General features: G+C 38.1%; 3 protein-coding genes and 1 long non-coding RNA gene across 5 annotated transcripts in view; 2 read left to right on the plus strand and 2 right to left on the minus strand.

The window, feature by feature from the left end:
* The window catches only part of LOC115973128, a 2028-nt gene extending 1389 nt beyond the window's left edge, over window positions 1-639 (minus strand). Inside the window, exons 1-2 of one of the 2 annotated variants that reach the window (XR_004087614.1) lie at window positions 458-639; window positions 1-4 (exon numbers count right to left, since the gene is read on the minus strand). The exon at window positions 1-4 is cut by the window's left edge and continues 235 nt beyond it. This is a non-coding gene — a long non-coding RNA (uncharacterized LOC115973128). The remainder of the gene's footprint in view (window positions 5-457) is intronic. The other variant, XR_004087615.1, reaches the window with a different exon arrangement.
* Window positions 640-9314: 8675 nt separating this feature from the next.
* On the plus strand, window positions 9315-10034 carry LOC115973132. Its single transcript, XM_031093377.1, has one exon. The coding sequence runs from the start codon at window positions 9315-9317 to the stop codon at window positions 10032-10034; it is 720 nt and encodes a 239-aa protein (XP_030949237.1).
* Window positions 10035-38542: 28508 nt separating this feature from the next.
* On the plus strand, window positions 38543-42019 carry LOC115973124 (leucine-rich repeat receptor-like protein kinase PXL1). The gene is made up of 2 exons (XM_031093361.1): window positions 38543-41189; window positions 41488-42019. The coding sequence occupies exons 1-2, from the start codon at window positions 38543-38545 to the stop codon at window positions 41895-41897; spliced, it is 3057 nt and encodes a 1018-aa protein (XP_030949221.1). The 3' UTR covers window positions 41898-42019.
* A 673-nt stretch (window positions 42020-42692) lies between these two features.
* LOC115973130 (probable inactive ATP-dependent zinc metalloprotease FTSHI 5, chloroplastic) lies at window positions 42693-59233 on the minus strand. The gene is made up of 8 exons (XM_031093376.1): window positions 59039-59233; window positions 50938-51057; window positions 48092-48277; window positions 47880-47954; window positions 46365-46424; window positions 45844-45951; window positions 44700-44780; window positions 42693-43059 (listed from the first exon to the last, which is right to left on the minus strand). The coding sequence occupies exons 1-8, from the start codon at window positions 59093-59095 to the stop codon at window positions 42985-42987; spliced, it is 762 nt and encodes a 253-aa protein (XP_030949236.1). The 5' UTR covers window positions 59096-59233; the 3' UTR covers window positions 42693-42984.
* Window positions 59234-72089: the final 12856 nt, after the last annotated feature.

The following is a 72089-nucleotide window of genomic DNA, read 5'->3' on the forward strand; positions in this document are numbered from 1 at the left end:
TTTTCTTAATAATTACACAATCTGTGAGAACTTAAAAATCTATGCAAACTTAAAAAGCTTTGAATGAAGGTGTAAAATATATGCCTTTTGATTTCTAATGAATAATGCCATTAGAAACTGTAAATTCATCCAACCCATATACCAATAATCACTTTCTCATATGCTTTGGCACCAAAATCGGTATTAATTATAACTAATTTTCACATCACTAATCCAATGCAGTTCACCAAAGACCACAAAATATATATATTACATTAAGAGACAAAAACAGAAGCAACAACTCAATAAGCCCAGCAAATAACAACAATAAATTTATTGATTATATTGACAACAATTTATATCTGGGTTTTCCCAAATACTATCTACCTGGACTCTACTTGATGAAACTTTGACATCTCAGTTTTCAATTTTTCTCACTATTTTTTAAACATAAATTCATAGAGAAAAGCAGAACTACCTTAAACAACAGACCCCACTGGTAAACAAAGAAGACCGGCAAAGGTGGAAGCTTTGTTGACAGAGACTGGATGGAGAGAGAAGAAAAGCAATTGATGCGTTGGCTATGGGTTCAATAGGGTTTTTAAGTTTGGGTTTTTCTTTTACGCTAAAGAGTGTTTTTTCAAGAGTGTTAATTTTTGGGGTTTCACGTTTTTGAGAGATGAGTTTTTGGGGAAGGAGAGTTTTTTTATTTATTTATTTATTATCCGGTTCTAGTTTTAGTTAATATAAGAAGTTTCAGGTGGATAAATAGTGAAAAATATTTTCTTCTTTTTTTTCTTTTTTTCTTTTTTCTGAGAGAAATGTTAACAAGCACTTTATTAAGGACAGATTAATGTTGGTCTTATTTAATAAAAAAATTGAATAAATGAAAGAAAAAGACAAAAAACTGGTCTTAGAGTTTATTTTAATATTTATTTTCTCTCTATGAGATTGATCCAATAGTTTATAAAGCTGAAAAATATTGACATAAAGCTGAAAAAAAAAAAAAAGACAAAAAACGGTTAAAAGAAAGTCAAAAAACTATTGTTAACACAATAAACTGCTACTAACGGTGTCTGCTAATGCAACCTTTTTATTTTGTTTTTTTTTTAAATAGTGTTGACATAGAAAAATGTGAGAGTTTCAAACCCTACGTGGTAAGCTCTAAAGAAGTTCCAAGAAAAGTCAGAAACAAAAAAGTCAGAAACTTTGATTTTATAGTATAAATAGATATATAGATTATTAGGTTCTAGTTTTACATTTTAGAAGAAGTATTAGGTGGATAAATAATGGAAAATAGGTTTTTTTTTTTTTAATAGTGATGATGTGGAAAAATGTGAGAGTTTCAAACCTACGTGGTAAGCTCTAAATAAGTCAAAAAAAAATCCAACACCAATAATAATTTGTTATACCTAAAATTTATGTTAAAGATGACATTAATTCATAATTATTCCCAATACCTAAAAATCATAGGCAGTATGAACAATATTTTTTTAAAAGATTAAAGAAATTGTTAACAAACTTGGAGTAGCAGTAATTAAGTTTGTAGCTCTTTATCTAAAGTTGAAAGTAGGGTCCAGAAAATAAGAATTATAAGTTATAACTCAGCCTATTTTATAATTAAAAAAAAAAAAATCAATCAATAAGTACCGTTGAAGAGAAAGTGACGGTGGTAAATTGCATGGTAGAAAGAAGTTTTAAATTCCTAAGATTATCCATATTGATAGTGTAAAATTACTAAAATGCTATATTTAACATCGCAATATTAAAAAAGTATGCTATATTGGTGGTGCTATAAGTAAAAAATTTAACTCATTAGCTACCGTGCACAACCATCTATAATTGTGCATTGTAGCTCAAATGTTAAAGCAACGTAATATATTTTACATGTGGTTATAGTTGTGACTATTGTTTATTGTGGTAGATATATTATTTTATTTATATTATTTTAAGTGATTAAATACTAAAATAAAACCATTGATGTTGGATGTTTTATAAAATAAGGTGGTAAAATAGGTAAAATAGCTTTAAATATTACCAAAAGCTAAAAAATTTTAGCGCACATCCAATCCTTTTTTCCCTTTCTCCACAGTTTTTTTTTTTTTTTTGAAATTATCCCGGCTTTATCTCTTTGTAATTTTTTTTTTTACCTCCTATCTTGAATTGTTCTCATCTACTCATTTAAATTATTTTTACTTTTCCAATCCTACTTAGCTACCTACACGTTCAGATCTCTTCTTCATTTTCATCCTCACAAATCTCTTCCTCTCCCTTCTTCTCAGCCTCTTCATTCTCTTCCTCACAATTTTTTTTTTAAGATAGTTTCAACATATAACATCCGTTCATGATAATAACTCTTTATCATCAAACCAAAATACTAATTAATTTTTGGTATAGGCAAGGATTGAATCTCAAATATTTTATTTAACCATTAGAGACTTTACTAGTTAAGCTAACTGGAACCCATGTCTTACTCACAAATCAGTCTCAGTCACAGAAACAATAAAAATGCAAAAATATTTTATTGTATATCATTTTTTGATTTATCGTAGACTTCATGCACATTAAACACATTATACGAATTAATTGACTAATTTTGTCTCGTGCAAAATATTAAAAAAAATTTTTTTGATAAGCATGCAAAATCAATTAAATTCATAAAATTCCCTTTAGAAAATTAATTCTTATATTTTTATTACTAAATCTGCCGACTAAAAGGATCATTCATATGTGTTTTAGTTGAATTATAATATAAGATTGTTATCCTAGTTTCTCTGTTTATCTGATTAAACCGAATAGAAATGAAAAGTATTCATTTGAGTTGTAATGGGCCGTAGCACCATAAAGTAGTAATCACAAGAGTACTAGGCATGAAGCCCTTTTTTTTATAGCGACAACAATCCAAATTTAGACCATATAAAGAAAATAAAGGGCCCAAATCGTCAAGAGCCTTGCACAATATTGGCCCTACGTTTGGGGTAATTCTGCCGTATGTTTCTTCTTTTCCAAATCTTAATAAGAAGAAAATATTATTTTGGTGCCAACAGGATGGTTCAGTTGGTATGACTCTGATACTTCGTTTAACTCATCTAAATTCGAGTCTCACTACTAGCAATCTTTTGTTGGTGGACATCTTTAAGGGTTGGCCCGCGGGTCTAAACTTGAGCACACTGCCCGAGAGTTGGTGTAGCCTACCTAACTCCCATTTTTGGGTAGCAAAAAAAAAAATATATATATATATATATATTTTTTTTTTTGGTCCCCACATTTGGGATTAGTGTTAATTTGATCTATGCATTTTGGTAGTAATCAATCTGACACAACTGTTATTTTCAAATTATAATCAATTTGGTTCATATTATTTTTAATTTGCAGTCATTCTAGGTCCAAATTTGGGTTTCTTTTAATTGCTAAGTTAATTTGTGTTTACTAGAGTTAGAAATTGGTAAATTTGATTTGTATTTTTTTGTTTATTTACTAAGAAAGTGTAAGAAAATGTGAGAAAATTTGTGATTTGACAGTAGCGACCAAATTAGCTGTAAATTAAAAATAATAGAAATCAAATTGACAACTATTAAAATTCAAAATATATATATATATATATATATATATATATTTTTTTTGCCCTTCTTAAGAAGACCAAAATCCAAAAAGGAAAAAAAAAAATCCATTTATTCTCCACTAATAATTTAAAAAAAAAAAAAAAAGATTTCTAACTTTCTAAGGTATCCGGTTGAGTCCGGTCCTAATTTTTAAAAATTCAATTTTTGGTCCCAGACTGAACAATAATTATATATAATTTTTAATATCTTTTATAAATAAATAAATAAATAAAAAGAAGTTAAAACTCTCTTATTTTGTCTTGGCCAGGCGGTTTAAGAACTCTTGTTTCTTTTTTACTATTTGTGTGTGTTCTGTTTGTGTAGTTTGTGTGTATTCAAGTGTGCAAGTGAGTGTAAACATGAGTGTGTAGGGAATAATGCTCATCAATCATATTTCAAATGTTTTATCTTATATTTCATCAATTATAATTTGTTACGTATTTTTTTTCTTTTTTAATAAAATAATTGAAGTTTCTTTTAACATATTACATTGAATAGGGATTAATAAAGTGAAATACTTAAAGTGAGATAGAAGATTTATATTCATGTATAGTAATGTGAAATACAACATTTATCACACAAATGAAGGACATTATTTCTGAGGGTGATTTCTGCTCAAGAAGCATTATTAGGCATAGTAGATGGGTTTAGGCCCAAAATTGAGAATTAGGCTTTGTACGCTTATATTGTTATCACATTTTTCCTCACTGTAGTTATACTTTATTCCTTTCCTGAATTGAAAAGCAGAATGAAAGAACCTATATAATTAGGCTTCAATTCGCTTCAACGGTTCAAACTTTTATTTAGTCCTTAAATAATTATAATTAATGGAATATAGTTTTTATTTAGTCCTTAAAAACTTAGCTTCAATAATTTTATCTTAAGATATGTGACAAAAATACTAAGTTTTTATTGAAGCTAAAAATTATTGAAATAATTTAAAACAAACAATAGAACTTGTAGGGGAGATTTCCCCCGCAAGCCGTTTGTCCTCTTTGGGGAGCCAGGCCCGCAAGGATTTGTTCTCGTCCCCGAGTGTAGGGCTAGGGGGCAGCCAAGGACTTTGTCCTCGCGTACCAACCGCAGAGTCCCACATCGGTTAGAGATGCGCCTCACTCATGGTTTATAAGCTTCTGGAGCGACCATGAGTGTACCACTACTACACATGGCCCTACACTCGGGGACGAGAACAAATCCTTGCGGGCCTGGCTCCCCAAAGAGGACAAACGGCTTGCGGGGGAAATCTCCCCTCCAGAACTTATTTAATTTTATTTTATATTAAATATTGTGGTAATAAAATTTTTAATTAAAGTTTTTTTTTTTTTTTTTTTTTTTTTTTTTTTTTTTCTGAGAATCAATTTTTAATTAAAGTTAAATCTTGAACATATTGAGTATTTTATGACATGTAACACTTACTTTGAGTCATGATATAACATGGCCAAATAAAAAGTCATGTTAGACTATTAAAATAATTTAAAATAAATAATAATAATTCTTTTGGAATGTTTTGACAACAAAATTTTAATTAGAGTAGTATTTTAAACTTTGTGAAAGTTTAATAATAAAATTTTAGCTAGAGCAAAACTATTTTGAAAATTTTAACATACTATGGTGAGTCACATATCAAAAACAAGATTTTTTTTTTCTTTTTTTAATAATTTGATATTATTTATAATGAAAGAGGGGAGATTTGAACCATAAACGTTATTAATACACTAGAAGGTGTCAACCAATTAAAGTACAAGGCTTTTGACACTAAAGCATGATGTACAATTATCTTAAGTGAATAAAGTAAAATGATACAAGAATTGTCCATGTGACATATGGAGACAACATTTACTTGTCCCAATCAAAGTGGACACTATATTTATTATTATTATAGGCTAAATACTTTTTTTTTGTTTAAGATTTTTCGGATAGGGCTAAATACTTCTGTGTATAAATCGTATAAGAGCAAGCCTTTATATAGGCACAATATGTGTGTCGTACAAATAATATAAGTGTTGGGCAAGTACAACAAGAAATGGGCCTAAGCCCAATGTGCTGATAAACTAACTTATATACTAAGAGTGACTTTGTGTGTTGTGTGCATACTTATTTTGAAATAAACAAACATAAAAGAGACAACTCGTAACATACAAGAAAATAAACAAACAAAAGGAGCTTAGAAACTCATATAAGGAAGAGGACAAATATTATGACAAGATTGTTCCCTCTTTTCTTAGTAGTTGTGTGATCAATTGATAAGCCCCTTGTTCGATTGCTACTGCAATTTGATATGTAAACTAGAGATGGTGTATGATGATCTAGCATGAATCAAGATGAAATGGTTAATGATTTCAAGAAAGATAATATGGAATATAAATGATGTGCATTGTGTGAGAGAGAGACTATTTTTTTCCCTAACGATGGAATGTAAAGAATCTCCCCCTCACAAGGCCTTTCTTAATTATTATCTTAGGAAGAATGAACTCAAAACAAGCAAAACAATAAGTGTGTATGTATTTGGGTGGATGTATGGAATTTCTAGCTAAGCTGAATTCATAGGCACATTTTTTTAGGGGGGGAGAGGGGGGGGGTAAGTGGGAGATGGAGTGATATTAGGGTTCTTGTCCCTAAGTGGCCTCTTCACTTTGTTCGAGCAATTAGGGAGTGGGCTTGAGTCTTTGTAAATACATTGTTGCACTTGACATTGAGGTAAAGTAATTTAAGTAAATAAAATAACTCTCTGTCATTGGAATCAAGGACTTTTGATACAGGTTGGTACAAGATAAGGTGTCTTCACACCAAGCAAAAAAAAAAAAAAAGTTTATAATCCCCATTTTGGATATCCAATTTTAAAAAAATAAAAACAAAAAAGAGGTTGATTATGTAAATTTAGTAAAATGGTGGGAAACAAGAAATAAGAAACAATGTTGTCAGTGTTATTGTTTTTATGTTTACCTTTCATTAGTGATGATTATGTCTTGTTATTATTATTTTTATTATGTTTATGTTTATACTTTTCTTACATATATTATTTGAAGAAAGGGTTGAAAATTTACCATTTGGAATGTGCCAAGCAACTAATGATGTATACATTATCATTAATAATTTTGTAAGGATTGAAAAGGATTAAGAGTTTACCATTTGATATGTTCAAAGGTCATTGACAATTTTCACATAAAATCCATAATTTGGCACCAAACATTAGTTTGGAAAAAATGTGGGTCAATAATTAATTCATATTTAACTTGTCATTGACTTGAAATTTGCTATTTATTAGATAGTTAAATAATTTACAAGTTTGTTTTTAATGTGTATAATAATACTTCTATGAACTACAAAACAATGTGATTTATACACCTTTCAAAATAATGTTATTTTATTCACAGTAAAAATATTTAATTTGTTAACCTTTATGTCCATATGTTAATGGAAAAGTCTTCACTACACGTACGAATAATGTAATTGAAGCTTTGTTATAATTAAGTACATAACGAACCTTGTATCATGATAGTTATCAAGAATCTTGTGACAAAATAGTTATTGAAATTCAAATAAGAAATTTTTTATTATTATTTTAGTGTCATTTAAGGTGTATGATTAAGATGCTTTCATAAATTTATAAAATACTTGACATGAATTTCTTGTTCATATTAGTTTGTATCATAATTTCAGAATCTTTACACTTATGTTTGATGCTATGTAAAATATTTTTGTAATATTATAAATAAAATAGTTCATTATCCTAATTTTGGATATCAATTAAGGAAAAACATGGTAAGATTTATGTGAGTTCAGTAAAATAATGTGAGTTAAGAGCCTTACATTTTAATTGGCATAGTTCAATTGACACCTCTTAATATTTAATAGAGACATCTAAGGTTTAATTCTCCCCTTACCCATTATAACTATGGAAGTATTAAAAAAAAAAGTAAAAAGTAAAATGGCGTGGAACAAAGTAAGAAGAAACAATGTTTCAACTATCATTATTGTGGGGGTAAAGTTTACCAGTCAACAGTAGGCCTTGGCATCCATGCAGGGCCCAATCATGACAAGAAGTGAGGACATAGCTAGAGGGCTTCCAGCCCAACCCTGTTGGGCCGGGCCAAGCCTGTTTAAGAGGCGTCCGAGGAGGAACGTCTCCTCGGACGCATCAAATGGGACTCCAACACAAACCCTTCACATAGTGGGAAATCGTCCCAAATCGAAGGAAGTTGCTGGACGCATAGGGGGGCAACCACAACTGCCGCATTAAATGCAAGGAAGCTACTTTTTCAGCCGCATTAATGTGGAGAGGACAGGAGAACAGTACTATCTTGGCCAGTGCAACTCACAGAAAAGGAGGATGATGTCTTATGGGACAGGCACTCAAGTAGAGGCCCAGATGATCAACAAGTGTAGGGCCATTATCATTCGAAGGATGCTATATAAGAGAAGAAAACCCCCATGACCAGAGGATCGGAAGCCAGAGAACAAAAAGTAAGGAAAAGAGAGAGGAAATGAGAGAAGTTCTATAAGAAAAGTTCAAGTTGTTGTTTCATGAACTGCTATCCCAAGAAGCTTAACAAAACGTTCCCACGTTTATATGGTTGCATGGCTTACTGACAATTACGTGCACTCTGTCTTGACCTAGTTCTTCGACCCACTCTCTACAAATTCATTGTTGAGGGTCTTTTGGGCCAGAGTAGCCTGCTCATTGGGCCTGGGCCCCAAAATCCGCCCTTACAATTGGCGCCGTCTGTGGGAAGAATTTGTGTCTCGACAAGTCAACGGCAAGAAATGGAAGGATCAGGCCCGCGCCAAACCGGACATGCAGATTCTCAACGGCAGGACAATTTTTTAAATGTCGAATGAGGGAACAACCAAGATAACCGACGAGAGGGAAGCGTGAACACCTCTTATACGAGTAAAAGCCGTTCAAAGGGGAAGGGTCATGCATCCCCTGAAAAAGACGATCGAAAGGCTTTGTGAAAAGAGATTGACGACTTGAAGAAAAAGCTGCGCCGAGCACAGCGGAAATGTCCTTTACCTTCCTCGGGCTCTAGCAGTGACGAGGATAATGAATATCGGCGAAGATCAAGAACCCCCCCGAGCGAGACCTTTTCCTACGAGGAAGAGAGACCCCGTAAACGCAGCCATAAGAGCCCATCTTACCAAGGCCTGGCCAACGATGCCATGAGTAAGGCCCTGGATCGCATCTCCCAGTCGCCGTTTACCCGCAGGATAGAGAGGACAGCGCTACCTCGGCGGTTCCATCAACCAACGTTCGCTATATACAATGGTCGGTCCGACCCAGTGGAGCATGTGAGCCAATTTAATCAGAGAATGGCCGTCCACACCAGGGATGAGGCGTTAATGTGTAGGATATTCCCATCTAGCTTGGGACCTATGGCGATGAGATGGTTCGATTCCCTCCAGCCGAATTCCATATATTCCTTTAAATAGCTAACGCAGGCTTTCGGTTCCCGTTTCATCACCAATACTAGAGTCCCTCGGCCCCTGGATTCCCTCCTATCCTTGTCCATGCGGGAAGGAGAGACGTTGAAGGCCTACTCGGATAGATACTGGGAAATGTATAACGAGGTTGAAACCGAAGGGAAGTATGATGATGTCGCTATTAGTACGTTCAAAAGGGGTTTGCCAATCGAGCACGGCTTAAGAAAGTCCCTCACTGGAAAGCCAGTCACCAACGTGCGCCAACTCATGGATCGAATTGATAAGTATAAAAGGGTCGAGGAGGACCAGAATATGGAGAAGGGTAAAGCGAAGGTCGTCCCTCAGGACAAGAGGGACTTCAGGTTGGAACGGTTTAACAACAGTAACAGGCCGAGAAGGGACTATGTAGAGCAATCCGGATCTACTGGGGCTCAGGCAGTCCAGGCCGTGTTCCGAGAACCTCCTCACAAAATCCTGGAGAAAGTGAAGTATGAGCCTTTCTTTCAGTGGCCGAACAAGATGTCTGGCGACCCTTCGAAGCGTAATCAGAACCTGTATTGCGCATACCATCAGGAGCCCGGTCACACTACTGATGATTGCAGGAACCTGAAGAATTATTTAGACCGGCTCGTTCGAGAAGGGAAGCTGAAACATCTGCTGCATCGCTCTGAAGGATGGCAAGAACCATCAAACAATGAAACCAGACAAAGTGCGTTGAGGCCACCCATTGGCACAATTAACGTCATTCTCGCCGCACCTGGAAGGACAGGCCCTGTCCCCTTCAGGGTAATGTCAGTGAGCAATCTCCCGACTAAGCCAGATGACAGGGAACCCAAGAGGGTTAGAGTGAGCGGCACGCCATTGATTGGGTTCACGGAGGAAGACAAACAGGGGACTATCCAACCCCATGATGATGCCTTGGTCGTGACGCTCAGGATAGGAGGTTATGACGTCAAAAGGGTATTAGTTGATCAGGGCAGCGCGGTAGAGATAATGTACCCTGATTTGTATAAAGGAATGAACTTGAAGTAGGAAGACCTGTTACCATACGATTCCCCCCTTCTCAGCTTTGAAGGAAAGGTAGTCATCCCGAAAGGCATGATTAGGTTGCCTGTGCAAACAGACTCGGAGGTGGTAGAAGTAAACTTCATTGTCGTGGATGCATATTCCCCTTACACAACCATTGTGGCCCGACCATGGCTTCATACTCTAGGGGCTGTGTCGTCGACCTTGCACCAAAAGGTGAAATATCCGTCAGGAGGTCAGATCAAAGAGATAATAGGGAACCAGGGAGTTGCTAGGCAATGTATGGTGTCGGCAATCTTGCGGCAGCAGAATCGCATAACTTCCCCGCCGGCCGAGAGCGGCTTATAGCAATTAATGGCTACGGTCCCAACTGCGGGCAGTGGAGGACCAGCCATGGAGGTGAACTGCGAGGAGTTGGAGAAAGTACTTGTCGGATCTGACCCTGAGAGGTTTTTTCAAATTGGCTCGGAATTGTCGCCCCAAGAGAAATCAGCACTGACTGCCTTCCTCCGATAGAATTTAGACGTGTTTGCTTGGGACCCCTATGAGGCCCCCGGGGTAGACCCAGATTTCATCTGCCACCGCCTAAATGTGAACCCGACCATAACCCCTAAGAGGCAAGCCCCTAGACGACCATCGAAAGAGCATACTGACGCCGTGATAGAAGAGGTCACAAGATTGAAGAAAGCAGGGGCTATCAAAGAGGTCTTCTATCCCGAGTGGTTAGCCAACACGGTGGTGGTGAGGAAGAAGAGCGGGAAATGACGACGAGTCTACATAGACTTCACCGACCTAAACAAAGCATGCCCGAAGGATCCCTTCCCTATGCCCCGGATAGACCGGTTGGTAGATTCGACTGTCGGACATCCCAGAATGAGTTTCCTAGACGCTTTTCAGGGTTACCACCAGATACCCTTGGCCGCCGAAGACCAGGAGAAGACTGCTTTTGTCACCCCAGTTGGGAATTATCATTATAAAGTAATGTCCTTCGGCCTAAAAAATGCCGGGTCAACCTATCAGAGGATGATGACCAAGATGTTTGAACATCAGATGGGTAAAAACATTGAAGTGTACATAGACGACATGGTGGTTAAAAGTAAGCTGGCTCCCAACCATATTGATGATCTCGGGGACGTTTTTCAAACACTAAGAAAGTATAAACTACGGCTGAACGCGACCAAATGCTCATTTGGAGTGGGATCTGGGAAGTTCTTGGGCTATATGGTGACTCACAGAGGCATCGAGGCTAACCCTGACCAAATAAGAGCCATCCATAACTTGCAGCCTCCTCGGAACCCAAAGGAAGTCCAGAAGCTTACTGGTATGATAGCAGCTTTAAACCGTTTCATCTCGCGCTCAGCAGATAGATGCAGGCCATTTTTTCTCCTATTGCACAAGTGGAAAGGGTTTGAGTGGGATGAGGAATGCGCTACTGCTTTCCAACAACTAAAGGAGTACCTCACCCAACCACCGATTATGTCCAGTCCCGAGGCCGACGAGGTTTTGTTTGCCTACATAGCAGTGGCTCCACATGCAGTAAGTTTGGTGCTGATCCGAGAAGACAACGGCACACAGCGACCAGTCTATTACGTTAGCAAGTCGCTGCAGGAGGCAGAAACCCGTTACCTCCCCCTCGAAAAGGCTATCCTGGCCATCGTGCAGGCCACGAGAAAACTGCCCCACTATTTTCAAGCACACACGGTTGTGGTGTTAACTCAACTCCCCTTAAAATCCATCCTACGCAGCGCCGATTACACAAGTAGAATTGCAAAATGGGGAACTATTTTGGGCGCTTTTGACATTAAATACATGCCTCGCACCGCTATAAAGGGCCAGGTCCTCGCGGACCTGGTGGCAGAGTTTGCGGAGCCTGCATCAGAGGGAAAGGAAGTGTCGGACTTACTGGGGGCTGATGAGAAGATGATCAACATGGTCTCCCAGCATGAAAACACCTAGTGGAAAGCGCACGTCGATGGCGCAGCGAACCAAAGGGGCTCAGGGTTAGGACTTGTCCTGCTCTCACCTGAAGGGATAACCATAGAGAAGTCATTGAGACTCGATTTTTCAGCCACGAATAACGAAGCCGAATACGAAGCACTACTGGAAGGAATGGGAATGATCCGGAAGTTGGGGGGAAAATCTGTACACATGTTCTCGGATTCAAGACTTATTGTGGGGTAGATAAATGGGGACATGGAGGCAAAGGACGAAAGAATGCAGGAATATCTAGTTCGGGTTAAGCACCTACAGTCCCAATTCCATCCCTTCCGCCTGACGCACATACCCAGAAGTGGGAATACTCATGCTGATTCTCTTGCGACGTTGGCTACCTCCTCGGCTCAACCCCTACCCCGAGTCATTTTGGTAGAAGAGGTCCTCCGTCCATTAACAGAAAGGGCCAATGGGATTGGAATACATAACGTCAGGGCAGGACCGAGCTGGATGGACCCTATCGTTCTATACTTGAAGCACGACACCTTGCCAGACGATAAGGTTGAGGCTGGCAAAATCAGGAGAAAGGCTACCCGATTCTGGTTATCGGAGGACTCCAAGCTTTACAGACGCTCGTTTTCAGGGCCGTACTTGCTATGCGTGCACCCAGAGGCTGCGGAACTCATCCTGGAGGAGTTACATGAAGGAATTTGTGGAAGTCACACGGGGGGTAGGTCTTTGTCTCACAGAGCCTTAACGCAGGGTTATTGGTGGCCGAGCATGAAAAAGGAAGCCATGGATTACGTGAAGAAGTGTGACCAATGCCAGAGATTCGCTCCGAGCATACACCAGCCTGGTGGAGAGCTAAACCCGATGTCCAGTCCCTGGCCGTTTGCACAATGGGGCCTAGATATACTCGGTCCATTCCCCAAGGCAACAGGGAACAGGAGATTTCTTCTCGTCGGCACCGACTACTTCACCAAATGGGTAGAGGCGGAGGCGCTGGCAAATATTAGGGACGTCGATGTCAAGAAGTTTCTCTGGAAGAATATAGTCACCAGGTTTGGCACCCCGCACACCCTGGTGTCGGACAACGGGCTCCAGTTTGATAGCAAAGCCTTCAGAAGGTACTGCAGCGAGCTGGGAATTGTTAACCGGTATTCCACGCCAGCTTACCCCCAGAGTAATGGCCAAGCAAAAGCCGTCAACAAGACCATATTGAACGGACTGAAAAAGAGACTAGATGACTTAAAAGGAAGATGGGTAGAAGAGCTAGCCCATGTCTTATGGACATATCGCACCACGCCTCGTAGGTCCACAGGGGAGACCCCTTTTTCACTGACCTACGGGGCCGAGGCCGTCATTCCGCTGGAGGTGAACTTCCCAACCCAGAGGACCACCACCTTTTGTCCCGCTACCAATGACAAACTTCTAGAAAAGAGCTTGGACCTCATCGACGAAAGAAGGGAAGGCGCGATGGTCCACCTAGCTAACTATCAGCAGAAGCTCAAGCAAGGCTACGACGCCAAGGTGAAGCCCAGGCCCTTGGTGCCCGGAGATTTGGTACTAAGAAAGTCTTGGGCAATGCGAGGAACCCCACATGGGGGAAGCTCGGACCAAATTGGGAGGGATCGTACCGCATCACTTCCGTAGCGGGCGTAGGAGCCTACTATTTAGAAGACTTGGACGAACGTGTAGTCCCACGCCCTTGGAATGTAAACAACCTGAAAAGGTACTGTTATTAATGAAAGATGTAAAATTTGATGCCGTATTGCTGTGCAGTTACTTGATCTAAGTGTTAAACAGAACCCAAGTCCTGCTTGGCTTTTCGAACCACAGACTTGGGGGAAATTAACCACGAGCAGTCCTCACTAAATGTTAAACAGAACCCAAGTCCTGCCTGGCTCCTCGGACCACAGGCTTGGGGGAAATTAACTACAAAATGATTCTCAAGAAGAGTTAAACAGAACCCAAGTCCTGCCTGGCTCCTCGGACCACAGGCTTGGGGGAAATTAACTGCAAAATGATTCTCAAGAAGAGTTAAACAGAACCCAAGTCCTGCCTGGCTCCTCGGACCACAGGCTTGGGGGAAATTAACTACAAAATGATTCTCAAGAAGAGTTAAACAGAACCCAAGTCCTGCCTGGCTCCTCGGACCACAGGCTTGGGGGAAATTAACTGCAAATGATTCTCAAGAAAAGTTAAACAGAACCCAAGTTCTGCCTGGCTCCTCGGACCACAGGCTTGGGGGAAATTAACTGCAAATGGTTCTCAAGAAGAGTTAAACAGAACCCAAGTCCTGCCTGGTTCCTCGGACCACAGGCTTGGGGGAAATTAACTGCAAATGATTCTCAAGAAGAGTTAAACAGAACCCAAGTCCTGCCTGGCTCCTCGGACCACAGGCTTGGGGGAAATTAACTACAAAATGATTCTCAAGAAGAGTTAAACAGAACCCAAGTCCTGCCTGGCTCCTCGGATCACAGGCTTGGGGGAAATTAACTACAAAATGATTCTTAAGAAGAGTTAAACAGAACCCAAGTCCTACCTGGCTCCTCGGACCACAGGCTTGGGGGAAATTAACTGCAAAATGATTCTCAAGAAGAGTTAAACAGAACCCAAGTCCTGCCTGGCTCCTCGGACCACAGGCTTGAGGGAAAATTAACTGCAAATGGTTCTCAAGAAGAGTTAAACAGAACCCAAGTCCTGCCTGGCTCCTCGGACCACAGGCTTGGGGGAAATTAACTACAAAATGATTCTCAAGAAGAGTTAAACAGAACCCAAGTCCTGCCTGGCTCCTCGGACCACAAGCTTGGGGGAAATTAACTGCAAATGGTTCTCAAGAAGAGTTAAACAGAACCCAAGTCCTGCCTGGCTCCTCGGACCACAGGCTTGGGGGAAATTAACTGCAAATGGTTCTCAAGAAGAGTTAAACAGAACCCAAGTCCTGCCTGGCTCCTCGGACCACAGGCTTGGGGGAAATTAACTACAAAATGATTCTCAAGAAGAGTTAAACAGAACCCAAGTCCTGCCTGGCTCCTCGGACCACAGGCTTGGGGGAAATTAACTGCAAATGATTCTCAAGAAGAGTTAAACAGAACCCAAGTCCTGCCTGGCTCCTCGGACCACAGGCTTGGGGGAAATTAACTGCAAATGGTTCTCAAGAAGAGTTAAACAGAACCCAAGTCCTGCCTGGCTCCTCGGACCACAGGCTTGGGGGAAATTAACTACAAATGATTCTCAAGAAGAGTTAAACAGAACCCAAGTCCTGCCTGGGTTCTACAAGATTTAAGACAGAACCACCTGCCTGGCTCCTCGGACCACAGGCTTGGGGGAAATTAACTGCAAAATGATTCTCAAGAAGAGTTAAACAGAACCCAAGTCCTGCCTGGCTCCTCGGACCACAGGCTTGGGGGAAATTAACTGCAAATGGTTCTCAAGAAGAGTTAAACAGAACCCAAGTCCTGCCTGGCTCCTCGGACCACAGGCTTGGGGGAAATTAACTACAAAATGATTCTCAAGAAGAGTTAAACAGAACCCAAGTCCTGCCTGGCTCCTCGGACCACAGCTTGGGGGAAATTAACTACAAATGGTTCTCAAGAAGAGTTAAACAGAACCCAAGTCCTGCCTGGCTCCTCGGACCACAGGCTTGGGGGAAATTAACTGCAAATGGTTCTCAAGAAGAGTTAAACAGAACCCAAGTCCTGCCTGGCTCCTCGGACCACAGGCTTGGGGGAAATTAACTACAAAATGATTCTCAAGAAGAGTTAAACAGAACCCAAGTCCTGCCTGGCTCCTCGGACCACAGGCTTGGGGGAAATTAACTACAAAATGATTCTCAAGAAGAGTTAAACAGAACCCAAGTCCTGCCTGGCTCCTCGGACCACAGGCTTGGGGGAAATTAACTACAAAATGATTCTCAAGAAGAGTTAAACAGAACCCAAGTCCTGCCTGGCTCCTCGGACCACAGGCTTGGGGGAAATTAACTACAAATTGGTTCTCAAGAAGAGATAAACAGAACCCAAGTCCTGCCTGGCTCCTCAGACCACAGGCTTGGAGGAAATTAACCGCGATGTAATTCTCACCAAGAGTTAAACAGAACCCAGGTCTTGCATGGCTTCTCGGCCGCAGACTTGGGGGAAATAACCACAACATTGTTCTCCCTAAGTGTTAAATGGGGCCCAAATCCTGACTGGCTCTTCGGACCAGGGGCTTGGAGAAAACAAGGTTCGCAGCCAATACAGCTAATTATTAACTATCGTTCCATTCACGTATTCATTCACTTACGTTCAGTTGTCAACAGTTAGCGACGGAATAGACATCCATTCATAATGAAAACAAAAAAAAAAAAAGAAGGGAGGTAAACAATAATATTTGAAAGAAAATAACCTTCATCATTAAAATCCCAAAAGTAATTCTGTTTACAAACCCTGATGAGGCAAAACAAAACGAGATACAAAAGGCGAGACTAACAAATCCTACACTAGTCTCCTAAGGGCCCTGAGCAGGATTGGGCTGATCATCAGCTACTTGGGTCCCCAGGGCAACCTCCTTGGCTTGTGCAACGATCTCGTTGATGGAAAGGCTGTCCTCGGGTGGCTTGTCCTGCACGGTCTGCTCATTGCCCCCAGCCTCGAGAATAGAGGAGTCAGTTGGAAGAGGCTCTTTGGAGGCGTCCTCGTCAGGGATTTCGCGTACATCCTCTGGAAAGAAGATGTTCTCAGCCTTCCTGAGATCAGAATCCGCTGGGACATCTGCCCGATCCAGGGCTACATTTCAGGACGTGGTGATGTATTCCCTGCAGACAATGGCTACCTCCTCGGCAATCCTAGCCTCGGTATCACGCACTGCACGCTCATACGAGGCCGCTACAGCCTTCTCAGCAGCCTCCCTGGCCAGACGGGCCTCCTCCTTGGTCCTTGCAAGCTCAGCCTTGAGCGTAGAGACTGCCTGCTGCTCCGCCGTAAGTTTCTCCTGAGATTGACAGAGCTTTACGCGCAGCTCCTCAGCTTGCTTTTCGGCATTCTTAACGCCGGCCTCCGCGCTCGCATAAGCCTTCTTCACCTCCTTCATTTCTTTATCCTGACGCTCAAAATCCAGTTTGAGGTCAGCAGTAGCCTTCTCGGCGGCATAGCGGGACTGAGCCTCCTTATGCAAGTCCTCGCGAGCCTTCTTGGCCCATTCCTCCGCAACGTAAATTTGTTGAGTGACCTGCGCTCGGAAGTAAATAAAAACCCTATTAAAACATAACGACAATAGGATGCGCAATATAGGGACGAGATAGAAGACTCCACTTACCATGGCCATGTCCCTCTTCAGTGACATGAAAAGTTTTGGCTGGCGGGTCTTTCTGAGCCCCTCCATATCACGAGGCAAGAGAAGGGGTTACTGCAGAGCCTCAGCCAAGTATGATGCAGAGCCTCAGCCAAGTATGATGCCTGCTCTCGTTGGGATTCCCATAGGGTAGCATCCCAAGGGACCGGGGCACCATCCAATTCGATCCGAGGTGACCATGTACGTTGTTCCCTACGAGTGGCTGCCTCGTCTCGAGTATCAGTGGACCTAGTCCTCTTATCACGGGACTCTCTCATTTCTTTGCCCTTCTTCTGGGGCCTGGCCTTCTTGCGGCCAATCTCTCCCTCCTCCGTTTCCTCTACCTGCCTTTTTCGCTTTAAGTTAGGCATAGGCTGCAGCGGCGCATCCGACGAGGGGGGAAGGAAAGGAGGAGCAGGAGCCTTATTGGCAGCTTGTTCCTTTGGGGCATCCTTGGAGGACTGCCCCTTGCTCCTGTTTGACATAAGGCCCCTGAGGCCTGCCCTCGGCTTCAAGTCCATTCCTTCTTCTTCAACTTCTTCACTGGTGTCAACCTGTGCGATGACTAGACCAGTATCAGGAGCCGTTGAAGCACGGTCTAGATCGGCGTTAGAGTCTGAGAGCTCTACTACCCTGGCCGATACTTCTCCTTCCTCGGGAAAGTGGAACTGGTCTATTTGTTCTTCCAAGGATGAATGTGAAGAACCAGCCTCCTCCTCCGGGATAATCACTGGGGGAAAGGCTCGTTGGAGAGGCAACTGAACAGGAGGTAAGTCTGATGAAGCGAGGAACCCCGATATGGATACGTCAATACGTGCCAATAGAGGACTGCCAGCCCTTATAGCTTGGCCGGGGTCCACCAAGGATCGAGTGAGAGGAACGTAGTCCAAAATCAAGGGAGCCGACTGCAATTGTCCATCCTCACTCACGAAAATCTCAGATCGCAGGAGGAAGTTTAAAGCTGGGACGTTGACACAGCTCAGCCGAGGGGAAGTTCGCTGCTTGTCTGCAAAGGCAGTTAAAGGGTTTGTGTTAGTCCGAGGAGGCATGCAACCAAACCAACAAGTTTAAAAAAGAACAGAACGAAAAGCAAAAGGGGGAAGAGCTCGAAACTAAGGTCCTCCCCATGGAATCTAAATCTATGACACCCCACCTGGCTCTCCTGCCCTAGTCGGACAGTGAAGGCCGTCATGCCATGGTCCGGAGACGATCAGATGGTCATCCTTCAAGCCTTTGCTGGACTTGGGAAGACAGGATATCAATCTCACTTCGTCAGTCCTGGACTTTAGGTAATATGAGTCTCCGAGCTTATGGCATTCATAAAGATGAACCACGTCGTGCCATGAAAGGCCGAGGTTCATCTGGTCGTTTAAGGTGACAGCGCACCCCAGGATCCGGAACAGGTTCGCGGTGCACTGGTGTGGGGCCAACCTATGACAACGTAGGTAGTCCCTAGTTATTCTCCCCATTGGAATCGTCATTCCTCCTTCCACGAAGGCTATCATTGGAATTGCGACTTCCCCCGTCCTTCTTCTGATAAGAATTTCCTCCAGGTGGCAATACTCTAAACCTACCTCCGGTGGGATATGATACTTCGCCCTGAAGCCCGCCATACCGGCCGGAGTATTTACCATTTTTTCAAGCCTACCCATCCCCTCTAATCCTAGACAACGTGAAGGCTGTCTACCTAATGAAGAAAAACGAAGGAGAAGCGTGCACTTACGGGAAAGGCGCTTGACGGAATCTTCAAGAGAATGGCGGCGAAGGTGAGAATGCGCTGAAGGAGAAGGTTCTAAAGTGTTCTGAATACTGGAGTGTTCGTCAAAAGCGAGGAAGGAACGCCTTCCAAAGCCTTATATACTTAGAGGAAGTTGGACAGACACACTCCCGCCTAGAGTAAATGAAATGTTGTCCACCGTAGATCTGGTCCCCAACCGTAGGATTAAGAGAACGTAATACTTTAAAAGCTACGGTTACTTCCCCCAGGGTCAATAAATGCCTGCAGCATTAATAAGGCACGTGAGGGTACGCCTCTGCACGTGCAAAACAGAGGTCACCAGCGAACCATCCAGTGGGTATCAAAATCCCACCTCTCCTCCTCGGATCACGAAGAAAGAGTTGGAATTTTGAGGGGCTATTGTGGGGGTTAAGTTTACCAGTCAACAGTGGGCCTTGGCACCCGTGCAAGGCCCAATCATGACAAGAAGTGAGGACATGGCCAAAGGGCTTCCAGCCCAACCCTGTTGGGCCGGGCCAGGCCCATTTAAGAGGCGTCCGAGGAGGAACGTCTCCTCGGACGCATCAAATGGGACTCCAACACAAGCCCTTCACATAGTGGGAAATCGTCCCAAATCGAAGGAGATTGCTGGGCGCCCAGGGGGGCAACCACAACTGCCGCATTAAATGCAAGGAAGCTACTTTTTCAGCCGCATTAATGTGGAGAGGACAGGAGAACAGTACTATCTTGGCCAGTGCAACTCACAGAAAATGAGGATGATGTCTTATGGAACAGGCACTTAAGTAGAGGCCCAGATGATCAACAAGTGTAGGGTCATTATCATTGGAAGGATACTATATAAGAGAAGAAAACCCCCATGATCAGGGGATCGGAGGCGAGAAAGCAAAAAGCAAGGAAAAGAGAGAGGAAAAGAGAGAAGTTCTACAAGAAAAGTTCAAGTTGTTGTTTCATGAACTGCTATCCCAAGAAGCTAAATAAAACGTTCCCACGTTTACATGGTTGCATGGCTTGCTGACAATTACGTGCACTCTATCTTGACCTAGTTCTTCGACCCACTCTCTACAAATTCATTGTTGAGGGTCTTTTGGGCCAGAGTAGCCTGCTCACCGGGCCTGGGCCCCAAAATACGCCCCTTACAAAGACCATATGCATTGTTTTTCTAGGAAACAAACATCTCAAAGCTCAATCCATAGATGCAAATGTTTGGTATGTTGCAACCTTAAACAAAAAAGTCTAAGGTTAATATAATTTTATTTCAATTTGAATACATAATCCTTAAAGGAAACTGCACAAAGACATATTAAGCATAGCAAGTGTAATTCAACTATAATTAAATTAAGATTTGTATCATGTGAAACAACTTTTATTTAGTTCTTTAAGATTTTTATCCATTTAGAAATTATTGGAGAAGAAAAATTATATATATTTTTGCTTAAAATCTAAAAATTTTAAAAACCTACAATTTGGTGAAGTCACTTGGCTCAATCACCACGTCTAAGTCCAACTTTTATTATATATAATATGATATAAGGGATTATAGTTTCTTTCATAATTTTTTTTTTTTGGTTTTTTTTTTTTATATCAGGTCTTTCATACTTAATTATATTTTTTATTAAATAAAAGGTTTTTTTATACCCTTACCCAACACCCACCCACGTATGACCCTTTGTTTTCTTTTCTTTTTTTAATTTTAGTTTTTCCTCTTTTTTTCTCATCAACCCATTTCTTCACAAATATCCACTTTCTTCATCTCATTTATCTACTTTCCGCCATACCTTTATCTTCTTTCTTCTTCTACATTTCTCTATTTTCCTCCACGCACACACATCTTCAAAGAACCCACTCTCTCAAATTTCTCATCCATCCTCTTACTTGCCAATTGAAAAGTATTAAGAGTTAATTTTTCTCAATTTAACCCAAGACCAACTCCTCTCTCACTCTGTAGCCCCAAAACCAAATTGGAATTGAAGTTAGATGGATGCATTGGAGCTACTCCTCGTCATCTCGACCCAACGGTGTTAGAAGATTCAAATCTAATGTTAGAGTGAGATTAGTGATGGTCTGATGGAGGTCCTTGTCCATACCTAGATGTTGCTACGATTTTCTCTATATGCCTTTTCTATGTGTATTTTGTGGTTATACAGTGGGGATAAATTTAGGAGTTCATAATAAGGCTGAGGGTAATTTAAAGATAAAAAACACGCTTTTTCAATTTTGGGTTTAAGGGCATTTTGGTCTGGTTGCAAAATGATTTGACTTTCTCCATCTAGACTGACACACACCTAATACATATCCAGCTTTTTCCATATCCCTAAAAAAACATGAACATTTTATTTTAATTTTTATCACATTAATTTCAAAAGTTTAATTGATTACTATTAGGTTTTTATACCCCTGAACACACAATGTTTAAGCTGATTTTATTGCCAAGTTGTTACTTAAGTCAATTACATAGATATTATGTTAAACATAAACCAATCATATTATACAGCAGAAAAATAAATAAACACAAATATTATAATTCAGGAAAACCTATAAAACAAAACCTGGGAGAACCAAGCCCAAGACAAACAATCTATTATATCAAATAGAAGTTTACAATCAAGAATATTCAATTCATAGTAAACTTAACTATGATTACCAAACCTAACTCTGAAACCCTCAGACTTCTTTGATGTGGATCTGCTCTAACATGAACCTCTAGTTCATGCCTTTGATCTTCAGTACACTTGATATCTGAAGCTTGGGCTACAACTTTGTTCCACCAGTACTTAAGGAATAAGATTGATCTTCGGTAGATGCATGAAAGAGTAGAAGATACAAAACCTCTCAGATCTCAAAAGAGTAGCTCTCCAAGACTTAGAAAACGTGTTTTAGGGTTTCCCTTATATACCAAGTAGATCTGGACTGAAACACTAAACATTTAATAGGTTGTTGGGCTTTAATAAAATTCTGCAGAGTTGATCTCAATTGATCAATCAATCGAAACCTTCTCTCGACCAGTCGAGCCAACCTGAATTTTAATATCTGAACCAGTAACTTGTATGTTCTTGAATTCTAACTTGAAGCACTTTGAGCTTCATAGACACTAAGATCTACTCCTAGACAAATTTATGTACACAGTTTGCCAACAAACAAATCATTTAGAATCTAAACATTTATATCTAAATATTTAGAACCTTACAATTACTAAGAAAGAGTCAACAAAAAGTCAAATGTTTCCACTATATTATTATTATATGAGTAATAATGCTAAGACCAAAATATTTTTTACAACTATCGACATTTTTTTTTTTTTTGGGATAAATTCAATAGTTACAATAAAGGGAGGAGAGATTTGAACCCTAGACATCTTTATCAGAAACAGCAAAATGTACAAGTTGAGTTACAAATTAAGCTTCTGGCCACAACTATTGACATAGGAACTTATGATTAGAACAATATTACTTTCACAGTTTCACCTAAATCAATCATTAATCCTACTTTTATTATATATCAATTACGAATTACATATTAATTGTGTATCTATACTCAATGTAATTATATTATATATAGAGTATAGGAAAATAGATGGATCATTCATATTTGCCCTTCTTAATCAGAAAGATATGTTAAAAAATTGAAAGGTTAATTGGCACATTACTCCCTTTCTTAGTCCCCACGTTTTAGGAATTCTTCGAAATAGACAGGATCACTTAAATATATTCTTTTAATACGACGCCACTTTTTTCTTGTCTGTATAGATAAATTTATAGAAGGGCAATATTTTCCTAAACAACTGTCAACGGATTTGTGGATCTGCTTAACGATAATTGATCTTAGATTCTTTTTCTTTATAAGGTCTACCAGATTTTTAAGCTCCAAAGGACCGACTTCTAGCAATGAAAACTTGTTTATTTATATTTTATAATTAAAGTGATTTACAAAGGGAGCACTTTAGATTTTTGTATGTATCTCAATATATTATTTAGATTTAGGCCTGCTGTCCACCTTAACAAACTAACTCTATGAAATAATCATAGTTTTCACTTTAATTTTTTTTCCCCCTGAAAAGACAAATAAAAGGCTGAAAGAGTACTTCATCAATTTTAAATTAAAACTAATAGAAAATTATATTCTTTTAAAAAAAAAATCGAAAATTTAGTAACCACTACAAAATTAATAGAACTCTTACTAGAAAACAGTTATTAAACTTCAAAACTGTTTTCACAGTTTTTAGAAAACATCATCAACAACAACAACAAAATAAAAATAAATAAAAATAAAAATAAAAAACCAAAAACTAAAAAATGTTTTGTAAAAATAGTTTAACAAGTTAACAATAAATAAGACCCGCTAATTTTTGTAATTAAAAGTTAAAACAAGAAACTTTTTCTTTTAATTTGGCTACCAATTTCAGCTTCTAACCAGGGACAGACCTAGGTGGGGGCTCAAGAGGGCCCAAGCACCTAGCCTAGTTTTTTTTTTTTTTTTTTTTAACTTATGATATTTTTCATTTTTGTAATTGGCCCCTCTTCTAAAACCTTAGGCCCCCCTCCTCCTCAATCAGCCTAGCCAACCTAGCACAACTAGTAACCATGGTTTTAAAAACCGATACAGTAAAAGAACCGAAAAAGGGACTGGGTACCGATTTTCTGGTTGAACCAAGGGTGACTTCATAAATAATTTAATTAATAATTATAAAAATAAATAAATAATTTTATACCTGGTCATTTTAACTAAAAAAATTAAATAATAGTAAACATTAAACTTTAGCTTACCAACTTTTAGACACCACTCAACACAATTTAACCAAAACAAAAACAAAAAAACATATACAAGCACCCACAACCCACTATAAAATATTTTGTTATTTTTTAACCTTTCAAATAACAAAAAGTAAGTGCACCAATGGGTAGTAATATCATTACCCACTTGATATTTTTTTCCCTCCACACATTCTACAAGTTAATACTTAATATCCCAACTATCACACATTTTGAAATCCATACAATTACTGCCACACGTTTGGTTCAAGTTTCAACAATACTTCTTTACATTTTCCCATCTCTCTCTCTCTCTCTCTCTCTCTCTCTCTCTCTCTCTCTCTCTCTCTCTCGTGTGAATATGCATGTGCAAGAGGCAAGAGCAGCAAAAAAAAAGCCTCAACTGAAGCATCAGATCATTACAAATCTGCTTATCTTTGGGCTTCTTTGGTTCTTCCTCAACACAAATATAATAAATCTGATTTTTTTTTTTAGCAAAAGGTAAGTAAAGTAAATCTGATGTTTTTGGGTCACTATGGGTGTCTTAGGCTTATCACTTCATACTTGAGAGAGCATTTTCAAAATCAAAACTCTCTTCTTAAATCTTAAAAACAAGATCTCTCTTTTTATTTTTTTTTTGGGGGGGGGGGGGTTAAAAAACACAACACAACAGCTAAAGTATTTATGAAGAAGTGCTAAAACCGGTTTAACCGCACCGGTTTCCAATTATGCCGGTTGAACCGGCGATTTGTATTGTTTGTCTGGTTTTTCTTTCTTTTACGGTTTTAACTAATAACCGAAATGAATTAAGGTCTAGTTCTTGATTGAACCGGTTGAACCGACTGGTCCAGTTCGGTTTTTAAAACCATGCTAGTAACTATCCAACCCAAAAACTTAACAAAAATAATAAAAGCATTCACAATGGTAATTGTCTTTTAGCCCCCCCCCCCTAAAAAAAAAAAAAAAAAATTTTACCACCAAAGAACCAAAAAAACCATGTGTTATTGGAGAAGCTAAAACTAAATTTTTTGCAATTACAGTAAAATGGTATAAATACCAATTGACTGTAGCAAGTTATTAAAAATAAAATACAATATTTTATTAAGATTATCTCTCTTCCTTCAATTAAAAAACTCAAATTATCTCTCTTCCTTATTATTTTAATAAGTTGTTTATATTATTTTAAATGAAGTGATAAAAAAATTTAAAAAAAAAAAAAAAAGAACATTTGATGTTGGTTTATTATAAAACAAGGTAGTAAAAATAGATAGAGTAACTTTTTGAGGTGCTAAAAACTAAAAATTTTAGCACCACTATTGTGAATGCTCTAACTTCAAAAAAATTAAAAATCCTAGCTAGCCCAGAATTTTTATAAAAATAAAAAAGTATTTGGTTTTTTTTTTTTTTTTTTTTGTGTCTTTGTTGATAAATAATTGCTTCTTAATGTATTAAGAAACAATGATTTTGTATATTTATAATTTGTTAATACCGTATGGATGCCTATTTTAAGTTTTTTTTTTTTTTTTTGCTCACACTCCGGCCCCCTCTAACTTAAAATCTTGGGTCTGTCCCTGCTTCTACTATCCCACTTAGGCCAATTTCTTTAAGCTCTCTCCCTTTTATTCTTTCCCTCTCACATTCTCCCGAATTCCTAAAATTATACCACAATTGTTTTTGAGAAGATACCACAAGTTTTCAGTACATATCAATATTAAAATCTTCGGGGGAACTACTTCAAAAATTATCCTCCTCTCAAGATTCCTCCTCTTCAATTTTCCTAGCATGTCTCGTATAAAATTAAAGAAGCGCAATATATTTTTTTAAATCTCATTTTCATGTTTGTGAATTTACCTTAATCAAGATTCTTTGCTCTTTAAAAGGTTTTTTCAGATTTTTATCCTACAATTATGCCCCAAAGAAGACTTAACTATTTCTCATATCCTACAAATGGAGTAATGGACCACTTAGATTCTTGTGTGTATATGTTCCCAAACAAAGAAAAGAGTTTCTTGTGTGTATATAAAAAGAGTATCGTCCAAGAAACTTGGCTCATTAATCAAGATTTTCTCGTCAAAAAGTTCAGCTGATTTTTATCTGCATCTTATCTATTTCCCTTGGTCAAATTAATAATTCTCTGCAACATGTGTAGATTTGACATCATTAACAAGTATTAATTCCATAATCCATATGTATTTCAATCCTTAAACAACTCGTATCTATGTTGCATGCCAAATACGCTAAAGGGTTGGAATATATTGTTGGAAAGAATCGAAAGATGCGTACATGTCTCAAACAACCCCGTTATCTGTCTTTGATATAGAGAACATGTTATTTATTATGAACCTATATAAATTTAATATATCATCAATCACGCAAAAAAAAAAAAAAAAAAACTAACATTCATTTATTATGTTATTGACATCCACCAATCAAATTTATTATCATATTAAGTTGTAAAAGTTATGATGTAAAATTTGTAATATTTTTAACTTTTTTTCCTAACTTTATACATGCGACAATACATATAGAATTATATGCAATAGTCACTCCACAAGTATAAGTACTTATGGGGTGTAAGAGGTAAGAGTTAGGGTTCAAGTTTTTTTTTTTTTTTTGAGAGTGCGGGTTCAAGTTTTCAGGAGAGATTTTTACACACATATATACTTAAATTAGGCTATAGTAGAATTTCTATCTTGTATAAAAAAAAAAATAAAAAAAAAAAAAAAAATTATGTGTCAAAGAATTGTCTTGTAACTTGCTAGGGAGTGCTATGTATGATTAATTTCAATAGGATACTTTGATTTTTTTTTTTTTTTTAATTGTTGTAAAGGAAGGAGGAGAAGAGGTTGTGATTGTCTACGTACGTGTAATGTGTGGTAGTCATGTAGTAGTGGGAAAGTGTATAATTGTTGTTTAAGTGGGCGAGTGTGATATGTGTTGTTTAATTAATTGAAAAAGTCTAGAGACACACCCAACTTCACACTAAAACCCATAATATGCTCAAGTGTCACATTGTAATTCGTGTACCAAATTTTTATTTTCATTGAGTTCCTATGGTAGTCGTGTATGTAAATACTAAAATTCAATCACAAAATGATACCCAAATAAGTTGTGAAATTGGATGTGGGTTTAGGTGTCATTGTAGGCACTTTGATTAATTGATTAGTTGTCATACAAGAAAATTTTCACTAGTAACTTGAGAATTTCTCTTTATAACTTTTTTTTTTTTTGGGATAAATTTGATGGTAATATAACCAAGTGGGGGAGAGATTTGAATCATGAACGACTTTATTAAAAACACTACAAAGTATTAATTGAGTTATAAGGCTTTTGAAATTTCTCTTTATAACTTGAGAATTTCTATTTGTCCAATGAAGGGCAATTTTAGAGAGGTGTTAAAATATCTATCAAAAGTGTTTTCTTTAAAAAATAAAATAAATAAACAAACAAAAAGAAACCTCCTTAATATCACACCTATTAAGAGGAGTTTCAATCATGTTAGAAAAGAAGAGAAAGGGTGTTCCCTATATTATGTAGCAACTAGTGCATTTGATGGAGTTGACACATAGGCACACTTCTAAACAGCTCATGTTTTTGTATATTTTATTTAATTATGGACTCCATTAACTGGTGCACTTTGCGGGTGCCCTTGTATAATAATGGTTTTATACCCATTTCTAAAAGAAGTCAAACGTACTGCTTTCAACCTATGGTCAGGATTTTATAATCTTTAAATATTTTTCAATGTAAATGGAACCCCTTTTCCTCATTCACAAAAACATTTATTTATTTTAATTTGTAAAAAATATACTAAATCTAAGTACGGCTCTGCAAGAAATACTAGAAGTATTGGATATTCATCCAAAAAACAATTATGCTTTGGACGCGCACGCTTGTGATACAATATTTGCAGTAAACAAGAGCCACTAAACTAAGTTTTGTGTTTCTAACCTAGCTAGCTAGTCTACCTAATCCACTTGGTGTCAGTCAAGTCAGGGGTATTCTTTGCTTTCTTTGTGGTGGATCGGTATTGCATTGAGAGGAGGTCTTGATTATTTTTTAGGACCTGCAAGAAAGATTTTGGTAGTTGCAAAAGGAAAAGCTTATACATTTTGTTTGTTTCCTTGGAGGTTTGTCATTGGACCCATGATTCGAGTTGGTTCATCAACATCAAATCACACTTTTATTTATTAATTCCTTAAATTAAACAAATAGATGGAATTATCAAATATGCCCGGTATATGGCATCTTTTATCATATTTTTTAAATAATATTAAAAATATTACAAATTTTATTTCATGTCTTACAGTGACATGTTAGTAATCACAAAAAATAATTTTAACAGTCATTTATTATAAAATTCAACATCTTATTAGATCCCATGCACAAAGCGCACTGAATCCAAGTCTCGCCCTTTATTATGTTATTGAAGTGTTCTTGCCATGTTAATTTTTAAGTCTTTTACAGCAAATTTAATGGTAGTTTTATCATTTTTTTTCTTAATATTCTCCGATCCATGTGATCTCCTTCCCTTACTACCATTAGGACAACATTTGCACGATTCTCATAGTCATCTTCTACTTCTTTGAAACTTATAATGTTTTTTGGGTTAAAGATATGCAACCTCCTAGCAACTCAGATCCTTAGCTTATGTTCCTTGTTTGCTTTGTTCCAATACAAAACAAAGGGTTGAGTTGAAGGAATGCAACCTCAAAGAAAGTCTGCTCCTTGACTCTCTTTTATCCTGCTGTTTTTAGATTTCCCTCTTCATATGGTACCAAAGAAGATGGATAAAAGTTAAACAAAAATATGGAAGTTCAAGACAAGTTGCATGTTAAAATCCAAAAGTGATCTTTCTTTTTGTCATCCTTTCCTCTCCAATAATGTAGAAGAAACCATATCTCTAGTAAGGTTCTCTTCATTTATATTTCAATTAACAGGCTTTAATAGAACAGTAATCCAGCCTGCATGAGCATGATTTTGATCATATCAACTCTGCTGCATCTTTATTAATTGATGTTAGGAGTTGCACTAACAAATATGCTTCCAACGCATGCTAGCAAACTTTTAATATTGTTTTAGATGAACTAGAATTTTATTCATCAAAAGTACAAAACGCGAAACACAGTACTCAAGTTTCACAAACTTGCTCAGGGGTAGGAGTTTGTGGATAGTTAAAATTTCCTCAAATAGTTCTTGGGTATGGAGGAAGCTACTAAGAAGCTCAAAAAGCTGGCTAGACCTGAATCCTAAGGTTTGATGTGGGAGATGGATTTCTTTTTCTTTTTTGTGGCTGTATAGGTTACATCCAAATGGGGTAAATACGTCTCTAGACATAGACATTGGACAATACATGATGCTACCAACAATTTAGAGGCAAGATCCATGCATTTTGGGATATATATATATATATATATATATATATATATATTAGATTTCTTCAATGAAGATATAAGGTTGATGCTTTATGTGTATTTTGTAGAAGTTGTCTAGAAAGTAGTGTACATCAATTTTTTTTTTTTTTTTAATGTAGCTTCTCACAGAGGATATGGAAACAAGCTATGAAGTGGTCTAACCCTGAGACTAAATGGGGTAATACGGTAGAGTAGGACTTGAGGACTCAAAAGGGAAAACCTAGAAGGCTCCTTATGTGGGCTAGCTTGCAGGTGCAGTGCATGGTTGATCACTTGTAGAATTAGAGGAACCCAAAATTCATGGAGTAACGGTGAAGAATGAGGATTAGTAGGATTTGCAAGCTATCAAATGGGATGTAAGAAGAAGGGTTGGAGCAAGAATCAGTTTCAAGAACTCTTTGCTGGGTTTGGGAAGTTCCAGTATATTAATCTTTAACAAAGAAGGCTTGAGTGAGGTTATATGGTCATTCTTGTGATGATTTGTTTGTTCAGTTCTATGTAGTTGGCTATAATGCAAAGGTTATGTAATTTGCTGGGTCTTGTTTTGAAATTTTATGTTTTTAGTTAAAGCAGGGGAGTAATTGGTGCTGTGTAGGTGGGTTTTCCAGTTGTGTTCTTTTGTACTGTGAGTTTCTTCAATATACTATATCTCTTATTCACCCCAAAAAACAAAAGCAATACAAACTACTACAAACAAATCTAAAATCATTTAAGCTAGTGTTAGATTTGGAATCATTGAAGCTAACCCAATCAAAATCGCCTATAATCAAAATCATTTAAGAAAGTTTGATATTTCAACTATGTTAGGAATTAAACCCAATTCCTAGATCTATGAGACGCAAAAATAAAGAAAAAAAAAATGTGCCAAAGAAATATAACCACATAAGACAATATTTACGTGGTTCGGCAATTTGCCTACATCCACGGAATTGCAGTAATGTTACTACTTTCAGGGGAAAAATACAAGATGCAACAATACAGTTTTTCTCTCTCTAAACAACACAACCAACCCTAATCTGAAACAACAGAACCAACCCTATCAACTCAAGCCTCTACTTTATGGACTAAATCTCAGAAAATCTTCCATTAAAAATCGTAACATTTTTATATCGAGTCGAGTCATAATTCAGATCAAATACAAACTAGGCTCCACATAGCCCAAAAAATTATTGTGACAAACTCGTGTATCTTTAGCTGCATGACTGGAACATGACAGGAACACGACAAATTGGACAAGTTGGACTCTTCTTCAACCAATATCCAATACAATTTGAATGGAAAACATGGTTGCATGATGGGAAAACTTGACATGATTGGCCATTCTTAAAATCCTCCAGACAAATAACACATACAGTACAAGTTGATGCTATCTCCTTGCTTCCATAATTTACCAATGGAGGTAGTTTTTCTAATGCTTGCTGCTTTTCCCTTTTGCTTACCTCTATGACCGCCTCTATAAGCATTTTCAATGAAGCCCAAATCCGTATATTTAATATGAAACAAGATGAATATGGAATGTCCTCTGGTTGATGGGCTATTCTTTCTCCTTCTTCCAGATCTCGAACAGGGCTTTCATTCGAGGGCATGCAGAAGAGGTCACAAATATCGGCAATGACAAGGAGAATGAACAATGGTACTACTACGGAGACAACAATAATGACTACATAGAATAATATAGCGATGCAAACAATAGCAATAAATGATAAAATAGGATGAAGAGGAGGAGGCATAGGGTGTGGGGGAACAAAGGCTTGAGGAACCATATTGTACATGAGAGCAAAGGTTGCTGCGTCCGATTTTTTCAATGAAATTTTTTATAAACCTAGTAACTCATCTTTCAAAAAATGTATATAGAGGGAAAACCAAAAAAAAAATAGAACAGAAGGTTTGTATTATAAAAAATGGATGTAAATCCAAGCTGATAAGAGTTGTGAATCCCAAATATAGAGGTTTAAAGTTTTAAACCAATGGTCAACTATAAAAGAAAGATTTGTCAGGTAGAGTTGGCAGCTTTGTTTAGACTTTTTCAAATTATTCCCACATATATATATATATATATATATATATATATATTAACTTCATTACACGCGCTTTGCATGTGCAATGAGACTCATTTTTTATTTTTCATTTTGGGTTTAGTATTATAATATTTAAAAATGAGATAGAAATAGTGTCATAATTCTTAAGATCTTTCTCTATGTGAGTTTTTTTTTTTTTTTTTTTTTAATGATAGAGATAGTGTGATAATTAATTTTTAGGATCTTTCTTTATATGATTTTTTTTTTTTTTTAAGAAAGAGATAAGGTAATGTAGAATAATGTTTAAAAGTGAAATAGAGATGGTGTCCTAATTTTTAGGATCTTTCTCTACATGAAAGTTGATAAAAGTTTGAATTTAAAATAAAAGGTGGTAATTTAGACTGGAGAAAAGAAAAAGCTTAAAACTTAAGAATTTTTTAAAACTAATAAATTACTCTTTTAACCGATTTATGTTTTTAAATTTAAAATTATTTAACTAAAATATAGGGGTATTTTAGAGAATTTAAGAATTTGTGTGAGAATATTTTAGTACAAAAAATGATAAAAACCCAAACTGAAAATCCTATTATTAGTAGTATAAATAGAATTTTATTAGTCCATTTTAGAATGAAATGTTTGTTTTTTATCATTTAATCAATTTACATAAATATTAAAATGTTAATGGCTAATGTCTGTTTAAATATTAATGATAAAGATGATATTTTTAAATCTAACCTACGCGTTTTGAAATATTAAAACAGAATTTTAAGAACTTGACAGTACAGTTATCCTAAAAACTCTATATTGTACCCTAATCCATGCATGGATGATCTCTTATCTATAAAATATAGCCAAAATGAAAACTCAACATAGGATTAAAGTCATCCACTCTAATTTTATGTCAAGAATCTCAAATCATATTTCAAATCTACTATAATTTTGTGTCTTACCAATTTAAAATTATTTACTTTAAATTTGAAACTTGCATGTTTAAAAGTACCACCAAAGGCATTGACTTCAACTCCGTAAGTTTCAGCAATAAAATATTTCCCAACTTTAGTCTTTATACCTTTGTGTGATTGTTTCCTCTCTTCATCTTCAGAAGTGACATCGTCAGTAGTCTTAATGAAGTCATCTTCCCTATAATTGACAATGTTGTGGGGCATTAGCTCAAGAGTAGTTAGAATGCTACGATGGTCACGCTCACGAGTAGCCTCCTCTAACCAATTTTTTAACCCAAAAAAAAAGACATATGGGCCATTTCCACAGTTCTACCCACACATGCAGATTAACGTTCCAATTGGTGGATTTTGCACTGATTTTTGTTACCTCGCATATGGGCCAGTCCAGTTGATATTACAGTCACTGTCAAGCCCAGCTTAAAATGCAATCAATCGGTTCTATTGTGGTAACAATCTAATTGTTTTATTCAAAATTTATGTATTGATGAACATGCATGAACATAAGAGAGACGCTTGCATTTTTTTTTTCAAATAAATTATATCCAAATATCATCAAATGATGGATTTGTGGACACCCGATTTTGCAACCGTCATTTAAACTAAAACTAAGGGTATAAGAATAATTTCACAACATAAGGATAAAAAATGTCATTTGAAGCATCAGATGAGCAAAACATAATTCCAAACAAAATCAAAATTCCCAACAATCAAAACGATACCATGAGTGTAAAATTCAAACCACCGGATCAAGAAATCAAGTTTAGTTTTAATGGACATAAAGCATTCTTGAAATTAGGATAACCACATGTGATTATGAGTGTTTAATTATGATTGATTTTTAAAACTAATCAATTTTAATTAATTATCTGTCAAAATCTTATTAGTTTAAGTTTTTATAAACAAAAATGTGTAAGAATACATAGTGTAAGGACCCAAATTACGGCCCAAGCCCAAGTGTATGGGATTTTGGTCCAATGAGCCCAGTACAATAAATTTGTAGAGAATGAGTCAAAGAACTAGGCTCTAATGAGTTAAACAACGGCTAGTACTGAATTAAATGACAATCAAACACAAATAAGAGGTTCTGATATCAATAGACTTTCAGTCCGAGGAGGTCACACTTGCATAAATTGATCACAATTGGATACAAAGACAATTTAGATTGCTACAGTGTTCTCTCTCTATTCTTCCTATCCTTTTCTCATGGAGGGTCTCTCACATTATATAGCTACTTTTGGATCATCTTGATCTTACACTTGTTGATCGTCTGAGCCCTTACTTGAGTACCTGTCCTATCAGACACCCTCTTTGACTTTCTATGAGTTATGGTAGCCAAGGCAGCACTGTTCTGAGGTCTTCTCCACATAAATGTGGCCAGAAAAGTAGCTGCAGTGCATATAATGCGATAGTAGCAGCTTTTCTTTAGATATTTTTGGGTTTCCTTCCTTCCTGTATGTTCATGAAGCATGTCCCTATCATTGGAGATTTCTGGAGAGTCATTCTAATTGCTAAAATAGATATTTGAGCTGTATTCATCGTATCCGAGGAGGAGTTCCTCCTCGGACCACCTTCCATTCGTTCCTTATTTATGAGACTTTAAATTGAAACCCCTAATAACTATTTGTTCCTCCTCAATCCATTCAATGTCCTCAGACTACTCCTCCTCGGACCACCTTCCATTCGTTCCTTATTTATGAGACTTTAAATTGAAACCCCTAATAACTATTTGTTCCTCCTCAATCCATTCAATGTCCTCAGACTAAGTCCAAGGCCTAATATATGATCCTAAGCCTTATCCCTACACATAGGATTTTTCTTTTCTTTTTTTGCATATTAGTTAATTATCTTCTACATATATATAATTAATTAAAATTTAAAAACCTTAATTAATAATTATCCCTTAAAAAATAATCTGATCATTAAAGACTAAAAATCAAGTTTAAAGCTCATAATCCCAAAATTATTCAAAAAGTCAAACAAAAATAGAAAAGGAGGCCCAAAGGTTAGAGAGTTGACACTCAGTACTCTTCCTGTCTTCCACATGTTTCTGCCTTTCTGGCTTAAATTCAACATTTAACCCTATTTTCTCTGATATGCACTCTTATATTATCACCTTGGTTGAAATATAATTTGAAATGGCTCTAAAATGGAAGAGTTCTCAGTTCTTATATGATAAGGGAAAAATTACAATAACAGTACTTACCCTTGAAAAGGTATAAAATGATACTCCAATTAAATCCGTCAGGATCCATTGGAAAACAACGATGTTAGAGAAGTCCACGTAGCGCGCTTCAGAGCTGACGGGGTGGCCTTAGGTAAAGAGTATGGGTAGCCGACAACAAGAAAGCTGAAGGGATTATATAGAGCTGACGACCCTGACGTAGCTTAGCTTGGTCCCCACGTTAGCATATATACGGAAATATTTTGTGTTTCATGTTTAGTGCTACTCAAAATGACTCCTACAAGGAAAGGGTTCCATAAAATATGGTCATGAGGATTCCTATAAGGAAAAGACTTTTAAATCAAGGAAAAGATGTCAACCCTCTACTACTATAAAAACCCCAATACCGTCACTAACTAAGGGACGTATAATTTACCCGCTCTGGCACTCTAGAGTTGTGAGAAATTCTAACTTGACTTTCGAAGGGTATTTGGCCAGTACCACACCGGTGCTCTCTGCAAGGTCTTCTCTTTTTGTGTTGTGCAGGTGTTGTTTCGAGTACATGAGGACCGTGTAGCTTACTGGTAGTTTTTTGGCATCATCATTATACAACAACAAAAACAAGAACTCAGAGAGAGCTAAAGAGAGTACCAGGGCTGCAACCAGTAGTAGTGTGACCTCCAACTCAAATTTTCTGAATAGCTAACCCAAATCCATGAAATTTAGATGTAGAAAACGTTTCCCCACTTACCCAAAATTATTTCAAACACTCTTTATCCATAAAACATAAAACTTCAGAGAAAGAATGGGAGAGCCCCACATCATTTTTTTTTTTTTTCTTTTTTTGAGAAGGGAGAGCCCCACATCATGGTTTAGAGAGTTTGTCAATACTCAGTAAACTATCTAGCTAGGTCTGAGGACTAAAGAAGTATAATATTTTACACCAAATGTCTAGGCCTGAGTGAAGCAATCATTCCCACATTTTGGGATTAGGCATGCATGAATCGAAAAAGGATCCACTGCTCAATTATCAAGCAACTTTTCTCTTAACTATTTACAATGGATAAACACTCGAGACTACTCTAGAGTCCCTTGTAATCATTCTATCTTTCGAATGACACAAGTTCTTGATTTTCATTTACTTTTATTTGCTTGCATTGGCTAGTTTACATTCAACATGGCTAAACTCCTCTTTGATTGAAGTTATGAACCTGCCTCACTTGATAAATCACTCTGATACCCGATAAGTAACAGAGATTTTCCAGACATGAATTGATCAGGTGTTAGGTATTTTAGTACTCCAGAGTCTAGAATTAGTTAGTACTCCAGAGTCTAGAATTAGTTTTGATGAAATCAGAATATTAAGCCAATAGGTATTTTAGTACTCCAGAGTCTAGAATTAGAGATTTCTCAATCCAAGAAAGTTATGTTGGGGTCTGAAAAAAATACTCCAAACCAACTCAACCTCACCTATACACACCCCTAATCAAGGTCAGCCCAAGACTACGCCTAAGACCCCATTACAAAATGCCCTAAAAAGGCCCCACCCCACATTACAAAAAGACCCAAATTTTATCATACTAATTGTTTTTTTTTTTTTTTAAATTGTTATACACTATTTTTTTTTAACTCTTGACAAGGTTTCCATCATATTTTTTTATATAAGTAAAAATGTTTCCCAACCCAATTGAAACCTTAAATTGTTTGGAAAAAAAATGTTGTAAATGTGTCAAAATAGCTTGAGGCTTTAATTTTTGTAAATCAATATCCTATATAGTAGATTGTCAACATTAGTTGCTCAATTTCTCTTATAGTCACACACCAAACAATTTTTATCTCTCTCTTAACACCAAAATAAAAATTGGAAATTAAATTACAATTTTACTTAACCATGCATTACAATATATGCAAGATAAAGTAAACTTTTTAAAAATAAAATAAATATTCAATTATTTTTATTAGATTTTATGCTCAAACTATAATATTTGATTCTCTATATGAAATTAACCTTGGTTTGGTTAGATAATGTATCAAGTTTTGTATTCAATTCATCAAATTAACCTTGGGTTAGTTAACATTAAATCAATTTATTTAATTAATATATGAAAATAAAATATCTCACCTAAATTTATTGTCTTATACCTCAAATTATATTTGGGCCGGCTCAACCCATAATATTTTGTGAAAGAAAAGTTGTAAAGTTGTGCACTTCACTTTACTATATTGCTAAAATCAAAGGAAAGAGATCACATAATTGTCCCAAAACACAATGGCATGATTTATACATTATTTAACAATAGCACCGCTCAAATTTAGTGACATGTACTCTTTTCCATTTCTTTATCCTTTATGCTTGGCAAATGCTTATATGGGTAATTCAATATATCTCAATCGAAGATAATGCAGGAGGAGCCAAACCACCAGCACCACTATTGAATTCATATGCTACCCACCATTTGATTCCCCAAGCACTCTATAATGATGAAATAGTCATTGGTTGTGGAGGCTTTGGCATAAAGCCATGTGGGGCACCTAATCTTGTTATTGCTTGTTGATTCTCAAATGGGTACAAAAAAAAATATAAGAGAAAATATGTATGTAACACCACTTTCCTTAAGGCAATATGACCAATGATGAGGATTTTGAGTTCTTTCCCTAGGAAGCTGCCCTTCCACATGGCTTCCAGCTCTTCACCATGTTAAATGGGTAGAATTATTAACCTTTAATTGCAAAAGTTTTGTAATACTAGCTTTCATATCATATATTAATATTCTTTGCATTTTTAAATTTTAAATAATTGCATAGAGCCAGAGTTGTGCATGTGCAGACTTAGGAACGGGCTTCAATTGTTTTATTGGAGTCAGGGAATAGCGGTTGGTGGCCAGACAATGATTGTCTCAAAACATTTTCACCCCATGGGACCCATTATCTGTTTCTCTATTTCATGAAGAAAGCTCCAACTTGTCTGTTATTTATATAATCTTTTTCCACCTTGTAACATGATGAGATTCTCTAATGTCCACTTAATTATTTTTGAGGTTTGAGGAAACAATTAACTTGATAAACATAAACTCAAAATTGAATGACCCCCAGTATATGCATTTAGAGGCATGAGGCATGGCAAAAGTGATTATTAATAATAATAAAAAAACGCTCAACGTGGGTTTTAATTAACTCTACTAATAAAGAAATAAAACGTAGGTGATAGGTTTCAATTAGCTTTAATGATAAAAAAAAAAAAATGTGAGTTCCAATTAGTTTTATTGATAAAAAATAAAAAATTTGTTATCGAATAAAATACCTAAATTCGAATTTCACCTGCATAAAAAAGAAACTTATTAGTATCTTGATTTAATAGTAAATAGCAATCATCATGAAATGTTCATCATAAATTTCAAATCCTATCGTGTATATATATAAAAAAATAAAAAGGATCAAAAAAAAAAAAAAATGCTCGGTATTCATGTCCTTGTTAGTATTAAGTGGCAACTGGCAACGATAGGAATGGCGGAATATAATGACAGCATCTAATGATGCTTTAACTACAAGTCTAGAAGAAAGTGAACTGAGAGGCAGCCAAATCTAGAAGAAAAGGATGTCAGAGGATTTATTTTATGGTGGACTATATGGTTTGTTGTACTATGATTTATGTAGAATGAAAGTTTTAAGAGACAAGTTAGGTGAAAAAAGGAAGCAAGCCATTGTGCTGCGGCCTATAGTTCCAAACTTACAGTACCTTTTTAAATAGAAATAAGGTAGGAAAGTTTCACAATTCAATCTTGATAATGAATTTCCAATAAAAAAAAGATGGTAAATGCAGGGATGCAAGTTCATTTTCCCTTAAAAATTAAGGAATCAAAGTAATAAAAAAATGAGACACAGGTAATATTATTAGTTTATCACCCATTTGGGTTGACCAAGATCAAATTATAGGAAGAACATAAGTACAACTATCAGTAGTCAGTGTAAACACATTCTCTCCATGTTTTAATGTCTAGGAGATATCCAATAAGTCGAAAGCTTTACAGTCATTAAGTGCAGATCATTAGCTGGTACAGATCCCAAGAACCCACGTATTCACAATAATCTAATCCTCATTTGTCATTAATTATCAATACCTAAACTCTCTTTTTCTCTCTCTAAAATTCATATAACTCCCTCTTGCCACCTTCTAGCTCCTTTGTTCCACAAAGTCAGAAAATGCAATACAACTAAGAGGAACCAACAGAACAAAATGCAAACCCACTTGCTGTTCTTCTACTGTTACATTGGCCTCTCGCTTGTTTTTTCTGAGGGTGCTCAAACTTTGCTAAATGATGAATTGTCAACATTGATATCAATAAAATCTAGTCTTATTGATCCTTTAGATTACCTGAAGGATTGGCAGATGCCAAGCAAAGCTGTAGAGAATGGTTCATCCCATTGTAACTGGACTGGTGTCTGGTGCAACTCCAGAGGCCTTTTGGAGAAGCTTGATCTCTCCAACATGAATCTCAGTGGCAGTGTATCAGACAACATTCAAGGCCTCCATAGTCTTTCTTATCTCAACATTTGCAGTAATGGATTTGCCTCATCATTGCCAAAATCACTATCCAATCTTACTTCATTGAAGAGCATTGATGTAAGTCAGAATAATTTCATTGGCAGCTTCCCTACAGGTCTTGGAAGTGCCTCAGGACTTACTTTAGTAAATGCATCAAGCAATAATTTCTCAGGTCTCCTTCCAGAGGATCTTGGAAATGCAACATCACTTGAGATACTCGATTTGAGAGGGAGCTTCTTGGAAGGGTCAATCCCTGCATCTTTCATGAATTTGCAAAAACTGAAGTTCCTTGGCCTTTCAGGGAATAACTTCACTGGAAAGATTCCGCGAGAACTTGGGAAACTTTCTTCCTTGGAGACCATAATTCTTGGGTACAACGATTTTGAAGGCGAAATCCCAGCAGAGCTAGGCAACCTTACCAAACTCCAGTATCTTGACTTGGCAGTTGGCAGTCTCAGTGGCCGGATTCCACCTGAATTGGGTAAGCTTAAACAACTTACTACAGTTTATTTGTACAAAAACAACTTCACAGGAAAGATTCCACCAGAATTTGGTAACATTACATCGCTGGTGTTTCTGGATCTCTCTGATAATCAGATTTCAGGAGAGATTCCAGCTGAGCTAGCAGAATTGAAGAACTTGCAGCTCTTGAATCTAATGTGCAATAAACTGACCGGTCCAATTCCAAGCAAGCTCGGTGAGTTGACTACATTAGAGGTACTTGAGCTATGGAAGAATGTTTTGACAGGACCTTTGCCAATAAATCTTGGACGAAAGTCCCCCTTGCAATGGCTAGATGTGTCGTCAAATTCATTGTCGGGTGAGATTCCACCAGGTTTATGTGATTCAGGCAATCTCACTAAACTCATCCTCTTCAACAATTCCTTTTCGGGTCCCATCCCTATTGGTCTCTCCACATGCAAGTCACTAGTCCGTGTCCGGATGCAAAATAATCACATTTCCGGGACCATTCCAGTTGGTTTAGGATACATCCCAATACTTCAACGACTGGAGCTGGCAAACAACAATCTCACTGGCCAAATCCCAGAAGATATTGCCTTGTCTACATCACTTTCTTTCATTGATGTTTCTTCAAACCATCTTGAGTCATCTCTTCCTTACCCCATTCTTTCCATTCCTAATCTACAAAGTTTCATCGCTTCCAACAACAATCTGGATGGGAACATCCCAGACCAGTTCCAAGATTGTTCATCGCTTTCTTTGCTTGATCTTTCAAAGAACAATATTTCTGGAAAAATTCCAGAGAGTATTGCCTCATGTGAAAAACTGGTGAATCTAAACCTCAGAAACAACCAGCTCACTGGAGAAATTCCAAAAGCAATTTCAACAATGCCCACATTAGCCATTCTTGATCTGTCCAACAATTCTCTTATTGGTCAGATACCAGAAAATTTTGGAAGCTCACCAACCCTGGAAATGGTCAACCTGTCTTTCAATAAGCTTGAGGGTCCAGTCCCCTCAAATGGTATGTTAATGACCATAAATCCCAATGATCTTATGGGCAATGCTGGTCTTTGTGGTGGCATACTTCCACCATGTTCTCAAAATTATGCTGCACCAAAAGGCCAGCTGCAGAAAATGCATATCAAGCACATCATTATTGGATTTATTATTGGAATTTTAACAATTTTCTTTCTTGGCATTGCATTCTTCATTGGAAGATGGCTATATAGACGATGGTACTTATGTAACAGCTTCTTTGAAGATCTGTTCAAGCAGAGCAATGAGCTCTGGCCCTGGAGACTAGTAGCATTCCAAAGGGTCAGTTTCACCAGCAGTGACATACTAGCTTGCATCAAGGAATCAAATATTATCGGCATGGGGGGAACTGGTGTGGTCTACAAGGCAGAAATCCATCGGCCACATGTAGTTGTGGCTGTTAAGAAGCTATGGAGATCGGGATCAGACATTGAAAATGGTGATGATCTATTGGGAGAGGTGAATCTCTTAGGAAGGCTTCGGCATCGGAACATTGTCAGGGTTTTAGGGTATATTCACAATGAAACTGACATAATGATGGCATATGAGTACATGCCAAATGGGAACCTGGGGACGGCACTTCACGGTGAACAAGCTGGAAAGTTGTTGGTGGACTGGGTTTCACGGTACAATATAGCTATCGGTGTGGCACACGGGTTGCATTACCTCCACCATGACTGCCACCCGCCTATAATCCACCGGGATATTAAGTCCAACAACATACTGCTTGATGCCAATCTTGATGCTCGGATAGCAGATTTTGGGTTGGCGAGGATGATGGTTCATAAGAATGAGACAGTTTCTATGGTGGCTGGATCATATGGATATATTGCACCTGGTTAGTAACCAAACTATGACTCTTACACTAATGACTAGTTTCAGTTGCACTGACCACTACTTTGTTAAACTAGTTAGTTTAGGAAGATAGGAATTATTAGATCAACTAAAGTTTGATGACATTTTCCCCTTTCTGGGAATTCTGTTGGTAGAACAAGAAAATCAACACCTTTGTGCACATTAAATTCCACAATGCCAGAATAACATTCCAAAAGTAAACTACTAGAAATTTGAAATGCATTTGAAAATCTACTAATAACGTCGTGAATAATATTGTTCTTTCTTTTCTTTAATGACAGAATATGGATACACTCTGAAGGTCAGTGAGAAGACTGACATATATAGTTTTGGTGTTGTACTTTTGGAGCTTCTGACTGGGAAAATGCCATTAGATCCTTCATTTGGGGAATCAATCGATATTGTCGAATGGTTTCGTAGGAAGATTAGAAAAAACAGGCCCTTAGATGAAGCACTGGACCCAAGCATAGCTGGAGAATGCAAACATGTACAAGAAGAAATGCTTCTTGTCCTTCAAATAGCACTTCTTTGCACAGCAAAGCTCCCCAGGGATAGACCATCTATGAGGGACATCATAACAATGCTTGGGGAGGCAAAACCAAGAAGGAAAAGCATTTGCCATAATGGGGTAAACAATGGTAGAAAAGAGAAGCCAATCTTTAGTACCTCACCTATAATAGGCCTTTTGTAGGAACAATTTCTGCAGGCTGTTATTGAGTAAATAGTCTTCTCGAGTTTTTATTCTTTCCTCTCTTTTTTAACTCCTTTTCCAGTCCGGCTAAATTCAATATCATGTGTTCAATTACAGGAGCCAAGAAGGTGAATGTTCATGTATAATTATTTAATGTCAAATCAATAATGTTAATTTTATTTCATTTATGATATCAATTGCTTGAGAAATTGAGATATTGCCTTTATAATTCCTCTATTTCACAAAAAGAGTATCCATGTCGAGTCAATCCAATATCATGTTAATTGCTGATATCATAGTAAGCAAATTATTTACAGTTCCTTTTTATTGTTACCCTTAATTTTTTGGAGGCTTTAGCTATTAGAAATCAACCATGATATGTTTTACACATACCCATATATTTGAAACCAGAAATCAAATTGATGTTACTGAGTTTTTCCCTGTGCTTTCATAATTTCATTTTTCCCAGCTTTGCTGTCCTTAATCATATTAGCATTCCCTTCTCTTTCTTGGCAAAATGCTGATTGTATTGTGAAAAATAGATAGCTTTAGGAAGAAAAAATTAATAATTAACCAATCCAAACATGACAACTGTACATAACAGGTCACAACTCTTTTCATGACAATAAAAATTCTATTTAATTGCCTAAATTATTATTTTATTACAGTATCTACGACATGATCCTCAAGGACTAGACAATTTATAGTTCCAAGTGCATAAACAGACAGGTTGAAAGTGATTCATAGATTTCAAACCCACTAGATGGTGGATGTGAAAATTACCAGAACAAGATATGCTTTTAAAATGGTTAATGCTATGAATCTAAATTACACTGTTGAGAAAAGAGAGCAGGAAGGACTTTCAACCCATTATTAAAACAATAAACAATGGTTAAGAAGGAAAAATGGCACCTCTTCTCAACCCAAAATTACTTTATGTACAACTAGTTTACATCATTATCTCCTATGCTAAAAAGGGATATACTGCACCATTAAAAAAATCCATCAATGCTGTATAAGCAAAAACTAGGAATCAAATTTGAATCTATAGTAGATGTCAGCTTCAGAACCATATATTTTATTGAACTTAGTCTGATGTTGGTGCACTTAAAAGAGCAGTCCCGGTTGTATTCCCACCATCAAGAAAGCTGACAGACAATGGCTGGAAAGAAGTGGAGGCGAAAAGTGTGCATGAGAGAGAGAGAGAGAGAAAGGCCCATTCAAAGATTAAAGATCCATATGACAAGTATATAATTTGACCCAAAAAAAAAAAATACTGATCAACTTAAATGCAAAACCCTTATGCATGAAACACAAAAAAAAAAAAACAAGTAACCTGTAATACAGTTCCCAATTTATATCAACTTTTACATAAAGTATACATAGACAATAGGATTATACTCAGCTTGCTCGTTAAGTCTCTATAGGTTTGGGCCAAGGACCTAGGATCAACTCTGACTTTAATCAGGGTAAGGGTTCATAGTTAAGGCAAGGGCTGCCATTTGTCATGCAGGATAAATTTTTCATCTATTGTTCAGAGACTAAAAAGTAATTGACACATAAGTCATGAAGAAAACAAAATCATTTTTAATGATGATTATAGAAAGATGACATTGCTTTTTTCTAAACAACGATGCATCACTTGTCCAAAATATAAATCATTTTATATTTTATCAAAACTAGTCGCAAACCCACATGATGAGTGGGAAAATGTAATATAATTATTTTATAAGAATATAATGTAAAATTTGTAGGTTAAATAGTGTGTTATTTAAAAGTTCTTTTCTATTTTTATAAGTTTTATGTAATCGAACATATAATGTATTTTACATTTTATATATATATATGAATGAAAATTATAATATTGTTTTATATAAATGGAGAAGATGTTATTATAAGGACTTTTTTTAAATATACCATAATTGGTTGACTAATTTGAACATATCCGAAAATAAAAGTATAATGCCTATATTATTGAAACTTGAATTTTAAGGTCATCTTGTGAATATTTATCATTTTTATTGCTTTCTGAGGGCTCATATCTCTAATTTCTAAGGTCTATTTTGTTTGTATTTTTTAACCAAAAACTAAAAAGTTGGGCCCAAATAGAATAAAATTTCATACTTTTCAACCCAAAAATTAAGGAAAAAAATGAATTTTAAGCACAAAAATGAAAAGACAGCCTACAACAAGAATCAATTTAAGGCCCAAAATGGACCAAACAGGACCGTATTAGACTGAAGTGGACCAAATAGACCATAGTGAACTAAAATAAATGGACCCAAGTGGACTGAATGGTCCAAACAAAGTGAACCTAAATGTTAATAAATATTACGCTTCAACTTTTAGATATTATATTGATTGATTTTCCAATTCCCTTTTAACTGACTTGGAAATTAGTGATTATTCTCAGCCAAATTATCCCATAATTTTAAAGGGGTCACAATGTCAATACCAGGGTGCAAGCCTGTTAATATAATTGTAAAATTCACTACTTGGTTTGTTGACTCTAGAGCTGAGCACCACAGAGATATGCTTATATAAGGGGACAGTCTATGAACTCTATTTACTTTTTCTTCTTTTACTATTTTCTGCTCAAAGCAAGGGCATAATATGAATGCACTCCATCAAGAACACTATCAAAAGGGCGACCCACTAGGACAACCAATGCATTTTAACCTTAAACGACTAAATGCTTTAATAATAAATCCTAATGAGTAAAAAATTGTATTATATGAGATCATAATGAATTATTGGTAGTTACCAAAAAAAAATAATAATGAACTATTGGTTCAAACGTACCTCAATATCATAAGATTTTGAAAGAAAAAATGGCTCTTTCTCTCGTATCCCACCATAGTCTTCAACCATTCTTTCCAAATCCTGATAAATGGAGAGTAAATCATTATATCGACAACACTAAAATATCATCGATAATTCCGGAATTAAACCAACAATAACCAGGTTTTCATAAGATTATATCATGATTCTAATTCTACTTTCCTTTTTTAGGGGGGCGCGGGATATACCAAATTGAAGGCCAATCAGATCCAGATTTGAAATCAATGAAAATTGATTGTATTGAAATGAATTTTTTAAAAATTTATTAAAAAAACCCTCAGATTTGACCTAACCAAGAACAATTAAATACATTATGCACTAGATTTATATGTCCAGTGATGCTAGTTGCAGGGGAAAATTGCCAATTTTTAAAATAGAAGAGAGTGCAAGAAGCAATGGGATTTATACATAGCACTTCCGTATAACTATACCATACACACATCCAACATAGTTGGTATTAAGACTTGAATTCACAAAAAAAAAAAAAAAAAAAAAAAAAAAAAAAAAAATTTTACTGGCAAGTTATACACCCAATGAGTTTTGAGCCCATGACCTAACCCACAACACATTCTTGTGGGAGGAGGAAGTACTATTTGAGCCCAAGCTCATTGTCATATCTGGAAATCAAATATAATAATTGTATTCGGTCTTAAATGGAAGCATTTTTTGGGATATATAGAACTTGAATTCAAACTCTGATATTCTTGAATTCACACTGAAGTTGACCCTATTTAAGTCCCAAAACAAAACCTATACAGTGCATTGTAAGAAACTCTTGAACCATATAGATTGTTCATCTTTCTTTTATCAGAAGACCCTTATGAATCCAATATGAAAATAGTGAAGGTAGACTCCAAGTCAGCTCCATCTGACATGCTGACTTTTTTTATTTTCTACTACTTCTGGAAGTGACATGCAGTCATGCACACACACATGCACCAACATATTACGATCTCCAAATTTACGTCTCAAAGTCCTTCAGAAATATTTAAACAGAGACTGAAAATAATTTACTTCTGGAAATTCAACAAGCACAACAGTTATATTAAGGGACATGTTAGAATATGCGTGCAAAATTTAAACAATTCAAATAATGGCTCTTTACCTTTCTAGTCAAGATTTCAAACTGAAGCAATTCCTCAACAATCTTTTCAAGAACTTGACGATTTCTTTGAAGCATTTCTTTTGCTTTACAATATGCTAGATCATACATCTACAACATAACAAACATTTACCGAAGGTTATCAATCAATCTTATTCCAAATAGCCCTTTTATTGGTGTTTGGTGTATCATGTACTCCCTCTGTCCCATAATGAATATCTTCATTGAAAAAGCAAAACACATTCTAAGGAGAAGCATTTAATACTTTACACATATATTTCCCAATACTCTCAAAATTAACCTCAAACTGTGGGTTTTTGACATTTCTATTAAGGAAATACATTTTAAATTGAGGGATAAAAAGGGAAACTGAAAATTTTTAATTAAAATTTTCAATATAGGACACACATTGTGGGACAACAAATAAAAAGGAAGAAAGGTGCTCGTTATGGATTATGAGTAGGAGCCTAAGAGTTGCATTGTAGAAGATGAAGTAAATATGCACAATCATAACATATACTTGCCTTTTCAACTTTGGCTGCTATCTCATACTCATGGTTGTTCCCCATGCTTAAAGCTGTAACCTATGCCAGTAAAATATGAACATTCAATCACTATAACAACAAGCTCATAAGCCCCTTGAAAAAGAATAAAGATAATTGAAAAATGAGTTTCTCAAAGAGTCAAGAGTAACAAGAGAGCATTATCCCTTGCAAGTCCAGACTAGTATCATTGTCATATTGCTCTAAAATATATCAATAACATAGAATTGCCTAATGAGTGAGCACTATGATGTTTATTATGAAAATGGCTATATTACCCACTATCAACACCTATGACGAGTGTCACCACCAGTCATTGCCACTGCTCCTCAACACATTCTCCATTAGAAGTCACATCCAGGTCCATCATAATTATAATCAATTTTGGCCATTTCTACAACACAGCATCTACCATTTTTTTATATGTTGCTAGCGCAACCATCATCACCATCAAGGCATGTAGACCACAACAGACCACCAAAATCAACATCCATCAACCTCAAGTCATTACCTAATACTGTTATACAGCCATTAATGGAAGGATCACTTCTCAAAGTTGTCGCTAAACACTCGCATGAGCATGTGTACACACACAGAAGGAACACAACCAAGAGAAAATCCCATTTACAGTTGCCTTTGTCTTCAAGTGCTATAATTATCATCATCATCATCACATGCAAAAGAAAAGGAAATACACACTCCTAAACCCCACCAAAATGCCCCCACATGGCAATAATATTTCGGATAGCCTATCAAAGAAAATTTCCCCATGTGGAACTTCATCTTGAAACAAATAAAAACAAGAATTTTAGGGATTATAATTTTCATTCTTCCCAGACAAAAGAATGAAACCAGGAGATAGAAATTTAACAAATTTTTCCCTTCATTCTGTACACTCTTTTTTCTAATTATTTAATTCCAACTTTCCTAGCCTCCTAAATCAACAGGTTCATCCTTAGGAACCATATCACATCCCAGATCTAATGAGATAGATGAATTGAGACGGTATTTGGTAAATAAGTTAATTTGTGACAACATTAGGCTTATTCATCTCAATTTGTCCTTCCTTCCTCAGTTGGTCCAAAATGTAGCTCATTCCCTATTAACTAAATTAATTTCAATATTGTGTGGTCATTATCCACAATTTACCAATTTTATTTGAGAATAGTATTTGTTTTCTGCACAAAGCAATCCTAAATGAGGAAGGTCCATGTAGTTAACAAATTATTATCTATCATTAGTTTGAGCAGTCTGTTTAAAAGCAAATAAAATGAAAAAGGAACATGCAAGTTCTCTTAAAACATGTATGGTACAAATCATAAGAAGAGAGTATCATATAAATTAAAAAATTCCAACAAGATATTTGTCTTTGTGTAATCCATTACTCACTCTTGGAGGTGCTCTACTAATATGCATTTCACTTTCAAAATGATCCAAGAGCAATGGAACCAGTTATTTTGTAATAATTTACTTTTGGATTTGAAGAAAGGAGAATACCGCATTACTATGATGGTAAATTGCAGGGCTATCATCAGGACCCCATCCATATTGAATCACCATACGTGTGGCTATCTGTTGCACCCCAAAGATAGAAAAAAATAAACAAATAATCCCTATGATGCTCAAAATTAAGTTCTATAGGTTTTTCTCATTCATAATAAATTCAACTTTGAAATATCACACAAGCATAATGCATTTCATGAAACAACCTCTTGTGCCTGCTTTAATTCTTCAGAAGAAAGAAAATTTTCTTCCCCAAAAGGAAGTATCATTTGGGCTGCAATATATGAACCAAAGCAAAATACAAGCTTCTTTTCAAGGTATGATCTTGATTCTGAATTCGCATTCATAGAGCCTTCATTTCTCGCCTTAGTGATTTTTGTGCATCCAATTCCCTGTAAGAAGCGTAAGAGTTAATCAGTGCTCCACTCAATGGAGTTCCCCAAACAATTTGATCAATGGCATATGACCCATACAAAATGATAACATTTTTTCACCGTTTCCAGAGACAAATGGCTGCAACTATCCTAAATATCAAAATGAAGTTGGGAGAAAAAAATTGGGCAAATAACCACAGACAAAGACATATTACTGGTGAGCCTCAGTTCAGATAAGGGGATTATTTGGACTTCGAAGCAAATATGACAATTTTTATAGACATATCTTAGTATACTGCATGCTCATACATATTCTTGGGTGCAGTTCACTTGTTAAGGATCCATTTTTGACACATCATGTAAAATTTCTTCCAGGATATAAAAGTTAATAAGATTATACCTTCCTTGTTGGGCTCTATTTACTTCCAATGGGATGACATTTTGTGTTCCAATCGCATGTTTTTATTGTACATAAGCAAGTTATAAGTGCGGGTCAGTCCCCATCTAATGCACACACTCGTCTTTTATTGACTGACTCTTTTCAAAGAAGACATTTTGGAACATCCTGAAGTGGAATAGAGTGGGATAAAGTACTAACAATTTGGGAGGGATGGAATAATACCTTAACAATCTGATATCATAATCGTATTAGCAAAAATTCAAAATTATTTAACAAGAAATGTATCATTTAAGTTGTCTAGAGAAATATAACAGAAAATAGCAAAAACGATACTTCCTCTGTCCCAAATTGAGTTGCAGTTCCCATTTGTTTCCTTCCTTTGGTGGTACACACTTTCTACTTTAGTCTGTATGGAAAAGAGTGTCAATTTTTAAAATGTCAAAGCTTTACAGTTTTCACTTTCCTGCATCATTCTTAATTCAAAGAGATACAAATTGAGTCACAGTTTGGGGAGGAGTGAGGTGAATGGTTTATGAAACCTTTGCAAGGTGCCCATGGTTGTGCTTTATGGAAGGAGATTAGAATGAGAGGGGATAGTGTTTTTACGATACATCCATTTTGATGTTGGCTCTAGCAATAGAATTCATTTATGGCATGACTGTTGGTGTGGAGATCAGCCTTTTAGGATGATGTTCCTGTATTGTTTGAAAATGCCACAGATAGGGAAGCATTGGTGGAGTCATTGTTAGATAGACCGGCAGAGGGGGAGAGGAGGAACTAGGATGGGAGTTTCTTGCGGAATTTTAATGATTGGGAGTTAGAAGTGGTGGCTGCATTTCTCAACCTGATAGACTCCCATATTCCTATTAGAGGTGGGGAAATCAGAGGAGATGGAAGTTTATAGGGATTGAAGTTTCAATGTTCAATCTTTTTATAAGGACAAAGTTTAGCTACAAAATTGGTTATAGCCTAAGGTTACAACCTTACTCAATAAAATAAATATTACTATATATTTTGAAAATCTAACTGTTGAATTGCATGTTCTATACGCTTTTAATACACATATCAAATTTTGTGTCAATCAGATATTATTTACCATATTATCTATAAGTTTATATTTTATGCATAATTTTAAAATACAAAAACTTGCAATTTAAACATTTTATTGATGACATAGCTATTGATCTTTAATTTTCTAGAAATTTTGCAAGTATGGAAAATATAAGAAGAAGATTTCCTCCAACGGTGAATTTGTCAAAATTCACCTCCAATAAAAAAATATTAAGGTTAATTTTGTAGCTAAACTTCGACATTTTTATAATGTATTCGGGGGATCATCTCCTGTTCTTTTCCCTTGGAAAGCCATGTTAGGAGAGTGGTTGTTAAGGCTACATAGAGGGTCTCTTTTTTGTTTGGACAGTGGCTTGGGGAGGATACTCACTTTTGAGAACCTTATCAAGAGAGGATATTCTATTGTGAGTTAGTGTTGTATGTGTTGACGTAGTGGGGAAACAAAAGACCAACTTTTGATAAATTTTAGTGTGACCAGTTTTGTATGTCAGATCCTTTGTGATTCAGTGGGTCTTACCCAAATGGTCCTTAATGTTTTGTATGGATGGAGGAATTGGATTGGCAAGCATTCATCAGATATTTGGAATCTTGTTCCTTTATGTTTGATGTGGACCTTATGAAGGAAAAGAAATCGACACACTTTCAAAGATTAGGAAGGCACGGGCAGTCAATTGCTAGCAACTTTTACTAGTTCATTATATAAGCATTCACATGCATGGTGTTTGACACAGTGATTCCATTGAATTATTCATAGTCACTACCTTCTTGTAGATAATTCCTTTTATATTGTAATTCATTGGACTTCTTTGTGTTTTTTATACATTAAGTATTCCTTTTTCAATAAAATTATTCTTACCTATAAAAAAATAAATAAATAAATAATTTTGGATCAAGAAAACAATTTAACTTATATAAGGGAACTTTTGGAAAATCAGTACTAAATATATAATATCCCAATGCACTAGTGAGTATTCTTAAATTTTGTTCCTTTTCAAACGCATCACACAACTAGAGACAGATGGAGAAGTATATTAAAAATAACTAGCAGACATCTAAACACCGCACATAACTGCCATGCCTGGATATCAGGCCATTAGAAGAGGGATAAAATCCCTAGAAAGTGTCCATAGGCATAGAAATTGGAGAATTATTATATATTGAATATGTTGTAGACACAAAATCACAAGAAGATAAGAAAATGACTAACCTGCCAAGACAATGGCTCAAGCCATAGATTATCTACAACATCAAAGTTTGGTAAGAGAAGAGCAATAAGACCACGACCAGCAGCCCAAACAGCATGTGGGAACTTGGTCTCCCTTGTCCACTGGCCAATCATTAAATAACAATGAGTACAGTGCACACTTCTAAAGCAACAGGAGGAACCTATCTCCTCTATCATTGAGAGCATGCACATATTGGAAGGACATACTATCTCTGAAGAAGGATCATTTTAAAAACTTCATAGTGCATAAAAATAATTCAACATTTATATTCGACACGAGGTAACCAATATATTACTGAAACATAAAATACTTGATTAGGCATTCCAAATCCAAATTATTGTTTTCCACTTTAGGATGTTGAAAACGACAATCTCAAATTTTACTATCATTTTTAAAGTCCACAGATGGGATCACAAAAACATTTGCTCTTGAATTTATTAGGGAATCCAAGAAACAATAAAGTTTGTCAATCTTTGAGAGATATACGCTACTGATGGAACATGGTTTGCAAGAGCAAACACTATCAATTCAATAAAATTGATTATCAATAGATTAAGCAATAATTAATTAATTAAAAGTTGAAGCCTAATGAGAATTTTGACATCCGATTGTATTGTAACAAGTTGTGGGATTCTCCCTCAGTTGTCTTTCCTTGGAAAGGTATATGGAGAGTTAAGGTCCCTAGGCGTGTTTCTTTCTTCGTTTGGTGTGTAACTTGGAATAAGATCCTAACGGGTGATTACATGAGATTGAGGGGCTTGGATTTTGTGGACAGGTGCATTATGTGTCGACACTGTGGGGAGACGGTGAACCACTTACTTCTTCATTGTGAAATGGCTTATTGGTTGTGGAGCTTTGTTTTTATAACTTTTGGAGTGTCGTGGGTCATACCTAGATCGATTCCAAATTTCCTTTTTGGCTGGTGGAATTGGTTGGAGAAGCATTCGTCTCAGATCTGGAATTTAGTTCCATTGTGCATACTATGGTATCTTTGGAAAGAACGGAATCGGTAAACTTTTGAGAATTTGGATAGTTCCAGTGATCAAATGCTTGCTTCTTTTATTAGAACTCTTTTTGATGGTCTTGGGCTTGGGACTCACGACTAGTGATTCTCTTCCTTCTTTACAAAGGAGAGAGCAAAGGAACAAAGGGAGAGAATCACTAGAGGTGAGTCCCCAAGCCCTAGACCAATCAAAGAGAGAACCACAAAAATAAGCAAGCAACTGGTCATTGAATTTGTCCGTCCTCAAAAGTTCGCCAATTCCGCTCCCTCCAAATACACCACATTAGGCACAACGGAGCTAAATTCCAAATGCTAGAAGAGTGCTTTCCAAACCAATTCCACCAACTGAAGAGCGTTTCTGCAACCGATCTTGGCAAGACCCATGAAATCCCAAAAGATCTGAAAATCCAGCTCCACAACTTATAAGCTTTCTCACAATGGAGAAGCAAATGATTCACCGTCTCCCCATTGCAACGACACATAATACACCAGTCAACCAGATCAAAGCCTCTACACCGCAAAGTATCCCCTGTAAGAATCTTCTCCCAAGCTGCAGTCCAAACAAAGAAAGAGACATGCGTAGGGGCCTTAACCTTCCAAATACCTTTCCAAGGAAAAGTAAAAGGCAAGGGACTTTGAAGCTTGTCATAAAAGGAGCGAATGTCGAAATCCCCCTTCTTCAACAATTTCCAAATCATGCGGTCTCCTTGCTCGGAGTGAGGTAAATAAGAATACAAGGTATGGAGAAATTGATCCACATCTCCCACCTCCCAATCATTAGGATCCCTAAGTAAAAGAACCTTCCAACTTCTCCGAGCCTCAGTCCCCAATCTTTTGAGAGACGAGGCCACAGAAGCCTCTCTATTAGTAGCAATCCCATACACTACCGGGAATGATAGATGGAGTGGAGAGTCCCCACACCATTGATCTGTCCAAAACTTCACTCTATCCCCCACCCCTACCTCAAACCGGATAAGCTTGCTAAAAACCTCCCAACCTTTTCGGATACTTCTCCATAAACCACACCCATGAACACCCCTACCCAGCTTGGAAGACCAACCCCCCCACTCTTCCCCAAACTTCAAAGCTACAACCCTCCTCCAAAGACGAGTCTCCTCAACCCCAAACCGCCATAACCACTTTCCTAGTAAGGCTTTATTAAAGGTAGTTAATTTCCTAATACCTAAGCCACCAATTGCCTTAAGAGCACACACCTTATCCCACCCCACCAAATGCACCTTCGACTCCCCCCACAGGAAGTCCCTCTGAATCTTCTCAATTTTATTAGCCACATGCGACGGGATGGTGAAAAGAGATAAATAGTAAGTAGGAAGGCTGGAAAGCGTACTCTTGAGCAACATCAATCTTCCACCTTTTGACAAATACAACTTCTTCCACCCGGCCAACCTCCGATTAATCTTCTCCAAGATAGGATTCCAAATAGAAGGGGACTTATAGAAAGCCCCCAACGGCATACCAAGATAGGTCATAGGCAAGGACCCAATCCGACAACCCAGAATCTCTGCCAAGGCATGAATATTATTAACCTCCCCTATTGGAACCATCTCACTCTTCAGGACATTAACCTTCAAACCTGTCACAGCCTGAAAACAAAGGAGAAGCATCCGCACATGAAGGATCTGCTCCACTTCCGCATCACAAAACAGAATAGTATCATCCGCAAATAGAAGATGCGAGACACATTCCCCTTCACCCCGTCTTCCATCAGCCTTGAAACCCCTGATCAAGCCAGCACCTTCAACTCTTTTCAACATCCTACTTAAGACCTCCATCATGACTAGAAACAACATTGGAGATAGCGGATCCCCTTATCTCAGACCCCTCGAGCTCCCAAAAAAATCAGCTAGAGTCCCATTAATCAAAATAGAAAACTGGACCGTTGAGATACAAGTGCGGATCCATCTACACCACTTCTCCCCGAAGCCCATTCTCTTCAAAAGATCTAGAAGAGGCTCCCAATTCACATGATCATAAGCTTTCTCAATGTCTAGCTTACAAATAACCCCCGGAATCTTACTCTTCACTCGACTATCAACACACTCATTGGCAACAAGAACTGAGTCAAGAATCTGTCTTCCTCCCACAAAACTATTCTAAGACTCAGAAATCAGTTGATCTAAGACCAGTTTCAAACGATTCGCCAAAACCTTAGACAGGATCTTGTACAAGCTCCCCACCAAGCTAATAGGCCTGAAATCTCGAATATTGGAAGCATCATTCTTCTTAGGAATTAGAGCTATAAAGGTAGCATTCAAAGATTTCTCAAACTTACTATGTTGATAGAACTCCTCAAAAACTGCTAGGACATCCCTTTCCACCACTCTCCAACAATGGTGGAAAAAGGCCATAGAGAAACCGTCTGGACCTGGAGCTTTATCTCCAGCCAGCTCGTTAACGGCTAGAAGAATTTCCTCCTTCTCAAACCTCCTTTCAAGCCAACCCCTCTCCAACCCATCTATCTGATCAAACTCCAACCCTTCCACAAAAGGCCTCCACTCCTCCGTCTCCTGATACAAATTTTTATAAAAATTTACTACCTGGGCAGCCACCTCGGATTCCTCCTCATAAATCACCCCATCCACCTCCAAAATACTCAGATTATTATACCTTCTACGGGAATTAGCCACCCTATGGAAAAATTTAGTATTATTATCTCCTTCCTTAATCCATAACATCCTTGATTTCTGTCTCCATGAGATTTCTTCCAAAGAGAGAAGATTCTTTACTTCAGTTCTCACCACATCTCTCTCACAAGACTCAGCATCAGAGAGGCCAAATTCCCCTTCCTTGGCATCAAAGGATTTCAGTGCCTCTAATAATTGCGACTTTTTGCGCCCAACATGACTAAACTCCAAACGGTTCCACTGAATGATATCTTTTTTCAAAGCCTTCAGCTCTTTGGCAAACACAAAACTTGGAGTACCAGAGAAAGAATGTCAATTCCACCAAGAATGAACTCTATCAATAAACTCATCCGTCTTTAGCCACATATTCTCAAACCTAAACGGACTTTTACCCCTCGCCATTCCCCCTACCTCCACTAAAATTGGGAAATGATCTAAAACAGGGCGAGGTAAAATCCGTTGGGTCACATCCGGAAAGTGCTCCTCCCAATCATGAGACACCAAAACTTGTCTATCCTAGACATCGAAGGTTGATCTGACCCGCTAGACCAAGTATATCTCCCTCCCTCCAGAGGCAAGTATATCAAATTAAGATCCCCAATGAACTCCGAAAAGAGTTCCATGGCCGGAGTAAGACGAGAATTACCCAACCGTTCACTAGGGAAACGAACAATATGAAAATCCCCGATGCAACACCAAGGGACATTCCAGTAATGCTAAACACCAACCAACTCGTCCCACATTAGACCCCTCTCATTGTTATCAATTGGGCCATAAACCCCCGAACACGCCCAAGTGAAACCGTCCCCCACCCCACGCCACCGAATAGACACAGAGAAAGAACCCACCAAACACTCCGACCTCTCTAAAATCCTCCTATCCCACATCAACAAAACCCCACCGGCCGTCTGGACAGCATCTAAAGCCACCCAATCCATAAAAGGACAACTCCATAAGCTACCAACCATCTGTCCAGGCCAGCAAGCTTAGTTTCTTGAAGGCAGATTACATCACACTTCCATTCACACAATAAATTTTTCACAATCAAACGTTTTCGACAGTCATTCAGACCCCTAACATTCCAAGAGAGAATTTTCAAATTCATAAAGACAAGAAATCCCCATCTGACAAAAAAACTCAGCAACCAACACACTACCTACCATCATAATTAACCGAAGATTGCAAATTCCTCAGTTCTCTCTTCCCTTTCTCCTTAAAGATGACAACTTTTCTAGAAACTGTAGCTTTCCCGTTCAACTCTTTGGCAACCTCTGTCTCCCTCTCAATCTTTTGTATCAAGGCAATACATAACTTCTCATGCCGGCTCAAAGGCAGCCCCACCAATTTACTAAAACCAGGAAATCTGTTTTTCACCCATCTAGAAATATCCAACGTGTTCACACTCTCCACTGCCTCGTTGCTACAATTCAACTCAGCTGACAAAGGTAACCCAAAGGGCGTGATAGATAACAGAGGTGTTGATAAACTATCCTCTCCACCCAAACCCATATCTGAAATATTCAATTCTTCCTCCACCAAAACACTCGCCCCAGAGACAACACACAAAGCCTTCGTGGGTGACACCGCTAAACTGGGTTACTCAAGTTCAAGGGCAGCTTTCGGCTTGAAGTTGGCACAACTGTCCCAGCCACCTTCAACCCCAACATTATCACTCAGAACCACAAGCCCAGCCCGCAATAAGCTCAAAAAGAAATCGGATAAAAAGCTTTCTACCGATGACCTCGACGGCACCTTATCAGACTTACCCGGTGGCACCGGGGGCACATCGGAGCTAAATCCGTCGGAGGAGGGGCCGCCAGCCTTGATCGGAGGAATCGAAGGCTCACCGGAACAAGAACCGGCGGTGCAGGGGTCATTGGCCTTTCTCGGTGACAGCGAAAGCTCATCGGAGTTGGTTCCGGCTGAGAAAGGGCCGTCGGCCTCCACCAGCTGCATCGGAGACTCAACGGACCCAGTACTGGGAGTGAGGAGACCAACGGCCTTTCCCGGTGGCTCCAAGAGCTCGTCAGAGCTGGTTCCGGCGAATAAGGGGCCGTGGGCCTCCACTAGAGGCTTAGCGCACCGGTCCGACGCTCCTTGCTCAAGAGATAGGTGACGAGCCTTAGGGCATGCCTCTATCGCCAGAACCTGGGCTGATTTTCCTTCCCCAGCCAGAGAGCTCTCACCCATTTCAAATAAGCTTGGGCCCAAATAAAAATAACCCATTACTGAGTCAGTCATCATTGGGCTTGTTCCAAGGCCCAAAACTAGCTTAACAACATCCTGTTTGGTTCCCTATGGAACCCATTTAAGGGCCTTAGAAGCATCTGAAATGCATTCCCATTCCACTTCACGTGCTTCCCCTCTGATCTTTGAAACTCCCCCTTTCTTTCTAACCCAAGAGACCCGTCTCCTCCCTTTCACATCAACCTCTACGACAAGACCTCTCCCTGACCAGCAAGATCTCCTAAAATCACACTTCTTCCCCTTTTCATCAGCTTTTGAATTCAAAAAGCTTGGGAAATGAAACCTAGTATCTGCCAGCTTTTGCTTACCCACCTCTGCCACCTCACTCAACCGTTGCTCCCTCCTAATCCCTCCCACCACCTCCATCCTTTCAAACTTGCCCACTGGAATTTCCCCCACTTTTGCACCTGAAAGTCTCAGATTCTCCCCCTTTTTCTCCTTTCCTAACTGTGTTAACTTCCCCTTAGCTGTGAGTCCTAGTTGTTTCAGCTGCTTTCTATCCTTAGTTCTTCCATGAAAGCCTTGCACAATTTCACCAAAAGTTCTAGAGTTTTGATCCTCCAGGTTATACTTCCGCACCTGAGGAATGAATTTAGGAGGACCATTTCCACCCACTGCATCTTGAGAAGGAATCAACAATTTCCTTAGTTCTAGACCAAAAACCCTCCAACCATATCTCTCTTTGCCTTCCGGTATAATAATCGATCTCCTAGACCCACCAGCTTTGAGTTCAGTCAATAGCAAGAACTGACCAGAAGAGTTGGAACACCATTGGAGAGTGAAAGCAGTGTCACCCTCTCTAAAAGTGAAAAACTGTTTGAAACTCTCCCCAACAACAAGGTGTTCAATGTTAAACATCAGCCATTGTGCTACATTCTTGCCCATGAAAACTGATCTCATAATGAATTTGCCCCTCTCAAAAATCCATAACAAGAAAAAACGACCCCCTTCCTCTACAACTAATTGAAAAGATTTGGACTCAACACCCCCCCCCCCCCCATAGATGAAGCACTAAGGTTGACTAATTTCTGAGGAATTCTTTATAACAAAAATTTAACTACCAGAAATTACCTATATACTTTTTCACTCATACGTATATCAAAAATACCCAAACAATATTACTCAAACTCTTCTACCAAACAGACCCTAAAGACGCATTTTTGTGGAAAAAAAAAAGAGTATACGTGGAGACATGCACGCATTTTTGCCAACTGTCTCATCAACTTGCATTTCCACTTATCCATCTTAACATTCTCATTTCCGCTACACTCATTTTATGGATATGTTGCTTCTTAATTACCTAACATTTGGTACCATAGAGCATAGCTAGTCATATAGCAATCTTGTAAAATTTTCCCTTTTAACTTGATAGGTATTCTACGGTCACACAACACTTCTAATGCGCTTCTCCACTTCATCCACCTTCCTTTTATCCTATGATTCACATCCTCCTCTATCTTACCATCTTTATGAATTATTGATCCAAGATATAGAAAGTTCTCTCTTTAGTATCTCTTGGCCATCAAATCTTACCTCCCCTTCATCTTTGTTTCTACTTTTAATAAACTTACATTTCATGTACTCCGTTTTAGTCAAACTTTTTGTCTTTGTTAATTTGTGGAAACCAAGCCACCTTCCTTGCCCAAAAACAGGTCATACCAAATATACAATCAAGGGCTGAACAAACCATAACTGAGAGAGAGAGAGAGAGAGAGAGAGAGAGAGAGAGAGAGAGAGAGAGAGAGAGAGAGAGAGAGAGAGAGAGAGAGAGAGAGAGAGAGGACAATGACTTAATAAATAGATAAATGCAATGGAAACAGGCAGAAGGATAATTACAATAGCTTAAACCACATAATTTGCAATGAACTGGTGAAAAACAAAAGAATTATCTCAGTAATAATATGAAAAAAGATTCAAAAATTTACATAAGAGAAATTCAGGCTAGCATAATTGTAAATATCAGGAATAGAATAAGAAGCTGATTAAAAAAACAAGACAATTATCTCAGTAATAATGTGAAAGAAAAAAAAAGTAATAGCAATAAGATTTAGGAAATTTTACCTAAGAGGAATTCAGACTGGCATAATAGTTAAATTCAGAAATAGAAGAAGAAACTCTAACCGTCACAGATTAAGATGACAAGAGCAATGCAGTTATTTAGAATTGATGTACCAGATGGTCCCTTACATCAATAGGAGGGTTTAGAAGTTCAATCCCATTGGTTATCTGACCATATGGTTCCATCAGATCAACCACATTCTGCAGATCTTCTTTAGTCAATGTCAGTCCAAGATGATTCACCAGCAATTTGCTTAGTTTCTTCACTATTTTGGTTTCCCGCACCCACTTAGGGACATTATCACTAAAAGTCTGCAAAACAATAAAAGTTATGCTTCATTTAGAAAAAATTAATTGAAAAAAAAGAAGAAGAAGAAGAAGAAGAATATCTGAATATGCATTAGACACATGCATTAAGCAAGTTTAAACAAACTTCCCCAAAGAAAGAGAAAAAGGAAATTAAACAATATATGACATATACCTAAATTAAATGTGTGGATGCAAAAAAATTATAAGAAAGAGCTGAAGCATGCAACAATTGACATGATAAAGTTACATTTGTATTTGATATTAAGTCAGGCCAGATCAATGTAAACAACCATAGCTAACAGAGCAGTTGATAACAAAGAGGATCCGATTAGTTGTACGGACCATCAGATAATATTGTCAATGACATCAGTCATACAGCTATCACAATTTAAAGGCAGCTTAGCTCATGTTAACTAAATAACATATTTCATATTGCAAGCGGGAAAAACATGGGGGGAGTTCGTAAATTCTTCATTGAGTCAAAATTTTTTCATTTAGTTTTAGAGGAAGGGGGTCGTTATTTCATGTTAAGGATTTTTGAGAGGGGCAAATTCTTTATGAGGTCAGTCTTTATGGGTAGGAATGCAGCTCATTGGCTGATGTCTAGCATAGAACACCTTGTTATTGGGGTGAGTTCCAAACAGTTTTTTATTTTTAGAGAAGGTGACACAGCTTTTACTCTCCAATGGAGTTACAACTCTGCTGGTCAGTTCTTGCTGTTGACTGAGCTCAAAGCTAGTGGGTCTAGGAGGTCGATTATTATTCCGGAAGGCAAAGAGAGTCTTGGTTGGAGGGCTTTTGGCCTTGAACTTAGAAAACTACTGAACCCTTCTCAATATGCAGTGGGAGGAAATAGATTTCCCAAATTCTTTCCTCAGGCGCGTAGGTCTAACTTGGAGGCTGTAGGTTCTAGAACTTTTGCTGAAGTTGTGCAAGGTTTCCATGGAAGAATAGAGGAAAGGAAGCAACCAAAGCAACTAGGAACCATTGCCAAAAGGAAGTTACCACAGATAGGAGAGGAGAAGATGGGAGTGAATCTGAGAATCTCTGGTGCTAAAGAGGGGGATTTACGGGTGGTGAAATCTGACAGGTTGGAGGTGGTGGGAGGAGCTAGGAGGGAGCTTTGCTCTTATGAGGTGGCAGAGGTTGGTGAGCAAAACCTGGCAGACACTAGGCTACGTTTCCCTAGTACTAATTTGAATTCAAAAGATTTTGTTATGGGGAAGAAGAGTGATGCTAGGAGATCTTGCTGGTCTGGGAGGGGTCTTGTCGTGGAGGTTGATGTGATGGGGAGGAGACGGGTTTTCTGGGATAGAAAGAAAGGGGGAGATACGAAGTGCAGAGGGGATTCACGTGAATCTGGTAGAGAGATCTCTAAGGCTTTTAAATGGTTTCAACGGAGCTCTAATCAGGCTGTAGTTCAGCCTTTAATGGGCCTTGGAACAAGCCCAGACACTAGAGAGGGTCTTTTTTCAGGCCCAAGTCTTGTTGAAGTGGGAGAGAGCTCTTGGGTTGGTGAAGGAGCTTTAGCCCAGGTCCCGTTGGAAGCAGATTTAGAGTCAGGGGTGTCGGGGCGGTGCTCGTCGTCCTCCGTTGTGCCCTTGCTAGCTGCTGGTGAGGCCGATGGCTTTACCGACACCAGTTCCGGCGAGCCCATGCCGTTACAGGGTAAGGACGACGGTCCTTCCTGCGCCGCCACATGCTCCGACGAGCTCGCGGTGGCTCAGCTGGTGGCCGATGGCCTTTTCTCCGCCGGCGCATGCTCCGACGAGCTCGCAGTGGCTCAAGTAAAGGCCGATGGCCTTTTCTCCGCCGGCACATGCTCCGACGAGCTCGCGGTGGCCCAGGTAAAGGCCGATGGCCACTTCTTCGTCGGAATCAGCCCTGTTCTGCCTTCGTTTTTAATGGGCAAGGCCGACGACTCCTTCCTTGTCGGAACTAGCTCCGATGAGTCCACGTCGGCACTGGGTAAGTCAGATATCTTGCTTCCGTGGTCACTAGCTGAAGGTTTTTTACCTGTTTTTCCTCTGAGCTTATCGCGGGCTGGCCTTTTGCTTTTGGGTGACAAAGAGGGGAATGAAGGTGGCTTCGACAATAGTGTTGTCCCGCCGAAAGCGGCCCTTGTATTTGAGCAGCCCAGATCAGCGGAGTTACCCACAATGGCATTGAGTGTTGTCCCTGGGGTATGTTCTTTGGTGGAGGAAGGGGAGAATTTTTCTGAAGTGGGTTTGGGTGGTGAAGTTAGTTTTCCTATTCCTCTGCTGGCTATCACTCCCGGTGGGTTACCTCTATCAGATGAGCTGAACCGTGATAACCAGGCAGTGGAGTGTGTGGATACTCAGGATACTTCTAAACGGGTGAAGAATAGGCTCCCTGGTTTTAGTAAATTGGTGGGGCTGCCTTTGTGCCGTCATGAAAAGTTATGCATTTCTTTGTTACAGAAGATTGAGAGGGAGACGGAGGCTGCCAAAGTGCTAAACAGGAAAGTTACAGAATCTAGAAAAGTGGTTATCTATAAGGACAAGGGAAAGAGAGAGCTGAGGAACTTGCAGTCTTCGGTTAACTACGATGGTAGGTAGTGGCTGGTTGCTGTGATTCTTTTCAGCCGGGGACTTCTTGTCTTTATGCATTTAAAAATTCTCTCTTGGAATGTTAGGGGGTTGAATGACTGTCGGAAACGTTTGGTAGTGAAGAATTGCTTGCGTGAGTGAAAGTGTGATGTAATTTGCCTTCAAGAAACTAAACTTTCTGGTATGGATAGACAGATAGTAGGTGATTTTTGGAGCTGTCCCTATGTGGATTGGGTGGCCTTGGATGCTGTCCAGACGGCCGGAGGGGTTGTGATGATGTGGGATAGAAGGGTTTTAGAGAGGACGGAGGTTTTGGTGGGCTCTTTCTCTGTGTCTATTCGGTGGCAAGGGGTGGGGGACGGTTTCAGTTGGGCATGTTCGGGGGTTTATGGCCCAATAGATAACAATGCGAGGGGGTTAATGTGGGACGAGTTGGCAGGTGTTCAGCATTACTGGAATGTCCCTTGGTGTTGCATTGGGGATTTCAATATTGTCCGCTTCCCTAGTGAACGGTTGGGTAATTCCCGTCTTACTCCGGCTATAGAACTTTTTTCGAAGTTCATTGAGGATCTTAATTTGATAGATTTGCCTTTGGAGGGAGGGAGCTTTACTTGGTCTAGCGGGTCAGAGAGGCCTTCGATGTCCAGGATTGACAGAGTTTTGGTGTCTCATGATTGGGAGGAGCAATATCCGGATGTGACCCAACGGATTCTCCCTCGTCCTGTTTCTGACCATTTTCCAATTCTAGTGGAGGTAGGGGGAATGGCGAGGGGGAAAAGTCCGTTTAGGTTTGAGAATATGTGGCTTAAGACGGATGGGTTTACCGATAGAGTTCAGTCTTGGTGGAGTCGGCATTCTTTCTCTGGCACTCCTAGTTTTGTTTTTGCCAAAAAGTTGAAGGCTTTGAAAGAGGACATCGTTCAATGGAACCGATTGGAGTTTGATCATGTTGGTCGCAAAAAGACTCATTTATTAGAGACTTTGAAATCATTAGATGTCAAGGAAGGGGAGATTGGCCTCTCAGAGGCAGAGATTTGTGAGAGAGATGTGATGAGATCGGAAGTGGAAAATCTTCTCTCTATGGAAGAAATCTCTTGGAGACAGAAATCTAGGATGCTTTGGCTTAAGGAAGGAGATAAAAATACTAAATTTTTCCATAAGGTGGCTAATTCCCGTAGACGGTTTAATCATCTGAGTTTTGTGGAGGTAGACGGGGTGATTTATGAGGAGGAATCCGAGGTGGCTGCTCAGGTAGTAAATTTTTATAAAAATTTGTACCAGGAGTCAGAGGAGTGGAGGCCTTTTGTGGAAGGTTTGGAGTTTGATCAGCTTGATGGGTTGGAGAGGGGTTGGCTTGAAAGGAGATTTGAGCAGGAGGAGATTCTTCTAGCCGTTAATGAGCTGGCTGGAGATAAAGCTCCAGGTCCTGATGGCTTCTCTATGGCTTTTTTCCACCATTGCTGGAGAGTGGTGGAAAGGGATGTTCTAGCAGTTTTTGAGGAATTTTATCAGCATAGTAAGTTTGAGAGATCTTTGAACGCTACTTTTATAGCTCTTATCCCCAAGAAAATCGATGCTTCTAATATTAGAGATTTCCGTCCTATCAGCCTGGTAGGGGAGCTTGTATAAGATCTTGTCTAAGGTTTTGGCAAACCGTATGAAACGGGTCTTAGATCAATTAATTTCTGAGTCTCAGAATAGTTTTGTGGGAGGCAGACAGATTCTTGACTCAGTTCTTATTGCTAATGAGTGTGTTGATAGTCGTGTGAAGAGTAAGATCCCGGGGGTTATTTGTAAGCTAGACATTGAGAAAGCTTACGATCATGTGAATTGGGAGGCTCTTCTGGATCTTTTAAAGAGAATGGGCTTTGGGGAGAAGTGGTGTAGTTGGATTCGCACTTGTATTTCAACTGTCCAGTTCTCTATTTTGATTAATGGGGCTCCAGCTGACTTCTTTGGGAGCACGAGGGGCCTAAGACAAGGGGATCCGCTATCTCCTATGTTGTTTTTAGTTATGATGGAGGTCTTAAGTAGGATGATGAAAAGAGTTGAAGGTGCTGGATTGATCAGGGGTTTTCAGGCTATAGGCAGACGAGGTGTAGGAGAGTGTGTCTCGCATCTTTTGTTTGCGGATGATACTATCCTTTTCTATGATGCGGATGTGGAGCAGATCCTTCATGTGCGTATGCTCCTCCTTTGTTTCCAGGCTGTCACAGGTCTGAAGGTTAATGTCTTAAAGAGCGAGTTGGTTCCTGTAGGGGAGGTTAACAATATTCATGCCTTGGCAGAGATCCTGGGTTGCCGGATTGGGTCTTTGCCTATGACCTATCTTGGTATGCCGTTGGGGGCTGCCCATAAGTCCCCTTCTATTTGGAATCCTATTTTGGAAAAAATTAGTCGGAAGTTGGCCGGGTGGAAGAAGTTGTATTTGTCTAAAGGTGGTAGATTGACGCTGATTAAGAGTACGCTTTCCAACCTTCCTACTTACTTTTTATCCCTTTTTACCATCCCTTCGCATGTGGCTAATAAGATTGAGAAGATTCAGAGGGACTTCTTGTGGGGGGAATCCAAGCTTCATTTGGTGGGATGGGATAAGGTGTGTGCTCCTAAGGTTAATGGTGGTTTGGGTATAAGGAAGTTATCTACTTTTAACAAAGCTTTACTAGGAAAATGGCTATGGTGGTTTGGGGTTGAGGAGACTCGTCTTTGGAGGAGAGTGGTGGCTTTGAAGTTTGGGGAAGAGTGGGGGGGCTGGTCTTCCAAACTGGGCAGGGGTGTTCATGGGTGTGGCTTATGGAAAAGTATCCGAAAAGGATGGGAGGTGTTTAGCAAACACATCCGGTTTGAGGTAGGGGTGGGGGATAGAGTGAAGCTTTGGACGGACCAGTGGTGTGGGGACTCACCACTCCATCTTTCTTTCCCAGTGGTGTACGGGATTGCTTCTAATAGAGAGGCTTCAGTGGCCTCGTCTCTTGAACGTTTGGGGACCGAGGCTTGGAGAAGTTGGAAGGTTCTTTTACTTAGGAATCCAAATGATTGGGAGACGGGTGTGGTGGATGACTTCCTTCAAATCATGGGTTCTAACTTACCTCAATCTGAGCAAGGAGACCGCATGGTTTGGAAATTGACGAAGAAAGGGGTTTTTGACATCCGCTCGTTCTACAATAAGCTCCGAAGCTCCCTGCCTATTACCTTTCCTTGGAAAGGTATTTGGAAGGCTAAGGCTCCTACTCACGTCTCCTTCTTCGTTTGGACTGCGGCTTGGGAGAAGATTCTTACAGGGGATATTTTGCGGTATAGAGGATTCGATTTTGTAGATTGGTGCATTCTGTGCCGTTGTAATGGGGAGTCGGTGAATCATTTGCTTCTCCATTGTGACAAAGCTTATCTATTATGGAGCATGGTTTTTAGATCCTTTGGGATTTCTTGGGTTTTGCCAAGATCGGTTGCAGATATGCTTTTAGGTTGGTGGAGTTGGTTTGGAAAGCATTCTTCTGGCGTTTGGAATCTAGCTCCGTTGTGCCTAATGTGGTGTATTTGGAGGGAGCGTAATTGGCGTACTTTTGAGGATAGGGACAAGTCTGATGACCAGCTACTCGCTTACTTTAGTGGCTCTCTTTTTGATTGGTCTAGGGCTTGGGAACTCACCTCTAGTGATTCTATCCCTATGTTCCTTAGTTCTCTTCTCTGTAATTAATTTGCTTGTTGTTGTCTCCGTTTGTTTTCTTTTTTCTTCTTCTCCTTTTTTTGTTTGTTTCCTTCTCTGTATTCTCTGTTTTGCCTTGTGTTTTCATGAGGTAGCTTTTAATATATTTCTTTCTTACTTATCAAAAAAAAAATATTGCAAGCTCAAATTAAATTAAAAATATCTGGGTTCTTGATTTCTTTACTGGATCCATTGAAAAGAACGGCTCCGATAATTGAGGGTGAGTGGGTGTCGATGAAGTGGGTGTCGTTTTATTTTGGGTAATTCTACACAAGATTTATGAAGAAAGAAGTTACATTGAGTGCAACAATAAAATGGAGGGAGAATGTCTCGTACGCATCCATTGCATTTTATGTTATTCGGAACCTTGTCAGTAAGTTTTAAATCATGCTCGTGAGTAAAGTGTTTGATTTCTGTCACTATATTGGCTCCATCCTCCCCCATAGTGAATTTTTTGACTTCATAAGTTGCTGGGTCAACAGATAGACGGAGCTGCTCGTCTACAAGTTCCTCCAGTTTTTTGTACGCCTTATTTCTGGGGTTCATACTACAATGGAGGTGGGCAATAAAATCGCATATTGAGCAATAGTAAACCCAATGTGTGTCTACTTTTTTAACACAGAGTAGACAAATTCGAGAATTAGATTGATGGATTTCTAGAGAATGGGTGAGCTGGAGAGGGTGCTCGTGACGTGTAACTTTGACTGTGGGTAGGCAAGCAGCACAACTTGTATGTATACCAAAATTGCATGGGACACAAAGAAAGGGCAGATTGCCTTCTTTGCCACAAAAGTCGCATGTGAACTTCATTAGCTTCCAAATGCGGGTCAATGAGTGGTCGTGGTCCTTGTGGACTGCAGATTTGGTGGTGAGTGGGAAAGAAGAACATCCGCTGTGAATACTGAAGTTGCAATCGGAACAATGATAAATGTATTGGAAACGAAATTCATTGCAGTCTATGCATTTATTATATTCTTCATCGCCAAGAGTAATCGGTTGGAGAATAAGAGGATGATTTGGGTGCAAGGGATGGTGCAACTCAAGGGGAAGTTCTGCACATGATTTATGATGATAGAAATCTTTGCATGTTATACAACTATAGCTAGGACCCCATACTGGTTCCCAACACCCCTGACAAGAAATTCCACTTCTCTCGTTTGCATTAAAGACCAACGGATGCTGCGGATGAGAAAAGTGTTGAAGCGCCAAAAGATATACGTGGGCAATGATCCGAACTCATTTTGTTTAGTGGACAACTCTGTTACTAAAATTTTATTATGTTTTTTTAATTTTTTATATATTTTTTATATATAATTTTTTTAAATATAACAGGAGAATTCATGGATGAGATAGGAAATGAAATTGGAATGATATGAAATTTGGTTGGTGTGATCAATATGAAGAGAGCATGCAATCTATTTGTGGGATTAACAAATTTTTAATCTAATTTAATAAGTGGTGTAGCTTGGGATGAAGTATTATTTGTTATTATATTAATTTTAGTTTTAATTTATAAAGTTTGGGCTAAATGGATATGATATTTATATATATTGTTGGGAATCAGGGTGCTTGTGGATCGTGCTGGGCGTTTAGTACTACAGGGGCATTGGAAGGAGCTCATTTTTTGGAGACTGGGGAGCTAGTGAGCCTCAGTGAGCAACAGCTTGTGGATTGTGACCATGAGGTTTGGTTTGACTCTTTCTTCCTTTCTGTTTGTTTGTTCCTGTTTTTGGGGTTGTGGTAAATTTGTCCTTATAGTTTTTACTCTCTTATTGTTAGGGAAATGGTTAAAGATATTATAGTTTTTACCATTGCAAGCTCAAATTCTAATTGGCTAGAAAACCCTAATTGCCTTATTACAAAAATAACCTTGCTTTTAAATTAAAATACTAATAACCTAATAAACTACTAGGACCTAAAACATAAAAATACAATTGACTTGCAAACATAAATAACACTAAATAATAATCTTCTTGCATCTCCCGCATCATTCTCCTCTGGTTGGAGAAAACTCGACCTCGAGTTCTAAAGCGTTTAAGGATTAGGATACTAACAAGTAACACTTGCTTCAAGTCTAGAGTCACCTTAGGGAGCATAGAGAAAAGAAAAATCTTGAATTCCATCATGGCAAACTCTTTTAAAATAACAAAATCAATGTGTGGAATCAACATAATCTTGTCTTGAACCATTAGAAGTACTATGTTATCCACGTTCTCCACTTTAGCAAACTGTTTTTCTTCATGCACCATGGAAGGCTGATCAAAAGCAGATTCATTAGCTTCCAATATCACATCATGTGCACCCTCTAACATAATACTCTCCTTTGAAACCATCTCCACCTTGTTGCTCTTCAATAGATTCATTTCCTTGCACGCATTTTAAAGCAACACTTGTTGAGGCATGTACGTCTGTGTCAACATTAGGCTTTGGTGTTGCTTGAGGATTCTCCACAACCAAGATATCATCATCAATGTTGTCTTCTATGGTGGCAGCAATAAGTTCATTGTGATCAATTATCCTAGGTTGCCCAATTGAATCGGTTTGAGTCCTCATTTGCTTCATCTGAGCAATCCTGTCTTAAACATTTTTCATAAGCTTTACAGATAATTCCTTTAATTCCTTGGTAGATAATTCCTTGATAGATTGTTCAAAAGTGCACTAAAGACATGAAATGGGATGAGGATGAGGATTCATCATATTTGCTTCAACTTGAAAAGTACCACACTAAGATTGGGGTAGATACTTAGCTTGATAGTATGGTGACAAATATTCATCACAAAACTTTTCTTTCATATCTTCCCACACGCTAATGGCAGGTTCATACTTCATATAGCGGGAATATTCAAGATTATCCCAAAACCTGTGCGCTTTACCTCTTAACTTCAACTTGACATACCTAACCTTTTTATTATCTGCAAAATTTGCTTGCTCAAATATTTGCTCCATCCCATTCATCCAGTTGACAAAATCTCGTGGATAAGTATTACAACCATCAAAATAAGGTGCTTCTAATATTACCATGATTCTCTAAAATAGTGCTTCAACAAATAGTTGCTGTAATTTTCTCTGGACAGATCGTTGGAATGGGCTTCTAAGACTGTTCTCCCAAATAGTTGCTGGGATTGGGCTTGTTGCCAGGTTTGGATTTCATGCTCTTCTTTCTTTCTTTTTTTTTTTTTTTTTTTTTTTTTTTTTTTTTTTTTTTTTTTTGGATAGTGGGTGAGCACTCACTTAAAGGCTTGGGTTTAAAATCTAACTTGGGTTGGTTTGTTGGTTTGTGTAGTTTAATTGGACTAGGTCAGGGAATATTAAAATCCAAAAGGCTTCCTAATTGGGTGGGTTAAAACAAGAGGGAGAACTTGATTAACAAATGGCTCGGATGAGGGTTTTCAAAGACTAAAGGGTACTTGAGTTGAAAAGAAAAAGGACCGGGTTAGGCATTACCTTTGAGATTGGATAGATGCAGGTTTGGCATTGCAAAACCAGCGGTGTGTGAGGCTGAGGCTTCCGATGGTGTTGTGGTTGTGGTGGCTAGCCCTTCTGGTAGCTTGTGATGGCTATGGGCAGCGGCTTTGGAACAACGGGGTGAGATCGGTATTAACGAATTCTGGCGGTACTGTTCTGGTGGAGTGGGTTATGGGTTTTCTGGATCAAGTTTCCTTTTATGGTGGTTGGCTTTTGTGTGGGTATTGTGGTTTGATGGGATGAGAAACACGGCAATAAATTTTTTTTTTTTTTTTTTTTGGTGATATTTTCTTGTTCTTTCCTGCAGTGATGGTTCAACAGATCGATGTTTGCTCTGATACCAAAACTATCGCAGGACAACCAGAACAAAATTTAAACAACAATAAAATAAAGGATATGACCTAGGAGTCAGCACCTAGGCCTTGTTTGGAGTCCGCACCTAGAGTAGACCTGGAGTCAGCATCAGACCAAAAAAAGACCAAACGGCCATTTTTTTTTCATTCATCAAAATATCAACTATCTCTAAAGGAGTACAATAGGTTGCTTATAAAGGATTATTAAACCCTAGTTCTAATTGGCTAGGAAACCCTAATTGCCTTATTACAAAAATAACATTGCTTCCAAATTAAAATACTAATAGCTTAATAAACTACTAAGACCTAAAACATAAAAATAAAATTGACTTGCAAACATAAATAATACTAAATAATAATCTTCTTGCGTCTCCTGCATCAGAAATTGCATAACTTATTGACCCAAAGCTATAAGTCTACATATAGTGACAAAGGGCATTGATGGGTTTACGTAATGGGACCCTTTGCCTCCCTTGTTGCTAAGCCTTTTGGTCAATGTACTCAGTAACAGCAAGCGAGATGTAATCTTTCCTCTCTCTTTTTATCAGAAAACAAACATAAAAGGATTTCCCTGCCAGCTAGCAGATGATACTGTTCTTGATCCAGTGAAAGCAAAATCCTTGGCTTGAGAACTGTTATCCATGTTTCTATAACTAAGTCTACACTCAAAATCAACTTGTCCAAGAGTCCAATTGCCATGTTGGCAATACCAATTGTGAGCAAACCCCTCAAATATCCTAGTCTCCCCTTGTTGAGGAAGTATCCCACCATGTCAACACACCCACATTGTCCTCCCTCAGCCAGAAAGTCCATTACCAAGTTTTGGTCCCACTAAAGCAGGGTCCTAGGAAGGAAGATTGGATAAAGTCCTAACCTTTGGAACTTTGACATGAAGTGGCTGCTGTCAAGATCAACCCCAGCATTTTTTTTAGCTGAAATCAGTGTTTCCAGTGGTCCCATTTGATTAGCAGAAATTATATAGAGTTCTGTTGTAGATTTCATTGATTCCTATTCTTTCTGATTGTAATTCTTCATTCTTGTAATTCTGTGGCAGAGCTTTTTGTAAACATCTTGTTAGCAATGGGTTGTCAATTTATTATTTATGTACACATCTATTCTTTCCAATTGTAATTTTTCATTATCTTTCCAATTGTAATTTTTCATTCTTGTAGTTTTGTAGCAGAGCTTTGTCTTGATGTCAAAAATTGATACCTCCATTAATGCAGGAGCATAACCAAAAGTTATTTCAATATTTCATTTTAGATTTTCCATGGATAATTTCAAATTGTAACGTAGTTATTTGTTTAGTTTGAATTGGTATCTGAGTTGGTTAGGATTAGTTGTTCATCATTATCATTTGTTTAGGATTATCGGATTAGTATTTGAAATTGTTTAGGATTATCAGATTAGTATTTGAAATTGTTTAGGATTTGTTTAGGAGAGTTTATCCTTATCTTTGTGATTCCTGGAAGCTGCATATAAAGCTCTGGATGATTTCTTTTGTATGGACAAACTATGATTATTATTATTGAAATTATTTGCAGAGATTGCATTGTGCTTGTTTAGTGGTGAATCCAAACACCTTAGGTGGGAAGCCTAAGATCTACGGTGGGACTAATCTAGGTGGGAAGTCTAGGTTGTCCTACATCAACTTGGTATCAAGCCTAAGAGCATTAGCATCAATGGTACTAAAAAACTATATTGCTATTTTTAGCACCATCAATCACAAAAATGGGACTGCAATAGTGTAACTATAGCTAAAAAATTTAGCTTCTCAGCTACAGTGCATAGCTATTTTTGGCTGTGCACTGTAGCTCAAAGGTAAACTCATATAATAATATTTTATTCTCCTTCCTATATTTTAATTAAAAACTATGTTTTCTCTCTCTTACTTTTTTTCTCTTTCATGAGTTTCATCACCTCACCTCACCGTGTCCTTCAGTCCTTCTTCCTCTTCTCACTTTTTTTTTTCTTCTCTTTCTTCACCTCACCATGTCTTCTCCCTCTGCTTTGGTTGATCTAGCAAAACCCACAAAGCTCTATACCACCAAATAAAAAAGAAAAAACCCATTTTTGAGTTTTGACCCAAAAGACAGAGATATAGAAGATTAATTGAGAATGGGTTGCTTGGTTTTGTGGCTATTTGTGGTGGTTTTTGAGATGGGTTTGTGGTGGTTTTTGAGGTTGGTTTTTGTGGTGATGGTGGTGGTTTTTTTTTTTTTTTTTTTTAATCAGAGTTCTGGTGGGTTGGTTGTGGTTATGGCAATGAGTGGTTGTGGTTGGGTTGGGTTGGTGGTTGTGATGTGGTGGTTGTGGGTTGGTGGCTTGGTTTTGGCCGAAAGTTCCAATTTATGGGTGGCAATGGTGGTTATAGGTTTGGCGGTGGCTGTTGTTGGCTATTGGTTTGCTGGGTTTGTGGGTTTGTTCATGGTTGTTCTTCCTTCAAAGAAAGAGAGAGAGAGACGAGGAAAGAGAGAGATGGAGAATAAAAAAATAACAAAGAAATAATATTTAAATGAAGACGTAAAAAAAATAGAACCACTAATGTTGGATGTTTTGTAAAGTGAGAAGGTAAAATAGGTACAGTGACTTTTTGTGGTGCCAAATAGCTAAAAAAATAGCACCACTATTGTGGATGTTCTAAGGTTCTATGGTGGGACTAATCTAGGTGGGAAGCCTAGGTTGTCCTACATCAACTTGGTATCAGAGTTCAACCCGATCACCCCCTTTCAGCAACCCAAAACCACGTCTGACCAACCCAAACCCACACCAACCAG

This window comes from Quercus lobata, unplaced genomic scaffold, assembly GCF_001633185.2.
Source record: "Quercus lobata isolate SW786 unplaced genomic scaffold, ValleyOak3.0 Primary Assembly Scq3eQI_2000, whole genome shotgun sequence".
NCBI lineage: Eukaryota > Viridiplantae > Streptophyta > Magnoliopsida > Fagales > Fagaceae > Quercus > Quercus lobata.

Bases quoted from the DNA above. Each gene is read 5' to 3' on its own strand.
- LOC115973124 (XM_031093361.1), top strand. From the start codon at position 38,543: ATGCAAACCCACTTGCTGTTCTTCTACTGTTACATTGGCCTCTCGCTT. The intron at 41,190-41,487 runs GTTAGTAACCAA...CTTTAATGACAG, and splicing joins ATATGGATATATTGCACCTG to AATATGGATACACTCTGAAG.
- LOC115973132 (XM_031093377.1), top strand. From the start codon at position 9,315: ATGGAGAAGGGTAAAGCGAAGGTCGTCCCTCAGGACAAGAGGGACTTC.
- LOC115973130 (XM_031093376.1), bottom strand. From the start codon at position 59,095: ATGGAACCATATGGTCAGATAACCAATGGGATTGAACTTCTAAACCCT. The intron at 47,955-48,091 runs GTTGTTTCATGA...GGGGTGCAACAG, and splicing joins AATTAAAGCAGGCACAAGAG to ATAGCCACACGTATGGTGAT. The intron at 44,781-45,843 runs GTAAAGAGCCAT...TCCATTTATCAG, and splicing joins TTGAAATCTTGACTAGAAAG to GATTTGGAAAGAATGGTTGA.